Source organism: Mytilus edulis, chromosome 9 (genome assembly GCF_963676685.1).
Source record: "Mytilus edulis chromosome 9, xbMytEdul2.2, whole genome shotgun sequence".
NCBI classification, from domain to species: Eukaryota; Metazoa; Mollusca; class Bivalvia; order Mytilida; family Mytilidae; genus Mytilus; species Mytilus edulis.
The window spans coordinates 60,114,919-60,187,007 of record NC_092352.1 but is presented as its reverse complement, the minus strand read 5'-3'; the positions used below and the strand labels follow the sequence as shown (position 1 = coordinate 60,187,007).

At 32.3% G+C, this 72,089-nt stretch overlaps 3 protein-coding genes across 6 annotated transcripts; 2 read left to right on the top strand and 1 right to left on the bottom strand.

Moving 5' to 3' along the window:
- The first annotated feature begins 20,578 nt into the window (after positions 1 to 20,578).
- On the top strand, positions 20,579 to 30,406 carry LOC139488699 (uncharacterized). Of its 3 annotated transcripts, none has more exons than XM_071274514.1 (2): positions 20,579 to 20,682; positions 22,597 to 24,562. In XM_071274514.1, exon 2 carries the CDS (start codon positions 22,600 to 22,602, stop codon positions 24,286 to 24,288), a length of 1,689 nt encoding a protein of 562 aa, XP_071130615.1. In that variant the 5' UTR covers positions 20,579 to 20,682; positions 22,597 to 22,599; the 3' UTR covers positions 24,289 to 24,562. The 3 variants fall into 3 exon arrangements, with proteins under 3 accessions (XP_071130615.1, XP_071130617.1, XP_071130616.1); XM_071274516.1 differs by lacking the exon at positions 22,597 to 24,562 and adding an exon at positions 28,446 to 30,406 and having other exon boundaries at positions 20,596 to 20,682; XM_071274515.1 differs by lacking the exons at positions 20,579 to 20,682; positions 22,597 to 24,562 and adding exons at positions 27,102 to 27,189; positions 28,446 to 30,406.
- A 9,454-nt stretch (positions 30,407 to 39,860) lies between these two features.
- Positions 39,861 to 52,595, top strand: LOC139488698 (ribosomal RNA-processing protein 7 homolog A-like). The gene is made up of 8 exons (XM_071274512.1): positions 39,861 to 39,996; positions 46,038 to 46,177; positions 47,093 to 47,215; positions 47,498 to 47,621; positions 48,813 to 48,910; positions 50,032 to 50,184; positions 51,467 to 51,515; positions 52,474 to 52,595. The coding sequence occupies exons 1-8, from the start codon at positions 39,945 to 39,947 to the stop codon at positions 52,557 to 52,559; spliced, it is 825 nt and encodes a 274-aa protein (XP_071130613.1). The 5' UTR covers positions 39,861 to 39,944; the 3' UTR covers positions 52,560 to 52,595.
- A 5,486-nt stretch (positions 52,596 to 58,081) lies between these two features.
- LOC139488697 (integrator complex subunit 15-like) lies at positions 58,082 to 70,131 on the bottom strand. Of its 2 annotated transcripts, none has more exons than XM_071274510.1 (7): positions 70,005 to 70,131; positions 67,383 to 67,606; positions 66,435 to 66,644; positions 65,133 to 65,301; positions 62,110 to 62,559; positions 61,091 to 61,142; positions 58,082 to 58,420 (listed from the first exon to the last, which is right to left on the bottom strand). In XM_071274510.1, exons 2-7 carry the CDS (start codon positions 67,581 to 67,583, stop codon positions 58,348 to 58,350), a joined length of 1,155 nt encoding a protein of 384 aa, XP_071130611.1. In that variant the 5' UTR covers positions 67,584 to 67,606; positions 70,005 to 70,131; the 3' UTR covers positions 58,082 to 58,347. The 2 variants fall into 2 exon arrangements, with proteins under 2 accessions (XP_071130611.1, XP_071130612.1); XM_071274511.1 differs by having other exon boundaries at positions 70,063 to 70,130.
- Between the last annotated feature and the right edge of the window lie 1,958 nt (positions 70,132 to 72,089).

The following is a 72,089-nucleotide window of genomic DNA, read 5'->3' as shown; positions in this document are numbered from 1 at the left end:
TTTATTTCACAGATTTTAAAGAAATTAACTGAAATAAGAAGTTTTATAAATATTTAATGAAGATTGATATAATCCTGGGCCTTAAATATGATGACTCAACATAAATTCACAGTTTACAGTATGCATAGTTTACTTAAAGTCCTGGATACAAAATTAAATCATAGTATTTGCATATTTGTAAGTTAAATTGTTAAGAAGTGTTTATATTTACTCTTCGCAGTCATTGAAACTCATAGATCCTTCCTGAATATTATTTATGGGGTATTTGTGTCCTTTCGATAACCCAAAAGTAAGCCGCAACACCTAAGTCTGCTTTTTTGTCACCACGGCATAATAAATACAAGCTAGAAAAACAAAAATATCTCAAGAAAACTTACAATAGTGTGTTCTATCCTGAATATGTACTAAATATTCCAAATTGCTAGAAACAGCAGAATGATTTAGGAAATTTGAGGCCCCAGGGGCAAAAAACATAGAAAATTGTCTACCCCCTGGGTCATAAAACAAATAATTTAACTTGTAAATGCTATGATTTTATGATTTTAAAGTTCTTGATATAGAAAACAATAACTATGCTTGGAAGTTATGCAAAAATCAGATGTTAGCAGTCATCTCTACAACATTTTAAGTGAATTTATATCTCAGACTGGTATCTGCATACATACAACTATTGCAAATATGGCTTTGTTTGAACACTTCTAGTATATATAGTAGCTAAATTGTGTCAGATATATGGTTACAGATGATACTGTTGTGACAAGAATTCTAAATTGACCATTTGAGGCAGAAAATGTGTTCTTTAATTGACAAATAGGCATACAGTAAGATGTGGACTGGAGATAGAGGCTGGATTGGATACTTTATATAATCTTGAATGTTGTAATGATTGACTGCTAAACATTACATTTATGATATTCTGATATGCTTTCAATATGTTATCAAAACAGTTTTTAACAGGTTCTAGGCATTTTTTATCAGAAAATATGCAAATAGGGTAAGCTGGCAATAATTAAAGTCTTGTTTTCAAATTCTTTAAAAAATTGAAACAGGGGAGGGGGTATAAAATGTATAGTAAAGAAAAACTTAGAGTATACACAGTGATTTCTTTAAGACTTTAATTCTGATAAATGAGTATTAATGTGAGAAAAACTGATTTTAGAGAGTTTTCTATTTGAATAAATGTCTGTATAGGTTGCACTTTGTAAATACAGCTGTTTCTCAAAACACGCCTCTTTTGGGGAGTAATTGAATATTCATAGAAAATTGATTTTGTTTACATACTGGTTCCCAGTTATGCTCTCTGTGTTCCATATCGCAGAGACAGAACTTGGGAATGTTACCAGTAAATAAACACGTGCATATTGTTTACATTGAAATCTGTGGTAACCTTTCATTCGAGGTAGGGGTAGTTAAGAAAATTAGTGTAAGTTTAAACTCTGAGAAGTTCAGGGCATATAAACGTTGAAAATATGCCGCAGAGCCCTATATTTTGACCTTTGAAAAAAATTGTGGTGCATATGAACTTTCAATTCTAGGATAAGATTTTTTTCAAAACTTCATAGTAAAAGTGGTACAGTTTTAGCCGTAAAAGGAGTTCCTATGGGAAATTGCATTGTCAATATTTACAGAAATGCAACCTATATAGGGTGAAAAAGGGGAACATTCAGAATTTGACCAAATTTGCTTTATTTCACAGATTTTAAAGAAATTAACTGAAATAAGAAGTTTTATAAATATTTAATGAAGATTGATATAATCCTGGGCCTTAAATATGATGACTCAACATAAATTCACAGTTTACAGTATGCATAGTTTACTTAAAGTCCTGGATACAAAATTAAATCATAGTATTTGCATATTTGTAAGTTAAATTGTTAAGAAGTGTTTATATTTACTCTTCGCAGTCATTGAAACTCATAGATCCTTCCTGAATATTATTTATGGGGTATTTGTGTCCTTTCGATAACCCAAAAGTAAGCCGCAACACCTAAGTCTGCTTTTTTGTCACCACGGCATAATAAATACAAGCTAGAAAAACAAAAATATCTCAAGAAAACTTACAATAGTGTGTTCTATCCTGAATATGTACTAAATATTCCAAATTGCTAGAAACAGCAGAATGATTTAGGAAATTTGAGGCCCCAGGGGCAAAAAACATAGAAAATTGTCTACCCCCTGGGTCATAAAACAAATAATTTAACTTGTAAATGCTATGATTTTATGATTTTAAAGTTCTTGATATAGAAAACAATAACTATGCTTGGAAGTTATGCAAAAATCAGATGTTAGCAGTCATCTCTACAACATTTTAAGTGAATTTATATCTCAGACTGGTATCTGCATACATACAACTATTGCAAATATGGCTTTGTTTGAACACTTCTAGTATATATAGTAGCTAAATTGTGTCAGATATATGGTTACAGATGATACTGTTGTGACAAGAATTCTAAATTGACCATTTGAGGCAGAAAATGTGTTCTTTAATTGACAAATAGGCATACAGTAAGATGTGGACTGGAGATAGAGGCTGGATTGGATACTTTATATAATCTTGAATGTTGTAATGATTGACTGCTAAACATTACATTTATGATATTCTGATATGCTTTCAATATGTTATCAAAACAGTTTTTAACAGGTTCTAGGCATTTTTTATCAGAAAATATGCAAATAGGGTAAGCTGGCAATAATTAAAGTCTTGTTTTCAAATTCTTTAAAAAATTGAAACAGGGGAGGGGGTATAAAATGTATAGTAAAGAAAAACTTAGAGTATACACAGTGATTTCTTTAAGACTTTAATTCTGATAAATGAGTATTAATGTGAGAAAAACTGATTTTAGAGAGTTTTCTATTTGAATAAATGTCTGTATAGGTTGCACTTTGTAAATACAGCTGTTTCTCAAAACACGCCTCTTTTGGGGAGTAATTGAATATTCATAGAAAATTGATTTTGTTTACATACTGGTTCCCAGTTATGCTCTCTGTGTTCCATATCGCAGAGACAGAACTTGGGAATGTTACCAGTAAATAAACACGTGCATATTGTTTACATTGAAATCTGTGGTAACCTTTCATTCGAGGTAGGGGTAGTTAAGAAAATTAGTGTAAGTTTAAACTCTGAGAAGTTCAGGGCATATAAACGTTGAAAATATGCCGCAGAGCCCTATATTTTGACCTTTGAAAAAAATTGTGGTGCATATGAACTTTCAATTCTAGGATAAGATTTTTTTCAAAACTTCATAGTAAAAGTGGTACAGTTTTAGCCGTAAAAGGAGTTCCTATGGGAAATTGCATTGTCAATATTTACAGAAATGCAACCTATAATATTTTGTGCAATGAACATTTCATCATGGACCACTTTTTCCACAGTCAGTGGTTCATTAAGGGATGAAAATAAGTTTGAAATTTGTGTTACAATTTAAAGACTATGAATTTATTTATTTAAGTTGCAGTATAAAAACAGTACCAGGTCAATGTCAGAAAAATATCAACTTTTTTGTGCTCGGCGCAAAAATAGAGAAGAGCTCGATAGAACCTCGCCCTTCCCCAGTTTCTCAGCCTCATACAAAAAAGTTGATATTTTTCTGACATTGACCTAATATTGTATATATATCCATATATTACATGTACAATTTCTATTCTTTTTTTTTTTCGATTCGAAAATAAATGATCAATGCATGACAGTGTCGTGTCTCAAACTGGCTACCCGCCTTTTATAATGAGCACATCGGACATTGGACTTTTTTCTCTCTTTGAATGAAGTTGTAATACTATCATGCAGGCTAATACAATAACCCATGCGATTATATTACACCCTTTGCAGTCCTAACTTTATCGGAAAAAACGATGTTTGTTATAACAAATAAAGAGCATCCAACCTGGAAAGCTTTTTTGAAAGCATAAACTTATGTGTTGAAGATCAACCAATATTTAGCTTCGACTCTTAATGAACTATCTCTTGTCTTCTTCCTTATGGTTAGACCCATTTTACTATGGCAATTGCTCAACGGTCTTTAAATTATTTTTTTTTTTCTAGATTTTTCCCATCTGTTTTGTTGCGTTTTGATTTTATCTTTTTGGTACATACGTTTTTGTTTGCTACCTGTGTGCTTATTTTTGTTTTGTTTAACGTGTTAATTTGTGTATGTTGGTTATTTATTTATTTTTTATTTTTTTTATCAATGTCTTTTTTTTTTGCCCGTCGCCCTTTTGTATACATTCAAATCTACTGTCAAAATTGTCTAGCTCTTTCAAGTTACAATTAAATTATCAAAAATGTTCCATTTCTATTACAAGTAAATCCAGCAAGCAAAAAGTCTTCTCAATAATTACAAATTTGATACGTCCATGATACCTGTATTACAAATTTGATTACGTTTGATAATTGGCCATGGGGTTTCAGTTTAAATAGTTGATTAATTGGTTGATAACAAACCGTTCCAAATGAATGTCCAATAACATAAACGGTACTAATTTTATTGTATCAGATGCGCATTTCGACAATTAATATCACTCCAGTGATTATACTGGATACCAATACTTGTACATTTGAAAAATAAAAATATACGTACAAACTTGGAACAGCATATTAAGATTTTAGTTTTTTACCCCGATTTTGTTTTTTGTCCATGGATTTATGAGTTTTGAACAGCGGTATACTACTGTTGCCTTTATTTAATGGACTTTAATTTTTTACTACGTTGTTTGATTGAGTAAAGCCATTCCAATTGATACAGACAAACTGCCAAATACTTAAATTTATTTTTCTGTAAAAGAAAGGAACTTCTTTATCAGTAACAAACACATTGCGTATTAAAAATTTGAACATTAGGTCCAACGGACCGGGTGTAAACATTTTTAAACTATTGTTTTCTTATTACATGTATGTAATATTATCTATACTACACATGTCACTATAATAAATGATTTACTTACTTACTTACTTACTTACTTACTTACTTACTTACTTACTTACTTACTTACTTACTTACTTACTTACTTACTTACTTACTTACTTACTTACTTACTTACTTACTTACTTACTTTATAGTGTGTCTTTCTATATTGTGATGTTATACTAATGTTTCAGAAAAGGAAGAAGGTTTGGTACAAATAAAACGTTTAATCCCGCTGCAATTCACGATTTGCTCCTGTCCTTAGTCAGGAATCTGATGTTCAGTGATTGTCGTCCGTTTATGTGGTTCATAAATGTTTCTCGTTTCTCGTTTTTATATAGATTAGACCGTTGGTTTTCCCGTTTGAATGGTTTAACACTAGTATTTTTAGGGCCCTTTATAGCTTGCTGTTCGGTGTGAGCCAATGCTCCGTGTTGAAGGCCGTACCTTTCCAAGCCAAGGTTCCGTGTTGAAGGCCGTACATGTACCTTGACCTATAATGGTTTATTTTTATAAATTGTGACTTGGATTGAGAGTTGTCTCCTTGGCACTCATATCACGTCTTCCTTTATCTACTTACAAAATGTAAGTATAGTAATAATAATAATTATTTTATTTGCAAAATACACCCATATGGGTCAAGCAAACACAAATACAACATTTAATACAGACAGTGAAGAATAACAAATATAAACATAAAAAAAACCATAGTTATAAATGGTAATTAATGTAACCTTTGATGGACATGGACCTCATTTTCGCAATTCTAAAGATTGCTTTATAAAGTCACCAATTTCTGTCAAGAGCTCAGATTTAGGATTTAAAAGTTGTTTTAGCTTTAAAAGTGGTTGATAATTTGTAAAATCAGGATTTATATTATTAATCTTTAAAAATAAGCAATGATCTCTTAAAGTTGAGTTTAGTTTGCAATATAGAAAAAATGGTATTCATCATCAATTTTATTACAAAGTTTACATAACCTTTGATCTCTGGGTACATTTTTATATCTTCCCATTTCAACTTCTACAAATGTAGGTTATGGTCACTAACCCTTAATTTAGAAATTAATTGTCTGGTTTTAAAATTTGATTCTTTTAATAAATAATTTTCAATTTTTATCTCAGTTTTTATTTGACTATATAGAAATAATTTCGAACTGTCTGTTATCGCAGAAAGTTTATTCAAGACTTTTTTGGTATAAAATTCATGTGATTTCTGTTTAAACTTCATCTTTAAGGAATATTTAATTTTATTGTATGGTTTATCATAAGTTTCAAAATCTTCAGCATTTAATCCAGTCTCTTTAAAAATATTTAGAGCAAATGTATACCAACTATGAAAACCATCATTATGCAGGGACTTATTTAATTCATAGGCTTCTTTCAACAGAGGATTAATATCATGGGTATGAAATCTACAGAAATATAGCATAACTTGTGGTTTAATAAATGAAGCCATAGAAAATCTGCCCAGTTCTGTTTTGGCTGAAATATTACATGCAGTTTTCCTAAGTCCTAGGACAGATTTACAGTATTTATTATGAATCATTTCATAGCAAAATTTATCTTCTAACGACAAAGTATCACAAACAGAACCATGTTGTTCTGAACGTTTCAAAGATTTATCAAATGCCAAGGACATGATATGTAAGATTGATTGCCACGCGTGTCTCGTGTAGGTGCTTCAGAGTCTGCTATACATGTAACTAATTAAATGTATTCATTAAATTGTCGATGAAAACTGAGATACATGTTGATGTATTATCCCTCCAAAGTTAATTATGGCATACGTCTGAAGTCTCTAAGCCAAGTTTTTCTAACTATTTGAAATTCGTTTTGTGTTTCTCTAGTTCTTCAGCTAAATCTTCTGAAATATTGTTCTACGATATAAGACCAAATACAAAAACAACTATTGACTTTTCCTGTAAACGAAAAATTGCTTATTATACACCACAACTTTGATAACGACACCTTTGTTGAAAATTCCGTTGAATCTTTATGTAAGTAAGTAAGTAAGTAAGTATAAAGTAGATCATGTATTATAGAGACATGTGAAAACATAAATATGAATAATATTACATATTAATAATACAATGATTATTTCAAATTACACCCGGCCCGTTGGACCTATGATTCAGTTTGATATATAAAAAAAAAGAAGATGTGGTATGATTGCCAATGAGACAACTATCCACAAAAGACCAAAATGACACAGACATTAACAACTATAGGTCACCGTACGGCCTTCAACAATGAGCAAAGCCTATACCGCATAGTCAGCTATAAAAGGCCCCGATGAGACAATGTAAAACAATTCAAACGAGAAAACTAACGGCCTCATTTATGTAAAAAAAAAATGAACGAAAAAACAAATATGTAACACAAAAACAAACGACAACCACTGAATTACAGGCTCCTGACTTGGGACAGGCACATACATAAATAATTTGGCGGGGTTAAACATGTTAGCGGGATCCCAACCCTCCCCTAACCTGGGACAGTGGTATAACAGTACAACATAAGAACGAACTATAAAAATCAGTTGAAAAAGGCTTTTAAAACTCATCAGATGGACAAAAATACAAGTGAACACGGCCGGGTACTTATACATCCCGACACAACTTATTGTTCACATTTTCAATAAGCAGAATTAATGTGAAATTGTAACTTGTAAAGAAGTTCCTTCTTTTCACAGAAAAATATCTGGCTCTTTGTCTTTGATGAAATGTCATCAAATTAGCAAATATACTATAATTTACGGAATGTAACAACAAACAAAAGAACTATGTTAATTGGACCTGCTTTGATACTATAACTGCCCATGAATTTTCTCTAGATGACATTGTTGTTCGCTTTGGAAATTCGTATATCGTCAAGTTATCGCAATTCCAATGGGGACTAACTGTGCACCACTTATTGCGGACCTGTTTCTGTATTGTTATGAGTTACAATTTATGACTTAAATCATGAAAGACCCAACGAAATAAAATCTGATACAAAAAATAATACTACTTTTATATATTTGGATAAAATATTGGCTCTCAATAATGTCGACTTCAGTGTGTACATTAATTAAGTCTTACAGATTAATCAATGAATTCACTGCCCTTTCCTTGATCTTGGTATCTATATATATAGCTAACTGACTGACCTAAGGCCCCAGCACCCTCCCCCTGGATCCGCAGAAGTAGAAAGAAAAAAACGCGAAAATATTCAGGTACATTTTTGTACTTTGAATTTTCTGGTAACCTGTATAAAAACTGAAGGTGACTTTGTTCCTACATGCGTTCCATAGGTATTATTTCGTGGTTATCGACCTTTGATACCTGTGCAGTTAAAAGTTACGAAAATAACTTTTCTTGGGTTGATACTGTGAAGATATCGTGAGTAGATAATGCTGTATAATTTATTAACTAAAATTGATGTTAATTTTTACAAATAAACATGCAAAACAAGAATATTCAATAAGATTGCAGATGGTCACATTTATATCGTCTATGGAACGCAAGCTAATTACTATTTGTATAAAATACCTATATTGACCTAATATATTATAATGCATGTAACCTAAATTTTGTTTTCTTTGATTTTTAAGCCATTTTATATGTTTGCCCATATTCTCTATTCTTTATATGTTTGGCCATTCCTCTCTATTCTTCGATAAATTTAACAGCCCATTTTCCTAAACATTCTTTTTTGGGGACCTTTTTTTTATGTTCCTAGTTGTATGGCCCATCATTCTCTATTATGTAAACCCCATACAGACATGTCAACATAGTTTTGTTCCGCTTAACAGAAAAAACCAAACTTTGCCTTAAAACCATCCGTAGGGTATCTAGTTTAAAGATGTTTCCGATGACAAAACAACCAAAATGGCCGCCATGGCTAAAAAAGAACATAAAGGTAAAATGCTGTTTTTGGCTGATATCTCTGAAACTTAAGCATTTAGAGCAAATCTAACGTGGGGTTTACATGGTCATCAGGTTAAGATATATATCTGCCCTGAAATTTTCTGACCCATCAGACAAGCTGTTTTTGCTGAATTGGTAATTTAAAGAACATTTCGCAGTTTTGGTTATTATCTTGAATATTATAATAGATAGAGATAAACTGTATATAGCCCAGAGCTCCAGATAAGCTGCGTATTTGCGTGATCACGCAATACAAACAATAAAAAAAACCAATGCAATTGCCCATTGCAGGGTTCAATAACCCAATTAATTCAAAGGAAAACCCAATTATATTCCAAAACCATGAGTTCTCAACTCTTTTATTGGCTACCATTTGCGTTATTTACCCTTATTTGTTTACAGTCGTCGCGTAAACTATTTTTATAATATTTATAATTGGAAATTTCCTTTCGTTCTAAAAATAGATCCCTACATCAAGTAGCTGAAATGGGTGCCTGTTAGAGTTTTCCGTTGCTCAATAGGTACACGTGTTTTTGAAAACATTTCGATCTTCTAGGCGTTTATCCAATTAGCGTGTGTCATGAAGTCATATTTTTTTCGCATTGCTCGGGATTTATCATAACATACAAAAGTGAATGTCCGGTAAAAATATTGAATAGAAGCATGTTTTCTGCTTCTTTTGAAAGGCTTAGGGAAAGTTATGATGATAACAAGACTCAGCCAGTGTTTTTAGGAAGCGTCCATCGAACACACGGGCATGTGTGCGTACCTTAACGAGAACATTGCTAATAAAAGCAGGGTTTCCTCAAAAACGAAATCAGTTGGAAAAAGTGAAAGGCCAAATCAATTATGACATGATAAAGCATCAGAAACCAAAAGTTCTAATAAAACCCAGATTTATGAAAATTGGAATAAAACAAAACATTCAAGTATAATTAGAGTTTATATACTATTTTTTTCATTTTACGGTTAATTAATGTGTGTTTGATAACTTTGTAACCAAGTTTTGGCCAGTGTATTCTTGTTAGTATATTTGTTGTCATTGTCTCAAAGTAAAGTGAGACAACGTGTTTTTTTTTGTGTTGATTAAATCTTAATCATGTTTTGGATAGTGTATTGTAAAAATATTTTAACTTGGTTAGTGTATTGCTATAATTTTTTTATTTAATTGAGGTCAAAGGGCTCAGGCACCTGTTTCTATCCATAGGAAGGTAAACTATCCATGATTTTCCAATTATTCAACTGGAACTTGTGATTTTAAATTGGGTGCAAACGGACCTTGGGTGCGAACGTGCGAGGTGCGAACATGTAGGGTGCGAAAGTGTATTGGGCGCGAACGGACCTGATACCAATACACACACAGGCACTGGTCTCAGAATTTATCATATAAAGGTATAAGACGAGTGCCTGTGAATACACATATCCGTTTTTTTACAGTTCATATAAGAAAATACAAAACTGGCAGAAGGTTTGAAACGGAACACAAATTAAACCTACAATTGCTTCTCAGTCAATAAACTAAATAAAACAGCTAGCAAATAACCCTAACCCTAACCCTACAATTGCTTCTCAGTCAATAAACCAAATAAAACAGCTAGCAAATAACCCTAACCCTAACCCTAAACCAAATAAAACAGCTAAACAAAGAAAGAAACATATTTAAGATGGAACAAAAATCTGGGGTTGATATTGCCTAAATATTCAATATTGTGTTGATGAAAAAGCCCAATACATTAAGGAGCTTGGTGGTGAAAAAACCCAATTTGCTATTAACATGAGGGGTGAATTGGAATTGATAATGGTTATAATGCAATCAAAAAACTTTATCACCCAATTATATAAGAAAATGGTGGATAAAAAACCCAATTTGTGAATTCTTATCTGGAGCTCTGTATAGCACTAATTAATGTTCAGCAAATTAAGATCTACAAATAAATCAACATGACCAAAATTGTCAATTGACTCTTTACGCAGTAATTGCTCTTTATTGTTTATAGTAAATGTTTACAACTTTTTCTTAAATTTTGTAATCTTTTACAAACATAAGTAGATCGTGACTCTTTATGTCCTTTATGGGAGTAATTGCCTTTAGATGAGGATCCCCGTTTGTGTCCTTTGTTGAATATGCACATAGACCAAGTGTCGACCACAGACTGTTTTAGAGCATCTAGTTCCATTTGTAACTACAATTATGAAAGAGCTTCAATTTCGTGACCTACCCTCGTATATGGTACATGTAGGTGCTTCATCGTCAGTTTGAGTAAATAACTAAGGGGCAAATGGGACTGTTCAATTTTTGTTGAAGCCGGTATTGTAATAATGAAACCTTATGTAAGCAGCTTCTCTGCCAGAGTCCGTTTAAATACAGGAACTTCTAATACTTAATAAAATTGATTCATTTTATTATGTCTAGTTAACCATGTATATATTTACCGCCATTTTTATATGAACACTTTAAGTTTAAGACAGTTCAGTTGTGAGGTTAGTATGAACAATTGTTAAGTTTTATGATAAGAACACCTTGCTATAATCCTTGCTATAATAATATTGGTTTTACCAATCTTCTAGTTGTAAAATTTTAAATAATTATATAAATATCTAGAAACATATATTTATTCTGCCTAGGAACAGTATACTTAACAATATAAAGCATATGTTACTGATTCAAAGCCAGAGACATATTAAACATTGTATTATATGTCTCTGTCAGAGCTAACTATGATCTTCTATTACCATGATTACAGTGATTTTTCTTTCATGATTTTAGATAACTATATCTTTCATCAATAACTAAGAGATGTCAAATAATGAAAACCAAAGTGATACAGGCTACAAATCACGGAATACCAGCCGGCCTGACGGGAGAACGAATGAGAAACCTTATGAATGCCATGTATGTGGCAACAGGTTTTGTCAAAAGTGGACACTGAGGAGACACATGGGAAAGGCACATACTGATGATAAACCGTTTAAATGTGACGAATGCGGACAACAATTTATTCATAGCTTTATCTTAAAGAATCACAAGAAAACACATACTCTGAGTGTTAATCCTGTTAAATGCGAAGTATGTAATAAAATGTTTAGTTCAAGTCAGGCTTTAGACGCGCACTTTAGAATACATACTGGTGACGAACCTTACACATGTGCTGAATGTGGTAAAGGCTTTAATGATTGCAGTTCCTATAATAGACACACGAGAACTCATACAGGAGAAAAGCCTTACATATGTCATGTATGTGGTAAAGGGTTTAGTGACAACAGTCACTTCCATAGACACATGAGAATTCATACTGGTGAAAAACATTACAAATGTGATGTGTGTGGTAAAGAGTTTGGCCGCAACAGTTCTTGTCTAAGACACATGCGAACTCATACTGGTGACGAACCTTACAAATGTGATATATGTGGTAAAGGGTTTAGTGACAAAAGCAATTTTCATAAACACAGAAGTCATGTTTGTAATTAACATGTGTAAACGTCTTCTGTGTAAATGTACATACATTCACATGGAAACACATACTGCTGAAAAAAACATTGTAAATCATGTAAATGTTATGCATATTTATATTAAATCTGGGAAATATTATAGTATATAACTTAGTATTGTAGTCCCTATGGTAACTAACCCTAATTTTTTTAGGACACCCTATATCAAATATACACATAGTCACCACGTGTAGTCCTTTAACCAATCATATCTCTATAAATCAATTGGAGGTAAGATAAAACTTAGTATTATAGTCCAAGAGACCATTTACAGACTGAAACAAATGAGAACACACATTTATATATTGACGATATAACTTGACCATTGAGAACACACAATGTATTTTGACGATAAAACATGACCAATGAGAACACATATGTACATGTATATTGACGATAAATCGTGACCAAGTAGAACACACGTATATATTGACGATAAAACTTGACCAATGAGAACACACATGTATATTGACGATAAAACGTGACCAATGAGAACACACGTGTATATTGACGATAAAACTTGACCAATGAAAAAACACATTCACATTTATATTGACGATAAAACGTGACCAATGTTCAAAATCACACATGTATATTGACGATAAAACTTGACCAATGAGAACACACATGTATATTGACGATAAAATGTAACCAATGAGAACGCACATGTATATTGAGAACGTTTTGCGGCAATGGATATTTTCCTCCGGATAAAAAATAACAACAACTTATGTAACATTTTTTCCGACAGATAATATTTCTTCCGGATAGAATTTTGCTTTTCATGTCCACCATACACTTGCACGACACTAAATAGTTGAATGGAACGATATACAAATGGATGAAAATTATATATACATGTAACTGTTATATTAATATAATATATAACAAAAAACCAGAGAATACTGATTTGTATCACCAAAATATAATAGTCATGAGCTTGAATTTTCTGTCATTTATTCATCATCTACACACGAACTTGTCTCAGAAAAAATATATCACATTTACTTGAAATGATCCAAAAAATAATGGTCAAATTCAGAAAACCAAGCCAGAAATACATGTATACCTTAAGCCTCGGTCACACCTTACCGGATAGCTCAAACAGACGCCTAACGGATAACTTTTTCAATCCGTTCTTATCCGTTAGACGTTTGTCCATATCCGTTTCATGTCCGTTTAGCGTACGTGTTATCCGTCGACGTCCGTTCTGTCCGGTGGAAAATTTTGAGCATGTTCAAAACTTTGAACGGACGTCCAACGGATAAAATATCCGTTAGGCGTCCGTTTTGTACGGTACTCGTTCGTTTCGTGTCCGTTATACATCCGTTGGAGGTTTGGTAGACAAATTCATCAACGAACGTTTAACGAATAAAACTTCTACCGGACGTATTTATAACGGATAAAACGGATGATGAACGGATCTGAAACGGATAGATGCCAATTGAAAATTTAGCGTCAGAAATGGCAATTATTACTATCAGATTTTTTGAGTGTCATGAATTCTTATTTTTCATAATCGATCTTAATGTAAGGGCACGTCTTCACTTTCAAGCATCTCTTATTCAGGCCAGACACTACCCTTTGGTGGCATTTTGAAGAACAAACCAAAACCAGTTACAGAGAAACTTTTTGAATATTTATGCGATTTAAATGTTTTATTATTGTCGCCTTTAAATTTTCTGAATATCTTGTTCATCCGATTTATCTGGTAGGCTTCCGTTAGGTGTCCCTTTTATGCGGTACTCGTCCGTTGGATGTACGTTCGACATCCGTTCTGTCCGGTACGTTTCCGTTTCTCGTACGTTGCATATCCGGTGTGTGTCCGTTATGCATTCGTTACGCGTCCGTTTTATTCGGTCAGCACATCAACGGACTCCCAAGGGATAACAATTTTGTCAACGGACAACTTTTATGTTCATCCGTTAAGGCATCCGTTCGTGCTATCCGATAAGGTGAGACCGAGGCTTTACAATCATTCCATGCACTGAATGTAAATGACCTATTATTTGTAGTATACACAAAACAGACTAATCCCCCAAAAAGTTATATTGAACAATGAACCTTGAATATGAGGTCAGATGGACCCTGCCAGACAGACATCTATACTTTACAATCATTCTATAGATCGTACATCGTTGACGTATCAAATATAGTATTTAATAAACAAAATTAACCAGGGAAAAAATTACACTGACCAAGGAACCATGAAAATGATGTCAAGGTAAGATGATACCTGCCAGACAGACATATTAAACCTTACGTTCAGAACAAATATAGATGACCGATTGCTTAAACTTTAAGAAATACAGAACAAAGCAATCGAAGTTCGTATAAAATTGTATTGAAATGGAATTCTGAGGTAAGTTTAGTTTTGTTTTCTATTCTATTGCATTTGATTTCAGCGATTCAACATGGCAGCTCCTTCGTAACGAAATGTCAATTTTGGATTTGACGGTAGCTTACGAGAAAATATGTAAACTATATATCTAGATGGCGCTCAGACTAGAAATAACAGAACTCATAAAAGAAATATGCAGTCGAAACAACCTTTCAGGATTCAGTGAAAGAAACGACACAAAATCATTGATACTTCTTAAATTAAATTTCTGACAGGGTTGTCTTTATGTTTAGGTTATGACATCAAGTAAACCTGTACCATGTGGACCATGTAAGCAGGAAAACGAAATCACTAAAGCTGACATCTGGTGTTACAACTGTGATGAAAGATTGTGCTCATCATGCTCTGGTCATCATCAAAATTTAAATCAACTCGTGTCCACAAGACCATTGATATACACATCTACAAACTTCCTATTGGCCCTATCAAAACAGAATGCGACAAACATAATCAACAGTTCAAAATGTACTGTCCCGGTCATTTGACGCCTTGTGATTAATGTATTCCCAGGAGTCATTCAAAATGCATTGGAATAACAAGCTTAGCAGATGTAGTAGAGAAAATCAAGATTGAAAAATCAATAGAATCAGTAGGTAATGATATAAATTTTATCTTACTTTTCTTGAATAAAATGGCTATCGAAAATTCAAGTAATATAACAAAAGGAGATCAACAATGCTAAAGTATTTAGGAATCAATTGGACAAATTCGGAAGGAAATCAATTACATTTAGACAAGCTAGAAAAGAAGCTAGGGAATGAAGTAGATACTGTATGGAGCCAAGAGAAATCCAAATTAACAGGTTTCATTACTGAAATTGAGAAAAAACAAAAATATTAAAAGAAATGCAGGATAATTTACAAATAGTTACAGAACAGACTTCAAAATTTCAATCTTTTTTAGGATTACACCAGATTGGTGAAAAAGTACATCAATGTCAAAGTTATGTTGATGATATTGAAAACACTGACATGGCTTATAAAGTAGATCTACAAGTAGAGCAAAATGATGAGATGAACGAACTATAATCAATAAAATCATTGGGAGAAGTGGAGGTCTATAAAACTAGAATAGCCATTGACAGAGAAACAACTGTAAACAGGAAAGCACAAGTAGAAACACGAAAACAATCCAACATAGATAAAATGGCAATGCATATTGAGACAAAGACAAATGTTTAGAAGACTCCATAAAAAAGCGTATTGGTGACATAATGTGTCTGTCTGATGGTAGGATTATAGTACTTGAACATTTAGGTAATGTTTACCTACTCACTTCGGATGGTAAACTTCAAAAACAGTTACCTATACCCGTCAAGGCCTTCTGTATTACACAGATCAGCAAGGATGTGATTGACATAACTTATCCTATTGAGCTGGCCATAAAGATCTTTAATATAGAGGATGAAACAGAGAGCAAAGTTATCAAACTACAAAGTTTCTGCTTTGTAAGTGGATTGTCATTCTCCAATGAATCGATAGCTGTTGTTTTGAATACTAATGAAATCCGCATTATAGATTTGGAAGGAAATACTCTGAAGTCAATAAATGTTCAAAGTAAATCAAACCTGCATTTATTTCCTTGTTTACTCTGATATCAGATTCATCTATAGTGACTATCTTGGGGAAACAGTATCCTGTCTTGATCATGTTGATGAATCAGGTAAACAGATCTGGCAATATACACAAGATTTGTCAAATCCAGAAGGACTTTGTACAGATACATATGGTAACATTATTGTAGCAGACCTGAGTTCTAGTAGAATAATAACAATATCAAAAGATGGACAGGATAGTAAAGTACTGGTTAGAGGAGAGGATGAATTGAAATATCCGAAGTGTATTTGTTTGAGAAATGATGAATCTTACGGATTTGGTTTATGACAAAAAGGGCAAATACTTTGCAAAATTTAATCTTAGTTATGACTAGACATGTGAATAGTGATAATATAATACTAGAAAATAAAAAGTACAATGTACCGTACGTGTGCGTTTAATATGTTAAGACTAATTATTATGTATTAAAATATTATGTGAAAAGTTATGGATTAAACCTGCTTACAAATCAACAAACCTGTACGGATAAAATAACAATGATTATATTTTAGAAAAATAAAGATGTATGCAACAAAGTTTTTTTATGTGAACACATGTTACATTTATAAAAGATAAGTATTAACTGCAATAAATGTCCTTTTCGGATTCAAATAGTTTAGCTTCATACAGAAAACGATGTACAGTTATGACAAACGGTCGATTTTTTTTCTAATGCTAATTTTCTTTTTTTATATGGTTTTGTTCTTTTAACCTCATCTCACAATGTTTATATATCCCAACTCGTTGGCTATGACAGTGTCTCTATAGAAGTTATATCGAAAATAATGTTAACCCTCCACCCTCTGGGTGTGCATGTCCAAAGTCAGGATACTCTAATTCAGTGCCTGTTGTTTGTTGTTGTATTTGACATCGCTTTTACGTCAATTTTGTTTTGTTAAGATAAATTTTGATCAATCCGTCATTTTTCTCGTTTAAAATATTTCACATTTGCCATGTCTGGGTCTTTTAAAAAAAAACTTGCTATGAATGGCAAGCCATTCTCGTCAAATCTATGTTTTCAACTATTTTTAGGGGGTATTGTCTCATTGGCAGTTATACCACATCTTCCTCTTTTTTCATAGCAGATAGAAATTCAAATTAATTGCTTATATCCATGTCTTTTGAACTCTGGTTGATAGTTGTATCATTTACATAATACCAGGTGTTCTTGTCTTTATCTTGTAGATCTTAGCAAAGTTAAATTTTGACATCAGAGTTTTACCTAACTGTTGTGCAATATGTATTCATTGTTTTGTTGGTTTTGTAATTAAACAAGAGTGTACTTGTGCAGTTTTCTCTTTTGTTTTATTAGTTATAATTGACTTTTGATATAAAAGTTTCAAATATTTATGTAATACTATTGTTAAAACAGAAACTGAAAAATCAATGATCCATGTAAATAAGGTCAAAGTGACAGTGTTCCTGTAAGATGTACGTGTTTACCTTACAATCATATCACATACACCTTTGTTGTTAACTTTACCTTATATAACCAGGAAAAATGAACAACAGAAAAACTCAAAACCTTAAAATGTGGATTACTGAACTATAGGTAAAGGAGACGTGAACTTTGCCTGACAGACATAGTAACATGCGATAAACATATATACTTGTTTAATAAAATGGAGAATGGAAATTGGGAATAAGTCAAACAGACAACAACTCTACCAAAGAGTTGATAACAGCCGAAAGCCACACATGGGTCTCCAACACAGCGAGAAATCGAGAATCCGGGGCGGGTTTCAGCTGGTATCTGAACAAAAAATATGTATAGTTCATAAGAAATGGACGTCACATTTAACTCCGAGTCGTATAAATGAACGAAATTAAAAACATACGTTTTCTCGTGTGAAATGTTTTACATTGTTATTTCGGGGCCTTTTATAGCTGTCTATGCGGTATGGGTTTTTTGCATTGTTGAAAGCCGTATTGTGACCTATAGTTGTTAATTTCTGTTTCATTTTGGTTTCTTGTTGAGAGTTGTCTCATTGGCAATCAAACCACATCATCTTTTATATAAGACTATGCAAAATGGCCAGATATGGTCATACATGTTGAGCAAGTCCGTTGTAAATGGTGACCGTATACTGACAGGACCCGTAAGAATAGTTGGAAATATGAAGACAAAAGGAAAAAACAAAAACAAAAAATAAAGAATAAGTGCTTAAATATAAAGAACAGAGAAAAATACTCTAAATATTAAATTATTCAGAAAATGAAGGACCCTTATTTATATATTTTTTTTATTTTCAATAGTTGAAAGCGCTTTTTTTTTTAATTTCTATGTTACCTTTTAAGCTAACTGGCTAAATGTTTCCAATATTGTGGGTTACAATGGACAAGCACAGTCGATGCTTCCAAACGTTAGAAAGGAATAAAGTTCAGTATCTTGGAAAAACTTAAAGGGGTTATAATCTTAGATGTGGACATTATTATAACCGTTCATCTTTTGTGGGGGCATGTTTTCTCGGAACACTTTTAATTTGTTTCATTCTTCACTAACTACTTTAAAAAAAAAGTTAAAATTTGTGTAATCTTAATTTCTCCCTTATTATGAGTAATATGATAGCTATATTTGGTATGCGCGTAACTTGCAAGGTTCTCATAGCCGTCAGATAGTTTTCACTTGATCTCGACGTCATTTCATAGATCAGTTATAAGGTTAAGATGTTATGGTAAAATCCATATCTTCGTTACTATGAGCAATATGTCTACTTTATTTGTTGAATGGAACGATTTTTAGGTGTACATGTCCAACTGGCAGGTATCATCTGACCTTGACATCATTTTCATGGTTCGGTGGTTAAACTTGTGTTGTGTTTTTGGTCTGTTTTTCTCCGTCTCCTTATCTAAATCTTGTAGATCTTAAAAATATGAAATCAGAATTGTAATTAACTGTTGTACAATATGTATACACTGTTTTATTGGTTTTGTAATTAAACAAGAGTGAACTTGCTCATTTTCCTCTCTTGCTTTGTTGGATTGATTTTTAATCTTAAAGTTTATAAGATTAATGTAATACTACATTTTAAACAGATACGAAACATAATCAATGAGCCATGCAAATTAGGTCAAAGTCGCAGTATTCCTGTGAGACGTACATGTTTACCTTAGCATAATATTATATACACTTTTGTTTTGAGCTTTCCTTGAAGAACGATAAAAAAGGAAGAAATATCAAAAACGTATAATTATTGATAACTGAAATGATGGTATAGGAGAAATTATTCTGCCTGACAGGCATTGGTAACTTACGATGAACCCACACATAAACAAGAAAAAAGGATGTCTTATTATTACAGTTTTAATTAAGATATACAGAATAGAGAAAATTGTGCAAAAATATAATGAATGGAGAGAAATGGACAAAAAAGAAAAGTATAGACAAAAAGGAGGTGATTAATCATATAGAATATATAATATTGGGGAAAAGTATCTTCCTTGGATAAAAGAGGGTGTTGGCGGGTTTTACAGAGTACATAATAATGGCATAGAAAAATACAGAATACAGAAGGACCCCCCCCCCCTTTTCAATCTAGATCCATGTAAAATTAAAGGCCTATGTAATGGTCAAGGCTTGAGAAAGAAAAAAAGTTTAAGAAAAACTAAAACGAACTCTTAGGTAAATTCAAAACGATGGAAGTTCATTTCAAACCTGAAAAAAAATCTAATATTAGATTATATCAACCAACGGAATTAATTTAAATAAGTGTAATTGTCTGCACTAGAGACGGGTATTTTTGAGTTAAATCTGATGTCAAAGCTTGTTCAACCTACAACTTGTATGGCAATTGTTTATCATTCCGTTATTTTGGTTATATTGACAAAATTAGGTACCACAGCCGAACAGACATAATTTGTCATGTAACAATATTTGGAACTTAACAGCCCAAACTGTAATCAAATTAGCATGACTAGAGTTCAATAATAATCAATTATTAAACCAAGCTTTTTTCGAATAATGGTTAAAAATAAAAGAAACAGAGAAGAATTCATATTAAAAAATAAAGAAGAGAAAATAATGAGCGATGAAGTGCTAAAATATAAAGAATCGAAAATAATCGGAAAAAGTATACATTGTAACATGTATAAAGAATAGAGAAAAATAGCCTAAAATATTAAAGGATACAGAAATGACTGAACCCCCTTACAGACCCTCAAAGAATTAGACTTATTTCAATGATAAATTTAAATCCAAATGATTGAAACCAATACAAAGCAAATTGATATAGGACAGATAAACCTTAAAATGCTGAACTTTAAAAACTTGATCAGGTATAAACATGTTTATTTCACTTCCTGGTACGTTTACGCAGCCATTTTAGGATAGTGAGTGGAAAGTAATGTTTTACCATAAATATAACAGTTAAGGTGATAAATTCCACGAAGGTAATGTATATATATTCATAGCTTTTACACTACAGTTTTAGTTTGATCATGTTATACGGTAACGCATCGTGTATTACACATGTTACATTAGTGCACGATGGATTATTTATCTTTCAATAACAAAACATACTATTACGTTATTTTTTATATATATATAAGGCCGTTAGTTTTCTCGTTTGAATTGGTTAACATTGTCGTTTCGGGGCCTTTTATAGCTGACTATGCAGTATGGGCTTTGCTCATTGTTGAAGGCCGTACGGTGACCTATAGTTGTTAATTTCTGTGTCATTTTGGTCAATTGTGGAGAGTTTTCTCATTGGCAATCATACTACATCTTCTTTTTTTATATATAAGCATAACTTAACTCAAGAGTGCACACGCTGAAATGTCTCGCCTTCTTTACTAATCATTGATATTATGTTGATAGTCCTTAATATAAAGCTTTAATACAACTGTCACATAAACTCAACATTAACCAAGAAAACTAAACATGGATCAGTGAAACATGAAAATGAGGTCAAGGTCAGATGAACCATTACAGGCAGACATGTACAGGTAACAATGCTTCCATACAACAAATATAGTTGACCTATCGCTTATAAATTAAGAAAAAATGACCAAAACACAAATAACTAACACTTAGCAATGAACCGTGAAAATGAGGTCAAGGTCAAATAAAACCTGCGCGACTGACATATAGATCATAAAATATTTCCATACACCAACTATGGTTGGCCTATTGCATATAGTATTTGAAAAATAGACCAAAACTCAAAAATTTAACTTTGACCACTGAACCATGAAAATGAGGTCAAGGTCATATGACACCTGTCAGCAAGACATGAACACCTTACAATCATTCCATGCACCAAATTTGGAAGACCTATGGCATAAAGTATAAGAAAAACAGATCAAAACACAAAAACTTAAACTATAACCACTGAACCATGAAAATGAGGTCACGGTCAGATGACATATGCCAGTTGGACATGTACACCTTACAGTCCTTCACCTAATATACTAGACCTATGGCTTATAGTATCTAAGATGTGGACTTGACTACCAAAACTTAACCTTGTTCACCGATCCATGAAATGAGGTCGAGGTCAAGTGAAAACTGTCTGACGGCCATGAGGACCTTGCAAGGTACGCACATACCAAATATAGTTATTCCTTACTTATAATAAGAGAGAATTTAATATTACAAATAAATCTTAACTTTTTCTAAGTAGTTACTGAACCATGAAAATGAGGTTAATGACATTGGACATGTGACTGACGGAAAGTTCGTAACATGAGGCATCTATATACAAAGTATGAAGCATCCAGTTCCTTCACCCTCTAAAATATAATGCTTTTAAGAAGTGAGCTAACACTGCCGCCGCCGCCGCCGCCGCCGCCGCCGCCGCCGGATCACTATCCCTATGTCGAGCTTTCTGCAACAAAAGTTGCAGGCTCGACAAAAAATTTTGACAGCGAAGTTTGTAGAGAGACAGAAACACGTAATCAAACAATGCATATACATTGTTGGAAAATAAAAAAAATATTTGAACGAGCTTTACAAATAGAACGAAATGCAAGACTCGCTGAAAAATAGCTATATATATGTTCAAAGGGGACCTAAAATTAATAGCTAATTTCATCGGATTTAAGGTAAACATCATTGCAAACCTACTACACATAAAACTAATAATACAGGTAGAGATTGACAGATTTTCGTCAACAAAACATAAGTATCTTATTAAACCTTATATATTTTATTATTTTCAAGCTCTAAATAGCGCTCAAAATAGAGAAAACAGTGACTATAAATTAAAATTTGCCATTAAGCAATCTTTCTTGAGTTAGCGAAAGCAACAAAAAAAACATTAAGTAATTATTAAGTAATTTCTGACGGTTTGTGTTCGTATTTAGGTTATGGCATCAAGTAAATCTGTACCATGTGGAGCATGTAAGCAGGAAAGAGTAAGCACTAAAGCTGACATATGGTGTTACAACTGTGATGACGGATTGTGTTCATCATGTTCCGGTCATCATAAAAAGTTTAAATCAACTCGTGATCACAAGACCATTGATATACACATCCACAAACCTTCCATTGGCTCTATCATAACAGAATGCGACAAACATAATCAACAGTTCAAGTTGTACTGTCCCAGTCATTTAAAGCCTTGCTGTGATGAATGTTTAACCACTTATCATTCAAAATGCATCGGAATAGAAAGTTTAACAGCTGTTGTGGAGAAAACCAAGATTGAAAAATCAAAAGAATCAGTAGAAAACGATATAAACTCTATCTTACTTTTCTTGAATAAAATGGCTATCGAAAAGTCAAGTAATATAACGAAAGGAGATCAACAATGCGAAAGCATAAAGGAATCAATTGGACAAATTCGGAAGAAAATCAACAAACATTTAGACCAGCTAGAAAAGAAGCTAGGGAATGAAGCAGATACTGTATGGGGCCAAGAGAAATCCAAATTAGCAGGCTTCATTACTGAAATTGAAGAAAAAACGAAAGTACTAAAAGAAATGCAGGATGATTTACGAGCAGTTACAGTACAGACTTCAAAACTTCAATCCTTTCTATCGGTAAATCAGATTGGAGAAAAAGTACATCAATATCAACGATATGTTGAGCATATGGAAAACAATGACATGGCCATTGAAGTTGGCATCCAAATAAAGCAAAATAGTGAGATAGAAAATATACTGAGCGACTTACAATCACTAACATCCTTTGGAGAAGTTGAGGTCTCCAAAACTGAAATAGCCATTAATAGAGAAACAAGTGTTAACAGGGAAGCACAAGTAGAAACACGAAAACAATCATACATAGACAAAATGACAATGCATATTGAGACCAAGACAAATATAAACGACATCATAAAGAAAAAAATGAGTGACATGATTTGTCTGTCTGATGGTAGAATTATAGTAGCTGAAGAGTTTGGTAATGTTTTCCTACTTACATCGGATGTCAGACTTCAAAAACAGTTACCCATACCCGGTGAAGCCTTCTGTGTTACCCAGATCAGCAAGGATGTGATTGCCATAACTTATCCTAAGGAGGTGGTCATTAAGATCTTTAATATAGAGGATGAAACAGTGAGCAAAGTTATGAAACTACACAATAGCTGTTGGGGCTTATCATTTTCCAATGAATCTCTTGCTGTAGGTATAAAAAAGAATGAAATCCGTATCATAGATTTGAAAGGAAATACCCTGAAGTCAATTCAGGTTCAGAGTGAATCGTTCCTGAATTACCTTGTTTACTGTGAAAACAGAGTAATATATAGTGACTATTGCGATAAAGTAGTAACGTGTGTTGATGGATCAGGTAAACATATCTGGCAGTATAAACAGGATTTAGAAGGTCCAGACGGACTTTGTACAGATACGTATGGTAACATTATTGTAGCAGACCGGGCATCTAGCACAGTTATATCAATTTCAAAAGATGGACAGGACAGTAAGGTACTGGTCAGAAAAGAGGATGGATTGAATTTTCCGACGTGTATTTCTTATAGAAATGAGGAATCGTACGGATTTGTTTGTGACGTAATAGGCAAATACTTTGCAAAATTCAATCTTAGTTATGACTAGACATGCGAAGAGTGTTAATATAATAGTTGTAAATAAAGAGTACACTGTACAGTACGTATGCGTTTAATATATTAGGATTAATCATTATGTATTAATATATTATGTGAAAAGTTATGGATTAAACCTGCTTAAGAATCAACAAACATGTACGGATAGATTATAACAATAATTATGTTTTAGAAAAATATAGATGTCTGCAACACAGTTTTGTTATGTGAACACATGTTACATTTACAAAAGATAAGTATTAACTGCAATAAATGTCCTTTTCGGATTAAGATAGTTTAGCTTCAAACTGAAAACTCTATACAGTTATGAAAAAGGGTCGATCTTTTGTTTCCTGTTGTTAATTTTTCTTTTCTTGTATGGTTTTCACTTACGAGTCTTATGTAGACGAAACGCTCGTCTGGCGTACTAAATTATAATCTTGGTACCTTTGAAAACTATTTGTTCCTTTAACCCCATCTTACAGTTTTTTTATAAAACTCCAACTCGTTCGCTATGCCATGCTGTGTCTATATTGACGTTATATATTTCAATGAACTTGGTATATGTTTCACTGGTGAATTACAAAGTCAGTGATTTCGTTACTAGAAATTCCTTGAAACATATCTACTATTATATTCTTTCATAGATACAGTCTTTGGTTTGAAATTTTGGTTGTAGACAACTTATTACAAACAGGATATCACATCCTAATGTTTACGGTGATGTTGTTTAGAGATCTCGTACATTTAAATACGATTCGTGTAAACTTATCGAAAACAAGTTTTTATAAAGATTGGACCGTTGGTTTCCCCGTTTAAAAGATTTTACATTAGTAATTTGTTGGAACCCTTTATAGCTTGCTGTTCGGTTTGAGCCAAGGCTCCATGATGAAGGCCGTACCATGAACTACTAGTATAATGGTTTACTTTGTATAAATTGTTACTTGGATGGAGAGTTGTCTCATTGGCACTCATACCACATCTTCCTTTATATATTAACCCTCCACATTATGTGTGCGCATATCCTAAGTCAGGAGCCTGTATTTCAGTGGTTGTTGTTTGAAGCCGTATTTCTATTTGTTTTTAAATAGTCAATTTTTCTTTCTTTACATAATTCAGGCTGTTAGTTTTCTAGTTTGAATAGTTTAACATTTGTCATGGCTGAGTATTTAAAAGCTTGATATGAATGGCAAGCCTTTTTCATCGAAACGATGTTGATATAAAAAGATGTGATTGTTAATGAGACAACTATCCACCAAAGTTCAAATGAAATGGATGTAAGCAAATATAAGCAACAACACGGCCTCCAACAATGGAAAAAAACATTTTGAAACCTTTGTGCTTTTGGGGGGGAGGAGATGGGGTAGTTGTCGCATTCGCAGTCATAATTCTCCCTGTCTTTATCCTGTAGATCTTCGTGAAGTGTAACTTTTACATCAAAATTGTAACTTACCATTGTATAATATGTATTCACTGTTTTGCTTGTTTTGTAGTTAAACAAGAGTGAATTTGCTCATTTTCCTCTCTTTGTTGGATATGATTAAATTTAATCTTAAAGTTTCTTAGATTAATGTAATACTATATTTTAAACAGAAATTAAACAAAATCAATGATCCATGCCAATAAGGTCGAAGTGGCAGTTTTCCTGTCAGACGTACATGTTTACCTTACAATCATATTATAAACACCTTTTTTGTTGACTTTACCTACTATAACCAGGAAAATGGAAAAATTATAAAAAAAGGTATCATTATTGATAACTGAACTGAAGGTCAAGGAGATATGAATCCTGCCTGACAGACATTAGTTACTTACGATGAATCTGTATACAAAGATTCGAAAGAAAAATGTATTATTATTACAGTTTAAAGCTGTAATTTCAACCATTAATGAGGGTGTGAATTGAGATATATAACGAATAGAGAATAATGGGATACAAAAAAGTATCTTCCTTGAACGAAAAAGGTTGTTGGTGGGTTTTACAGAATATACAATAATGGCATAGAAAAATACAGAATACAGAAATGAAGGACCCCCTCCAAGATAGACCCATGTACAATAAAAGGCATATGCAATGGTCAGTTCTTGAGAAAGAAAAAAAGTTTTAGAAAAACTAATACGAACTCCTTGGTAAATTCAAAACGTTGGAAGTTCATTAAAAACCTGAAAATTTAAATAACAGATTATATCAACCAACGGAATTGATTTAAATAAGTGTAATTTTCCCCACTAGAGACGGGTACTTACGGGTTAAACCTGGTGTTAAGCTTGTTCAACCTCCCACTTGTAGGGCAATTGTTTATAATTCCGTTATCATGGTTATATTGACAAAATTAGGTTCCACACCCGAAGAGACATACTTTGTCATGTAACAATATTTGGAACTTAGCAGTCCAAACTGTTATCAAATTAGCATGACTGGAGTTCAATAATAATCAATTATTAAACCAAGCTTTTTTTCGAATTAAAAGGATGTGAATGGGGATTAAAATAATATGAAAATAATGGTTGAAAATAAAAGAAACAGAGAAGAATTCATATTGAAAAATAAAGAATAGAAAATAGTGAGCGATGAAGTGCTAAAATATAAAGAATCGAAAATAATTGGAAAAGTATAAAGAATAGAGAAAAATAGCCTAAAATATTAAAGGATACAAAAATGACTGAACCCCCTTTCACACCCTCAGTTAAGACTTCTTTCAATGATAAAATAAAATCCAAATGATCCAATACACAGAAAATTGATATAGGACAGATAAACCTGTAACAAATGTTGAACTTTAAACTTGATCAGGTATAAACATATCTTAATTCACTTCCTGGTACGTTTACACAGCCATTTTTTGATCGTGAGGTAAAATGATTGTTTTACCATAAATATCACAGCTATTTAAAGATGATTAGTTAAAGTAAGGTAATGTATATATATATTCATAGCTTTTACACTACAAGTTTAGTTTGTTCATGTTATACGGTAACGTCTTGAGCATTACTTTAGTGCACGATCGACTCTGAAGTGGTAAAGGGGAACACATTTAAGAGAAAGATATGCTTTCTGTTCTGTAGAAACAAAACGGTTATTTTTTTTCATTTTTTTGTGTGCTTTAAATACACATGATACATGAATTAGGCGAACACAATTTATAGTTTAAGGTCCATTGACAAAATTATTATTTCATATCAACAACAAAAAGATCCAAAAACGTTACAGACAAAACATGACGAGACAAAAACTCACAATTTCGATTATTTATCTTTCAATAACAAAACAAACTATAAGCATTCCTGTATAATTCTTGAAAACAAAATGGAAAAAAATACTGTATAGATTTTATATTTCTAAAGCGGTCTTCTACATTTACCTCCCTTCATTATGAACGCATAGTGCTATACATTTGAAAGCGAAGAATGTAGAGGTTCCGAAACACAAACATTTACAATTCAGGTACAATTTATTTGTACTTGCTTTAGAAATAGAATGAATAGCGAGACTCGATGAGAAATAGCTTTATGCTCAAAGAAGACCTCAATTTTAAAGCAAAATTCAGCTGAGGTAAACTTTTTCCCAACCTTGTAAGTGTCACGATAACCTTTAAGTCTTTATTTTACGCCACTGTCTTGGTGATGCTGACCATGTTATGAAGCCTTAATATTTTGTATTTTTTTAAAGTACTAGTAGATGTAAGGTGTATAAAGGCAACAGTAGTTTACAGCTAATCGAAATTCATAATTCGATTAAGAAAAAAAAACAAATCCGGGTTACAAACTAAAACTGAGGGAAACGCAGCAAATATAAAAGGAGAACTACGACACAACAAAAACACAATACTAAAATGTAACACACACAGAAACGAACTATAATATAACAATGGCCATTTTCCTGACTTTGTACAGGACATTTTAAGAAAAAAATGGTACAAGTCGTTTAGCCATCAAACCAACTACAAAAACACTAATAGTACAGGTAAAGATTGACAGACTTTCATCAACAATACACACGTATCTAAACCATATTTATAGTTCTAGATGGCGCTCAGACTAGAAATAACAGCAATCATAAAAGAAATATGCAATCGTAGCAACCTTTCAGGATTCCGTGAAATAAACGACACAAAATAATCATAGATACTTCTTAAATTAAATTTCTGACAGGGTTGTCTTTATGTTTAGGTTATGGCATCAAGTAAACCTGTACCATGTGGACCATGTAAGCAGGAAAATGTAAACACTAAAGCTGACATCTGGTGTTACAACTGTGATGAAGGATTGTGCTCATCATGTTCCGGTCATCATAAAAAGTTTAAATCAACTCGTGATCACAAGACCATTGATATACACATCTACAAACCTCCCATTGGTTCTATAAAAAAAGAATGCGACAAACATAATCAACAGTTCAATTTGTACTGCCCCAGTCATTTGACGCCTTGTTGTGATGAATGTATTTCCACTTATCATTCAAAATGCACCGGAATAGAAAGGTTAACAGCTGTAGTGGAGAAAACCCAGATTGAAAAATCAAAAGAATCAGTAGATAAAGATATAAACTCTATCTTACTTTTCTTGAACAAAATGGCTATCGAAAAGTCAAGTAATATAACGAAAGGAGATCAACAATGCGAACGCATAAAGGAAACAATTGGACAAATTCGGAAGGAAATCAACAAACATTTAGAAAAGCTAGAAAAAAAGCTAGGGAATGAAGCAGATAATGTATGGGGCCAAGAGAAGTCCAAATTGACAGGTTTCGTTTCTGAAATTGAAGATAAACAGAAAGAATTAGAGGAGATGCAAGTTTATTTACAAACAGTTACAGCACAGACTTCAAAACTTACATCCTTTTTAGGAATACATCAGATTGGTGAAAAAGTGCACCAATATCACAGATATATTGATGATATGGAATGTAATGAAGTAGGTATCCAAAGAGAACAAAGTGGTGGGATAGAAAAGATACTGAGTGACTTACAATCACTTAAATCGTTTGGAGAAGTGGCGGTATCTAAAACTAAAATAAACATTAATAGAGAAACAAGTGAAAACAGTGAAGCACAAGTAGAAACACGAACACAATCCTCCATAGGCAAACTGAACATGCATCTTGAGACAAACACAGAAGTAGGGGTCGACATAAAGAAGAATATTAGTGGCATGATATGTCTGTCAGATGGGAGAATTATAATAACCGAAATTCATGGAAACGTTCACCTACTTACGTCGGATGGAAAACTTCAAAAACAATTACCTATATCTGGTGAAGCCTGTGATGTTACACAGATCAGCAAGGATATTATTGCCCTAACTTATCCTTATGATCGAGTCATTAGGATTTTCAATATAAAGGATGAAACAGTCGCCAAAGTTATCCAACTACACAAATGCTGCTACGGCTTATCATTCTCCAATGACTCTCTTGCTGTCGGTGTGCATTGTAATGAAATCTGTATTATAGATTTGGAAGGAAATACTCTGAAGTCAATACAGGTTCAGAATAAATCTAAACTGAATTTCCTAATCTACTCTAATAGCAGAGTAATCTATAGTGATTATGATGGTAAAGCAGTAATCTGTATTGATGAATCAGGTAAAGTGATGTGGCAATATAAACAGGAATTATTACGTCCAGAAGGACTCTGTACAGATTCATATGGTAACATTATTGTTGCAGACCGGATTTCTAGTACAATAATAGCAATATCAAAAGATGGACAGGATAGCAAAGTACTGGTGGTCAGAAATAAGGATGAATTGAATGCTCCTAAGTGTATTTGTTTGAGAAATGATGAATCTAGCGGTTTGGTTTGTAACGGACCGGGCACATACCTGAAAAAATTCAATCTTACTTACGACTAGATGTATGAACTGAACATTAGACTAGTGATAATATATTACTTGCCAATAAAAGAACTACAGTACGCATGATTCAAATTACGAAGATCAATACATTTAATACATTTGAAAAGTGATAGATTAAACTTGCTTAAGAATCAACAAGCATGTATGGATAAATATTAAAGTAACAATGGTTATGTTTTTGAAAATAATCTATATGATAGCAACAAAGTTTTGTTATATAAAATCCAAGTTACAGATAGTTCCTACTATAATCTTCACAAAAACGAAATATAAACAGCAAGACATGTCCTTTCCTGTATGTTGATATTTGAGCTTCACACGAGAAACCCTATACAATTATTTATGACAAAAGGTCCTTTTCTGTATGTTGATATTTTAGCTTCACACGAGAGACCCTAAACAATTATTTATGACAAAAGGTTCTTTCCAATATGTTGATATTTTAGCTTCACACAAGAAACCTTATACAATTATTTATGACAAAAGGTCCTTTCCTGTATGTTGATATTTTAGCTTCACACGAGAAACCCTAAACAATTATTTATGACAAAATGTCCTTTCCTGTATGTTGATATTTTAGCTTCACACGAGAAACCCTATACATTTATTTATGACAAAAGGGTCAATTTCTAGTTTCCTTTTGTTGATTTTTCTTTATTGTATGGTGCTGTTTCTTTTACGGTACGATTCGTGTAAAATTGGTTATCCTGTAAATAACCTATTCTAAATGGTTATTAAGGCAAAACTGTAACAAGTTTTTGGGATATTGTTTTTATCGGAACGAACATCGCCTACTTATCAATAATTTAATGCATAATTTAATATTATTGCTATATAGCTTTGCGAATTCACGTTTCTATGTTCTATTGATGTTGATGTTAATGATAATGATTTTTTTCCAGACTATGCTTTATGTCACTCTGAAGAGGCAAGCCTTTTCAACTGACATTGTACATTTTGTTCTTTTCTTATGTTGGTATGACTATCCAAAGGAAGGGAAGGTTTGGGCAACTCAACAAGTATTTTAAGCCCCTCTACATTATAAGAAAGATAAGAAGGTTGCAATATCGTTTTAATTTACATTCCTCTATGTAGATGATGTTCTCTCAATAAATAATACAAAATTTTGTGACTATGTTGAACGCATATATCCCATCGAATTAGAGAAAAAGGATACTACAGATACAGTTAAGTCTGTCTCATATCTTGACTTACATTTAGAAATTGACAATGAGGGTCTGTTGAAAACAAAAACTTTACGACAAAAGAGATGATTTCAGCTTCTCAATTGTGAACTTTCCATTTCTATGTAGAAACATTATAGCAGCCCCTGCATACGGAGTATATATCTCCTAATTGATACGATATTCCCGGGCTTGTGTTTCCTATCATGATTTCTTTGATAGAGGATTGCTGCTCACAAGGAAGCTATTAAATCAAGAGTTCCAAATGGGGAAGTTGAATTCCCCCCTCCGTAAATTTTATGGACGTCATCACAAGTTGGTTGACCGTTATGGAATAACCGTTTCACAGATGATCTCAGATATTTTCCGTATGTCGTAACAACAATACCCTGCCCTTTTCACGAATGTGATATACCGAATAAGACTATTTACCGGATTTGTAATAACATAAGCAACACGACTGTTGCCACATGTGGAGCACCTGAGATCACCCACGTTTTTGGTGGGGTTCGTGTTGCTTAGTCTCAAGTTTTCTATGTTGTGTCTTCTGCACTATTATTTGTCTGTTTGTCTTTCTATTTTTAGGCATGGCGTTGTCAGTTTATTTTGAATCTATGAGTTTCATTGTCCCTCTGGTATCTTTTGTCCCTCTTTTTTGTGTGCATCTGTCCTACGTCAGGAGTTGTAATTCAGTGACTGATTTTGTTGCTCTAATTCATATTCGTTTTTCGTCAATTCTTTTGTAAATTGTTCAGGCTGTTTGAAATGTTTTTCATCTGTCATTTTGGAACTTTTTATAACTTGATATGTATGACAAGCCGTACTCGTAAAAACTAGATTTAAACCATATTTTTTTTTATTCAGAGGGGCGTTGTTTCATTGGCAATTAAATGTTCTTAATATAATAGAAACTAAATGTGTAGATATTCGATTCCCCAAATCTAAAATGATTTTGCTTGACGACGAGCGATATCTTATTAAAGGCCTTACGGTGACCTATACTTACTTTCATCCACGTCATTTGAACTCTGGTGGATATGAGCATCATTGTCAATAATACAATCTTTATCTTGTAGATCTTAGAAAAGTGTATACATTGTACATCAGAATTGTAGCTAACTAGTACAATATGTATTTACAGTTTTGCAGTTCTTGTAATTAAACAAGAGTGCATTTGCTAATTACCTCTCTTGCTTTATTGCATATGATTGAAATTTAATCTTAAAGTGTCTAAGATTAGTGTAATTCTACAGTTTAAACAGAAATTAAACATAATCAATGATCCATGCCAATAAGGTCGAAGTGACAGTTTTCCTGTCAGGCGTACATGTTTACCTTACAATCAAATTACAAACACATCTTTAACTACTATACTGCTTTCCATTTCAAGCATTCTTGTTTTGCGGGTCTTTCCAGGCCCACATTTTAGGGGTTCAAGCATATCTTGCTTACTAAACTGACAATCTCTAGGGAAGTAACATAACATAGAATCTGCATTTTGGTGCTTTTTACCGGGTCTATATTCAACAGAAAAATCAAATGGGGATAAAATTTCTATCCATCTTGCAATTCTACCTTTCGGTTCTTTCAAACTGAACAACCATATAAAAGCTTGATGGTCAGTTCTAATTTTAAATTTTCTTCCCAATAAATACTGTCTATAGTATTCCACAAAATATCTCAAGGCTAACAATTCCTTATCAGTAACACAATAACTGCGTTCTGCTTTATTAAAAGTTCTACTTCCGTAAGCTATAACTTTTTCTTGCTGATTCTGAATCTGACTTAAAACTGCCCCTATCCCATGGCCTGATGCATCAACATCTAAAGTAAATTCCCCTTCTTCCCTAGGGTAAGCCATAATAACATCAGAAGACAAGGTGTCATTAATTTTTGAAAGGCATTTTGGCAAGCTTCTGTCCAATTAAATGCAATATTTTTACGGGTTAAATCTATTAATGGTTTGGCAATTTTTGAAAAGTCTTTCACAAAACGCGTACGCCTATAGTAACTAGCTAACCCTAGTACTTGACGAACTTCTGTAACATTTTTAGTTACGGGCATTTTCTTTCATTTTTCAACATTATCAGGGTTTGACACCACTCCCTCTTTACTGACAATATGTCCCAAAATGGTTACTTCCCTTTGCAAAAATTGACACTTTTAGGAATTTTGGTCCTTAATGCTCTTCAACTTCGTACTTTATTTGGCCTTTTTAACTTTTTTGGATTCGAGCGTCACTGATGAGTCTTTTGTAGACGAAACGCGCGTCTGGCGTATATACAAAATTTAGTCCTGGTATCTATGAAGAGTTTATGTACAACCACTGGGTCGATGCCACTGCTGGTGGAGATTTATTTCCCCGAAGGTATCACCAGCCCAGTAGTCAGCACTTTTTGTGCTGACATGAATTATCATTCATAATAGATGGCGCTCAGACTAGAAATAACAGCAACCATAAAAGAAATATGCAATCGAAGCAACCTTTCAGGATTCAGTGAAAGAAACGACAGAAAATCATTGATACTTCTCAAATTAAATTTCTGACAGGGTTGTTTTTATGTTTAGGTTATGGAATCAAATAAACATGTGCCATTTGGACCATGTAAGCAGGAAAACGAAAACACCAAAGCTGACATCTGGTGTTACAACTGTGATGAAGGATTGTGCTCATCGTGTTCCGGTCATCATAAAAAGTTTAAATCAACTCGTGATCACAAGACCATTGATATACACATCTACAAACCTCCCATTGGTTCTATCATAAAAGAATACGACAATCATAATCAACAGTTCAAGTTTTATTGCCCCAGTCATTTAAAGGCTTGTTGTGTTGAATGTATTTCCACTTATCATTCAAAATGTATCGGAATAGAAAGTTTAAACAGCTGTAGTCGAGAAAACCAAAATTGAAAAATCAAAAGAATCAGTAGATAACGATATAAACTCTATCTTACTTTTCTTGAATAAAATCGCTATCGAAAGGTCAAGTAATATAGCGAAAGGAGATCAACAATGCGAAAGCATAAAGGAATTAATTGGACAAATTCGGAAGGAAATCAACAAACATTTATACCAGCTAAAAGAGAAGCTAGGGAATGAAGCAGATACTGTATGGAGCCAAGAGAAATCCAAATTAACAGGTTTCATTACTGAAATTGAAGAAAAAACGAAAATATTAAAAGAAATGCAGGATGATTTACATGCAGTTACAGTACAGACTTCAAAACTTTAATCCTTTCTAACGGTACATCAGATTGAAGAAAAAGTACATCAATATCAAAGATATGTTGAGCATATGGAAAACAATGACATGGCCATTGCAGTTGGCATACAAATAAAGCAAAATAGTGAGACAGAAAATATACGGAGCGACTTACAATCACTTAAATCCTTTGGAGAAGTGGAGGTCTCTAAAACTGAAATAGCCATTAATAGAGAAAGAAGTGTAAAGAGGGAAGCACAAGTAGAAACACGAATGCAATCCCACATAGACAAAATGACAATGAATATTAAGACCAAGACATATATAGACGCCATCATAAAGAAGGAAATCAGTAACATGATTTGTGTCTGATGGTACAATTATAATAGCAGAGGAGTCAGGTAACCTACTAACTTCGGATGGCAAACTTCAAAAACAGTTGCCCATAACAGGTGAAGCTAGTAGTGTTACACAGATCAGCCATAACTGTGATCAAAGCTATGAAACTAAACAGTTGCTGCTTCGGCTTATCATTCTCTAATGGATCTCTTGCTGTAGGTTTGGATAGTAATGAAATCCGTATTATAGATTAATTTAGAAGGAAATACACTGAAGTCATTACAGGTTCAGTATAATTGCTCCTGCAATTCCTTGTTTGATAATTTTGCACGCGAATTGGCAATGCAGTAAAATGTATTGATGAATCAGGTAAACAGATCTGGCAATATAAACAGGAATTATCAGGTCCAGACGGACTCTGTACTGATAGTTTTGGTAACATCATTGTAGTTTACTTTAATTCTAAAATAATAGCAATATCAAAAGATGGACAGGATAGTACGGTACTGGTTAGAAAAGAGGATGGATTGAAATATCCGAAGTGTATTTCTAAATAATGAATCTTACGGATTTGTTTGTAACAGATCTAGAACGGGCAAATACTTGGCAAAATACAATCTTAGTTATAACTAGATATATGCACTGAACCTAAGACTATCAATGATATATAATAGTTACTTAACAATAAAAATGCCATGCATGATTTAAATTATGAGATTAATCATATGTATTTATACATGTGAAAAGTGATGGATTAATCTGGCACAAAAATCTACAATCATCTATGGATAAATATTCAAATTAGAATGTTTAGTTTTTGACAAAAATTACAGCAAAGTTCTGTTGTGTAAACACAGGTTAAAAATAGTTCTTATTATGCAAAAGAGATATACAAACAACAATTAATTTCCTCTTTGATTTAGATGGTTCAGCATCATACAGGAAAACCCCATGGAACAATTTATGACAAAAGGGTCAATTCGTCGTTTCCTATAACTTTGTGTATGTTATTATAGCTTGATATGAATGGCAAGTCTTTCTTTTCAAAACATTTTTTAACAATTATTGTTAAGCCTGCGACTTCTGTCGAAGAAAGCTCGACATAGTAAAAGTTATCCCGCGAAGGCCGTTGCGTTATCTAACTTCTTGAAAGCTAAATATTTCAGGAGAGAACCTAGACCCTTCATTACTTGTATATAGATGCCCTATGGTGTCTGTCATACGTCCATTGTCCTTGACCTAGTTTTCATGGTTCAGTGACTACTATCTATATTTTATCTGGTATATGGAACGACTGTAAGGTGTACATGCCCAACTGGCAGGTATCATATGACCTATATCTCATTTTTATGGTTAAGTGGTTAAATATAAAAAAAGAAGTTGTGGTTTGATTGCCAATGAGACAACTCTCCACCAGAGACCAAATGACACAGAAATTATAAGCGATTGGTCACCGTACGGCCTTTAACAACTAGCAAAACGCATACCGCATATAGTCAGCTATAAAAGGCCCCGATATCACAAATGTAATCATTTCAACGAGAAAACGAACGGCATAATTTATAATAATGTACAAAAAATTGAACGGAAAACAAATATGTGACACATCAACAAACGACAACTTCTGAATTACAGATTCCCGACTTGGGACAGGCATGTACATACATACAGAATATGGTGGGATCTCAAACATTTCCCTAACCTGTGACAGTGGTGTAACAGTACAACATAAGAACGAACTATAAAAATCGGTTAAAAAAAGCTTAAGTTGTCAGATGGATATAAATAGAAAATAAATACATCTAAAAAAAAAGAGTGGACGTGACCTGGTACTTGTACATCCTAACGACAAAAGAGCTTTAATTGCTGTTCGGTGTGAGCCAACTTGAAGGCTCCTTGTTGAAGACCGTACTGTAACCTATAATGGTTTGCTTTTATAGATGATGACTTGGATGGAGATTGTTGTCTCGTTGGCACTCATACCACATCTTCTTAAATCTACTAAGTACAGATCTGAGAGTACTCGCAGTTTCTGACTGCTAATTCAAAGCCAATAACAAATATTACAAAAAAATCATACATCTAAGACTAAATTACCACTCGATCAGTACACATCCAACATGATATAGTGTAAAGACGTCTTAAACAGTTTAAGAAAGACATGACCTCAATAGCTTCTACAATGCAAAGATACAGGAATCGACAGATTTTAGATCCATGAAAGTACATATGTATATAGCAATATAATTAAATTATATAGATCTCTGATTTCGTTATTCTAATATGACACGAGTTACGATAGATCATCATCTGAATTTTAACCAGATTGACATGTTACGTGTTATATTCATGTATTGGCACAACCCCGTCAGGTTTACAGCGAATGTTAGATACATGTGCATGCTTACTATGCTAATAGATGGCGATTTTGCTTCAATGCGAAGAAATCTTGTGTAATGCAATTCTCCCTAAATCCACGAGAAGTTCGGTTACAATACGATTGGCATATTGCAAACAGTGTTCTCCCGTTAGCAGAGGATTCTACTCATTTGGGTATTGAACTAAACTATAAATTTAGATCGGCAGAAAGGACCTCTAACGCTTGTAGAAGAGGCAAAAACTCATTTTTCGCTCTTAATGGTGTATGTCTCAAGTCAGCAAATCCATGCGTTCTACTTAAACTGTATAAATCTATTGTGTTACCTACTGTATTGTATGGTTGTGAAATGTGGACTAATTTAAAGTCAAACGATATAGCAACGTTGAATTGTTTTCAGTACTTTATAGTCAAGCGTATTTTAGACTTAAGAACTTCAACTAGGTCGGATATGTGTCAAAGTATACTTGGATTGCATCCCATTACTTCAACTATAGAGACAAAGAAGTTATATTTCTTACAAAAACTTTGTAGCCTTAATGGTAAATTCCTGACGAAAAAACTATTTCTTGTGCGCCTGTATTCTTATTTTATTGACACCGAACGTAAACATTATGGGTTCATTCAAGAAATTATGGATATTTTATATAAATATTATCTTCATGAATATGTGATTATCTTTATGCGAGATGGAGTTTTCCCTACAAAACAATCTTGGAAAATCATAGTAAATAATACTGTAGACAAAGTACAAAGTGATGAATGGACTCGTCGAATACAGAGTGATAATAACTTTTCTCGTTTTAGAAATATTCACCTCTCGGTCAAAGTCCCTGATTTCTGGAAATGCGCTAGATCAGCAAGAGAAATCATAAACGCATACTTCATAACAAAATTACTAACTGACATCCCTAATAACACGGGAAGCACTTGCGAGCTATGCTACAGACCATTTCTAGATGTGTACGTACATGCGTGTTGTAGTTGTTGTGGTACTCAATCAATCAGAGACGCATGGTGGGATTTCATTATTGAAAGGTTTCCATTGCAATTATTTGTCGAACTGTATTCATACGATGATGAACATTTATACTGCCTTCTTTTGGGCAAGCACATAACAACAGTAAATATCGACACTGACAGTTTTCGTAGTTTGTGCCACGTACACGTTGCACTCTGTGTTGCTGAGTATAGCAGAGTAACGAGAAGGATGATACAGTAGCGTGCTAAGTACAGTCATATGAACTGTCGTTAGTGAGAGCAATTTTCTTAAAACGTTCTTTTGGTAATATGCTATAGTTATTGTAAATATTGTAATATTGTAATATTGTATTGTGTTGCCTGTTTTGTCAACTTTTGTAATTTAATGTGTTAACATATATGTTGTTCATTGAATCTCTTGATAGAGGAAATAAAGAAATGAATGAATGAATGGGAACAGTATACCTAACAATATATATGGTCCTGATATTACAGATCTGCATAACTGAAATCTGGATTAAATATAAAAAGTTCAATTTAATATTTTAACTATTTATAAAACGTTAATTTGGTATGTTAAGGTCTTGTTTTTAGCATGTCAGTTATACATGAAATTTAATTGTGCTCACTGAAATTGAAATTAATATCGGAAGTAAACATATAATGTTTGATGATTTGTTAAAGAATATATTTTAAAAACTGGCCGTCAAAGATACTGATAGAAATTACACAAAAAAATCTGTCGAAAATACAATAAGAAATTTTTTAATAAATATGTGTTGAAAATTAATTCAAAGTTTGAAAAGGGTAGCTTTATTTTAAGAATACTAGATGTTGATAGGCTCTTTCCCGATTATTATGTAGGGTTGATGATATAATTTATTTGGTAAAGATGAAAGTTTGTACAAACTATCATGACAATATTTCATATCAATCTCTTATAATATGAGGGGCCTGATGGGGGTCTCATCACGATTCACGAGTTCATATTTTTTGTCAATAACGATTCACAGAAAATAAATTTCCATGATCACGGATCACGAAAATATAAAAAGAGTAATAAATCTGTAGAAAAACGGATCACGATAGCCAAAAATTGCTCCGATCAAGAAGAACTAAAATAACCCATAAGGCCCCTTTAATTTGGGTGATATTATAGTACTTTTAACACGCAAAATTGAAATTGCACATATTGGCAAACAACATGAACAAGGAAGGCTGCAAAATAAGCATTTTTTTCTTTTGCTGGCAAAGGACTTGACATTTATATGTTCAAAACATGTAAAATTTTAAAAAATCTGACTTTCCTTGCAATCCTCTTTTTTTTTATAATATATTTTTAAAATACTCCCTCCGTTTTTCTTCGTTGTATTTCATTTTGTTTCGTTTCGTTTTATTTTGATCTCTGTTCTAGTTTTTGGTTCGTTACCCAATAATTTTCCGCTTTACAGAAATCATATAGATTTTGATTTTTCAACGGTAACTATAATTTTCTTCGACTGTCTCTTGTTTTCTTTTTAAATATCAACTGTCTATAAAAATCTTCTATTAAGTGTCGACATGTTTCGTTTCACTGATTTGTTTTGGTTCGTTTCGTTTCGCACTTTATATCAATTTTATGTTGGTATTGAGACAGTTCTCTTGGGCCGAGATTATTGTGGACCGAATTATACTTTGAAGCAATATTAAACACTGCAGCGACACAGAGCAGAAATTAACAAATAAACATGGAACACAAATCAGATTCTAAAAACCACATGGTCATAAATGGATTCACCGGTAATATTAATTGTGGCAGCATAACTTTTTTGATTAAATCCTTGTCACTGTATAAAGTTAGGCAGGTATAATCTGTGAAAGACATGAAATCGACTGAGAGCTCGAGTACGATAGTCGACACTTGTCCGTAATAATTTTCATCACATGCATTTGACTGACAAGTTCGTTTTCTCAATTTTTGTCATTGTCCATGGTAAGATCTACCCATAGACTATACATGTATTATAACAGCAGTGGTCTCATTAGCCCAAATAAGAAGTGTGTCGTGCCCTGGATGCCCTCATCCGAGCCCTTCTATCTTGACGCCTTTTCCCTAAAACCCTTGTGCTGTTTTTGCAAAGTACTGGTAAAATTGCCTTTTGTCTCACAGATTTACTATCACAAAGTTAAATTTCATATAATATATGACACCTGGACAGTGGTAATACACCTTATCGCTAATCCCGGCTGACCCGGCCGCTTGAACTTTTGACGATCACTTTTTCATTGTGGCGTCAGCTATTTTGTTTTATGACGTCATAATTTTAAGGGAACCTGTGTGATATCCAGTAATGGGGAACAAATAGCGATAAGGTGTATTGCCCCCAGGTTGACCGAGACTACTATAACACATTTATAGTAGTCTCAGCAGTGGATTAGACTTAAAAAGTGTTATTAACTAGGTAATTTAATTAAGACAATGTACCATCGTGACGGTACCTCGAATGACCGAATAACACTGTTATTATCCGAATAACACATGTAATGACCGAATAACTCTTCAAATATCAATATTAACACATTTAAGTGACTTTTAAAGATATATTATTGAATAAAATTATAAAAGAAGTGTATTTTTTAACCTAAAAATGATTTACAAGTTGCAGGTAAGTTAATATTGATCATTATAAATTTATGGATATCGGTGTGTACTTCCAAGATGGCGACCAAGGAAATCGTATTGAATGAATAAAAGAAAGATTGCATATGCCTTCAAAGGAAGACGCTATGTGAAAATATAGTATTAAATAATTTACTGTATATACAGAGAATTGTCTAAATTAATAATTGTTTTTCAGAAAGGATTTGAAAATTTAACCAGTACATCAAAGCAATGCAATTACTCCAATCACTAATTACTTTTCATAACAATTTACTCAACATTAAATAAAATGTAATTAAGAATTTTCACATATTCAATTCAAATTTAATCAAAAAAATATTATACTTGCTTGTTTTAATAAAAACAAAGCTTCTGAATGGATGATTCGTATGTTTGTTCTAATAAAATTTTCTCAAAACTAAATTAAAGATTTTCATGTATGACATCACTGTGCTTAAACGGCTGTGGGTAACTTAAGTTACCCACAGCCCAAGATGGAGCCGCCTTGCGTCGGTTAGATACTTTTCTTCTATAGAATAACAATACCACGAATGCATCAATTAAACAGCTGAATTTAAAAGTTGTATTAATCGTTTAGGGAAACCCTTAAACTGGAAAGGTGATTAAATTCTACAAAATAAACGATCACAGCACGATTTAAAAAAACACTTAGGCTGTCCGTAACTTCAAAACAACTTGTCCGTAACTTTTTTCATCATACCAATAGAGATGTCCGTAACTTTCAAAGAATCGACATACGCGGATGTAATGTTTAAACTGATGATAGAGATTGCATCGAAAACATATTCACAAAACGAAGTAGATGTCTAGTATGATATAATTCATTGTATCGATGGAAGACAAAATTGGGAAAAATATGAAAAAAATCACGATAAATCCGCAAAACTCGGGTCTCATTTTGTATAACGTCGGGGTACCCGAATCGCCTAGTTCGGAGGGTTGTTTCCGATCATAGCAGATAAACTGTTGAAAAATCATTGTTCGTTTTTATTTTTGAACAAGTAGACTACACAAGTATTTTTTACACATACATGTATCATGTATACACTTACTGATTTTCTGCCAGCAACGACAAGGGTAGCGTGAATCCGGGATTTTGGAGGGGAACCCAAATTGCCCAGGCATGCAGTGGATAGACTATACGAGACTTAAGTGCACAAACTTTTTCCGTCTTTTTGAAAAAGCCAAAAACACTTTTCTCTCATCCCCACAAAAACAAATCCCATCAGCATTGACAGTAAAAAAAAAGGGGTGTCAATCTGAACACACTGGGACGTTGCGCACGGTAATATTGCGGCACCCTGGCCAAGATTTACAGTAAATGGGAAAACTTAAAAAAAGGACATTTTGTATAAATGAATAAACCTAGTTTTACAGCTAGCTGCATTTTTCATTTGTATGCAAGTTGCATTAAATCTCATTAAACTGAATAAAACTAAAAGACACAATAGGTAAAAGTCAGTGACAATAAAAGGAAAAGAGCAGTCAACATAGTGTAACAATTCGACATAGTATATAAAAATATAAATAACTACGTAGGACAACAGGGTAATTTAATAGTCTAACAACCCCTGATAACATAGAAAGAGAGAAAAAATACATACTAGGAAACATATTCAAAAAATTAACACTATAACTAACTGGTGGGATGTATAAATACCGAGCCGCGTCAAAGAGTATTCATCAAAATACACATAGAAAGAAACAGTTGAGAAGGTAAACCGCACACATATAATTAAACTCAAATCATTAAAGAGTATGGAAAAGCCTTGGTCTGACAAGCGAAAAACGTCGATAAGACGCACATCAGTAAATAAAAGTTCAAACCATAACCAGGATGGAGTACCACAAACCCCACATAAAAGTCTGTGGTGTAAGTATGATGCGTTAATAAAATCACATTTGGTGGTGAATGAGTAGTATAAACGGCCGCGAAGGTTACAAATTATGATGTTAATTGTCTTCTAATTGTTGAAATTATAATTCTTAAAATTTTAAATCAAAAGTTACCCACATCTAAAAATAAAGTTACGGACAGTCTGCTTAGTTTCGATCAAAAAGTTACGGACATCTTATGCATTTTTTAAAGTTGACCTTGCGCTTTAGTGAACTCTATATTAACAAATTTATGGTAATTGTTAGTCATTTCTTTATTCAATAATTCTATAAATATTTACATTCTGCATGAAAAACGTCGCAAAAGGTACATTTTGTATGAATTAAATATCAACGAGTTTAGAGTCCGCCATCTTGGGCTGTGGGTAACTTAAGTTACCCACAGCCGTTTAAGCACAGTGGACATGGCCAAGGCCCTAGAAAGGTAAGTATTTTTTTAAGTATATTTCAGACATACCGTTTATTATAAGTATACAAATGTGAAATTGGGTTTTTATATTATTAATAGAGAACAAAACATGGTACTAGAAGAATAAAATAAAATATTTTAATTTCAAAGAAGACAATCTTTCACTTAGTTTATTATATTTCATTTATTTCTTATTTCATTTAAAATGTATTAAATTTACTTAATTTAAGTTACTAAAAAATCAGAAATAAAAGTAATAAAAGGAAACTCAAATAATATTCTTCTAAAATTAGTATTTACATTTTTTTTATTGCTACTTTTCTTTATTTTCATACATTGAATAAGTTCCAATAGTGAAATGTTCAGTACCAATGATATAATTTAAAAGTGATAATGAGTTAATTAGTTCCAATAAACAAAATAATCATTACCTCACACTTCTGTTATATTGTTAATTCGGTTGTTGTTTACTGACACGTGCTCATTACATAATTAATCATTAAGAGATAATGAAATTATATTGGTATGGACACTCTGCATTAAACAGGCTTGTGACTGTCTTGGTATACTAAGGCTGCATTACCAACACCAATAATTATAATAATGAAAAAAAGAAGAAAAAAAGAACACAAATAAATATTTACAACAATATGTACATCCTATGTTAGTTTTCTGTGAAAGGGTAATAATGTTCAATAATTTTTGATTACTTATTTAAAATAAAATTATTTTAAATTATTTAAAAAAAAAGGTATTCAAAGTTGATTTGAGTTTTCCTGTTAAAAAAAAGCTTTCTTCTGGCAAATTCTAATTTGTAAATTAAAAAATATGTAAGAACTTTTGGATTATTTTAGTCATTCGATGTTAAAAAATTTCTTCTTCTTAAACAAAATACATTGCACGTAGAGTCATTGAGAAAATATTTCAGTTCATTTGCTAACTTTGTTAATAAACCAACTGACCGACTTCCTCAAAGCTACTAAGAAGGCACGGTAACCCTCTTCAGTGAAATGTATCCCGTCACGAGCTTCGTATTCCACCCGATAAACATTAGTTGGCTTGAAATAATGTACAAAATGATTTTCAAGAGCTATGCTTTTCATCATTTTGTTCACTATCTCTCGGCGAACGGTATGCTCATCGGGAGTGCAATACCAAGGCCCAGACCGCTTCATAACTGACATGAATACCACTGATACTCCTCTCGAAAGACAAGCATAAATGAAAATATTTTGTCTGTTCTGAAGGAAGTCTCACGGCTAGGTGTTACCTCTTCGTGATATTGTTAATGCTTGGGTATTTTTACTGTTCTTGTATTGAAAAGTTGTTTAGTATGTGATTAAAAATATGAAATAAGCCATTCCTTATATTGCGTTACCTTCTATAAATCAGAAATATATCAAGTTAAGAAAGCACAAATTATAAAAAATAAAATATGTTACAAGCAGATGGCCGTTGTGATGGAAAAGACCCAAGAACCGCCGATATTTATGGGTCCGATTTATATTCACGACAACAGCGACTTCGACATCTTCAGCAATTTCTTCAATCATCTGTTGTTTGCTCTATGGTCGGGTGGTTGTCGCTTTGACATATTCACCATTTCCTTTCTCAATTTTATTAGAGTGAAATTAATCGACGCCGATTTTATGCAATTTATTTGTATTGTGTTTAATGCATTTTTCTTTTATTGTTTCCCATTGCTGTTTTATACACTTGATACATAATTCATGTATAGTATTTTTGCGCATGTTTTCAGGTTGAACTGGATGAATATATTTTTTAACAATTCTAAATAAAGTATTTTCGCGGACTATGACAGATAAGCCCGTGCCTTGTGCAGGATAATTTAATAGTTATAAATTTTTTACAATAAATTCTAAATAAAGTATTTTCGCGGACTATGACAGATAACCCCATGCCTTGTGCAGGATATCTTAGTAGTTGTAATTTTATAGTTTTAAAGGGGCTTGGTTAACATCCATTTCTAAATTAAAAATATAATAATGTGATAAAGATAATGTTTTTTTTAATAACTAAAATTAGAACAAAAACTAATTTAAACAGTTTACTATTCCATATTTTATTTTAAAAAGGCCCATCCTCACATTGTTCATTGCCTTGACGTGGCGTGAGGGCTCCACTTTGGTGGTCTAAGATGAACACGTTGAGGGATTGTATGCAATCTTTCTTTTATTCATTATTCATTCCATACGATTTCCTTGGTCGCCATCTTGGAAGTACACACCGATAACCATAAATTTATAATGATCAATATTAACTTACCTGCAACTTTTAAATCATTTTTAGGTTATAAAATACACTTCTATTATAATTTTATTCAATAATATATCTTTAAAAGTCACTCAAATGTGTTAATATTGATATTTGAAGAGTTATTCGGTCTTTACATGTGTTATTCGGATAATAACAGTGTTATTCGGTCATTCGTGTTACCCCCAGCGTGACCATGTTATCAAATTAAATATAAATTTGATGAATGTGTCAGCGAGTGTTTTAGCTTTGGTCAGCATTTTCGATCTCCAAGTTACAATGGAAGAGTGTAAAAATGAAGACTTTCATGACTTTAGAATAGAATTTAAGTCATCAAAATACAACTATTATATATACATGTAAATGTATGCCTTCACAGAAAAGCTTTCCATCTGAACGTAAATGTAAACATGATGGAAATTAATTTTGGAGTTACTTCCCCTGTTTAATCTTATTACAAATTTGTGCTCCTAAAATAGTATCTATCATTGAAAATAGAAATAAAGTACCAATTGAACACAAAACTATATAAGAATGTTACCTTAAGCATGCTAACAATGCAGATTGTTTATATTTTAGTGTTACAGACAAGATTCACAGATCAATCTAAGACTGGACATTATTTATATGTAAAGGAACATGCAGCTAAAGACCAGGATGCAAGAAGACCACCAGAGAGAACATTATTTGTTGTTAATATACCACCATACTGCACAAAGGTAATAATTAAGGAGTGCTAGAACTGGGCATGTCTTTACTGATGTATCCTAAAAAAGCCTCAAAACTATGACATTTTAGATGCAGAGACATTTTACCAAAGAGTTATCGCAAATTGTCAGTTTTCAAAATAAATCCATTTTTTTTTAGTTTCACTTTGTAATCAGATCACATGCATTAAAACTTACATTGTCTGCAATCATACATTATCAATGATTATCATGATCAAAAGTCTAAAAAAAAAAAAAAAAGATCATGTGTTTGTCTTCATCATCTTTGCTAGCCAAGGGTAAAGCCGGAAACAAAAATATACGTCAACATTCATGCATTTGTGAATGAAACATACACAGGAACTTCTATTAGTTGATTAAAAACAATCAAGTTGTCACTAAATATAGTCGTATGTTTAGGGATGTAAAGACTTGTTGCACAATAAACACGTGGCAATTGTTTACAAACACTTTCTACATTTACACGTGATCATGTTATAGGCGCATTCTGATTGGATGCAGCAAGTTTCGACTGCATCCAATAAAAATCCTTACCTTGTGTCTCCGAAATTTTATCTCAATCCGCCAAGGGTGAAGAGAACGGGAGTGGATCGTAACCCTTGGCTAGCGAAGATGGTCTTCATGAAAGACAACGAAATAATGAAATGCATGGATTTGTACATGTAAAACTTACAGTCTGCAATCAAATGTTACCCATGTTAAAACTAGCAAAATCAGCAATAAAATGTACATATATATAAACTAGCAAAATTCTCTGGAATAAAACTGCTGAGACAATTTTCATGTTTACAGTATACATTTGTATATATATATGTATGTTTTAAAATCTGAAGGGCCCCAGAAGGATAAATTCATTTAATTAATAAAATTATTGTAAATACTGATTTGTATGTTGTTTTTTTCCAGGAGAGTCTAAGACATATATTTTCACGATTTGGCAAAATTTTACATATCCATCTTCAAGACAAACCAACAAAAGATCTCCTCGTCAATAAGTCACAGTTTTTCCCTGATGTGCAGCTTCAAAAGGTAAATGTATAAATAAAGGATTCATGCTTTCAACAATAATTTATATAGATAGCTAAATACATTGTACTACTCTTTGTTAAAATAACACATTGAAAGGAAAGATGAAACAAAGCAAAAAAAAAAACCAAATGATTGATTGTATGACATAATTAATAAATATTGTACAAAGTGGGATAAATTCAGTTCACATTAACATGTAACCATCCTGATTCCACTGTACTGGTAGGTTAAGAAGATACATGTATTTACATCTACCATTAATGTTTAATGGTTTTTTTTCAGGGATTTAAAGTTGGATATATTGTTTTTAGAAAACCAGCCTCTGTAGAAACAGTTAAACAACTTCCATTCGATACACCTCTGGTTATTTCTACAACTAAAAACCCTGTGTCAACAGGTGTAAAAAGTAAGTCAAGCCAGAAGCAAGATGTCAAACATAAGTCTACCCAGTGTTAACAGTAGGTCAAGCCAGAAGCAAAAGGGGTTAAACATACGTTTACCCAGTGTGAACAGGTGTTTAAAGTAAGTCAAGTCAGTAGCAAGGTGTTAAACATATTTTAAGGGAAGTCATCAAATGTTCAATGTAGGATAAAAACTTAATTCATATAGTTTTTTCACTGACCCTCCTACCCCCCCCCCCCCCCCCCCCTCTTAACTTAATTTGGAAAAAAATGATTGACCAATAAGGATATATGTGAAATTGATGTCAATTAAACAAAACTTGCAGCTATTTGGACCCCCACCCCCAAACTATTTGAATTAAGTTTTTGTTCTTCATTGATCTTTTGATGTCGTTCCTAAGTTTACCTGAGCTGAATTGGTGTTAAGTTAATAAGTCTACCCAGTGTTAATATGTCTTAAAGTTAAGTCTGCCCAGTGTGAAAGGTTGTACTCACATCCAGCAAAATTTGGTCTAGGGTTAGTGTCCTCAACACTTAAACCAAACTCTACAAAAATGTGTACATTCCCATTAATAATTCGAGGTATTACATACATGTATATACATTTTAAATCCAGTTTTGATTAAATGCAGTCAATAATAAATGTAAGCCTTGTGTAGGTTAATTAGTGAACATAGAATTAAATTTTATAGGAAGAAATATTCATTGAAGGAAAATGACTATAATGATATTTCTAATTAATTTATTTAATACCAATTTAAATATCCCAAACTCAAATATTGCTGTTATTGAGAGAGAAAAAAAACCCCATTAAAATAGGTGACGACTGAATGAATTGTTTGGGGTTGTTGGATGGGGTTGTAGGAGGATTTTTTGCTGATTGAATGTTAGTTTTACTCCTGTGGATTCATTTATTTTCGTCTGTACCAATTTTCGTGGATGGGAAGAAATTGGCATTTTCGTGGATATTTGAATTCGTGGTGGCCCAAAAGTCTGCACATAATCATACAACAAATTTCCAATTCATTGAACATTTAAATTCGTGATTTCCTTAAGTTTGTCTCAATGAAATCCACGAAAATTGGTATCCAACCAATAATGATGGATCCACAGTAGTTGTTCAGTTCGCAAAACAAAAACAAATTATTGTTAATTCTGAAACTTTGTTAACATGTATTTTGTCGTTTTATTTATAGAATGGTGTGACGAATATGAGAAGAGCAGAGTTGATGTGAAACAGTTACAGGTTGAAATAGACACCTACATGCAGTCTTATGATAAAATTGTGGAGGCGGTATGTGTTCATTTTGTCCCCCTTCCCCATTATACAACAGAGTATTAAAACATACATGTACATCCTGAATTACAGCACAGAGAGTGTGTTTAACTTTCGTAAAGATATATTTTATGTTGAAGGAGTAGCATTTAATTTATATAAAGGTAGTATACATTTTAATGAATGTGAAACCTTGAACTGAAGCCTCAAACAATATGCAGGCCTCAATATTACAGAAATATTTGTTGTGATTATATATTATACAAAAATTCTACAAGTACAAAAAAATGAAGTAAGAAATGCTTAACATCACAGACTGCTGACACAGAAAATTTAGAAATACATAAGTTATTGTATATCATATAGGCAAAATGAGGAAGGAAGTGTGTATTGATTTAATTTTGTACTGATTTTTGATGATTGATTATGAAAATGTTTTTTTAACTTTTATTTAATTTTCGATATAAATTGGAACTTTTGGATTTGTTAAATAATTCCACGTTTGTTAAAATGCTGTATTTGATTGATTGAGAGAAATTGTATTTTTCATAAATTTTCGACTTGTTGAGATTTTTGTTCTCTGTCTGTGTATTTGTCATTAGGGAATTCCATAATCCACAGCATTTGTTAGCAAATACTGCAGTAGATGGGAAATACATGTACCTGGTTTAAAAATAAAGTGACATTTAAAGACCTGAAGACTTTTTGTTGAGATGGATACAAAAAACATTCAGTGAAAATAAACTATTATATCATGCTTCTTACAAGGGGTATTTGCCAAAAAAAACCTGTTTCAATGTAAACAAATTTTACTTGTCTAACTGCTCTGGAAATTTGTTTACCACCAACCAGTATTTTTGACAAATACCCCTTGTAAGGATGATATATTCAGTGGCGGATCCAGGTGAAGGGGGGTGTTTTTTTTTGGACGATCAATGCATTTGAATGAGGGCGTGTAGTTAGAACCCCCTTTTTAAAATGGCTGGATCCTCCCCTGTATATTTGTAAAAAAATAAAATAATTTGTACTTCACATAATTTTATGTGTGAAATCAATGAAAACTAATATCCGAGGATTGATAACAAATCTACAGATACCATTCCCTCAGAAAATACAGAGATGAGATATTTCTATTATAGGACAAGAAAAAGGCCATGGAGCAGGAGGGTGTACCTGATGAAGATGGATGGGTTACTGTCACCCGACACAGCAAGAAAAACAAAGCTGTTCCTAGAACTGAAGCAATGGAGTCCAAACTTACAGAAATAGAAAGGAAGAAGAAGCAAAATATGGTAAGAATTGACCACTTTAGAGTTAGTCCTTCACCAGAAATGTTCATCAATTTTATGGACCTTTTTGAATCATTTACCAGATAGAGGGAATCCCCTGTATCCCTGCTCCATTAAAGTTCAACAAGCCTCTTGATGATCTTCATTATGCAGGATATACTAGAAATAAGAAATGTTCCATAAGTACTTAATCAGAATTCCCTAATGATATCAGTGCTGAATATCAGTTATAAGAATATAATTTGCCAATTAATACCCAATATATCATTATCATTTTTGCTCAACATAGGAGTAAAAGTGACTAATTATATATATAAGCCCCTAAATGCACTTGTAAATGATGTTTACCAAAACCAGAGTTTTTGACGGAAATGCAACGAACTTGAAAGTTGTCTTTTCAAGCTTCACTTGAACAAACTTTCTACATTGACATGTATTTAAAGCCACTGTGCAATCATGTGTTTTGTTTTAATTGATAATCAGTTAAGGGCAATAACTTTGTTGCTATACTGTCAGTGTGCTTGTCTAATTGTACATAATAATGAATTAAAGAAAATGTCTGGTGAATGGCGAATGATTGTCAACAAAAGTAGAAAAGTTTATCAAATTTTTTTTTTTAATTTTCTTATGGTCAAAAGAAAGCCCACTGGAGCAAAATGCATGTGCTTGTCTATGTCAGTTCATTTATCTGTGTTTGGCAGATATTTTATACTCTAAATTCAGAAATTATTGCAATGTTTTTATTATTGCAAAAAATGTGACAGGGTTATAGATAATCCCAATAAATTTAACTTGCATTTTGAAATTTTTTATTAAATTAAACAGGATCTTTCTCAATATTGCAGAAATTAAAATCACATTTTAGTCTAAAACAACAAAATCAAAATGATAAATGCATGCAATAATTTCTTAATTTACAGAACATGCAGTAGTTCTCTGTACTCACATATTTATTTACAATTTTTTTTAGATTGGTTGATTTTGAGTTTTTTAATTTAATTCGTTCAAGATTTAAGGTGGACTTCTGTTTTTCTTAAAAATTTTTATCTGTAACTCATTTAATATTTGATAAAACTAAAAATCAGCAAGAATATTTGCAGGTCCAACAAAAATTATGAATAGCTGTTGTTTGTCAGATATTAAAGGGAATACTTTTAAAATATGGATAAACCTATATGCACAAGCCAAGTAGTGGTAAAGGTTTCTGACACAGATTTCATTATAGTTATTTGACATTGTATGTGATGAGTTTAAATTAATACTAATGCATTTGTCTATTTTGCAGGAACTGAAGAATTTTTACACCTTTCAATCAAGAGAAACCAAAAGAAATGGTAAGTTTTTTGTGAATATTTAATCTGATTTATGTAAGGTATGCTGAGATATTCAATTCACAAAAAAATGTTATACTTGTCAAGAAAATTACATAACTTTTGCAAGATGTGCAGCAGGAATCTAAAACATGTATCAATGTCATTGTTATGGTCATCTTTAAAAATTGGGAGTTATCTTCCTTTGTCCAGAATTCTGATTTGAATATCTACATTGTACAACCAAGGCTTTATATTAGATTTTACTTCCCACTGATAAATTAAAGCAATCTTTACCCTTCAGTGCTTACAAGCACTTTAATTTGAAGAAATATTGTGTATAAGGGATTAAACAGATATCAAAATTATCAAATTTTCTCGAGTATGGGCTTTGCTCATTGTTGTTGAAGGCCATACAGTGGCCTATAGTTGTTAACTTCTGTGTCATTTGGTCTCTTGTGGAGAGTTGGCTCATTTGCAACCATACCACATATTTTTTTTTTCATATTGAAAATACAATTTTTTCTTAAACCTATGAAAATTTGTACAGCTTCTACATAATATAGGGATCCACAGTTACTATGTGCACTCAAACAAAAGAAGTCATATTGAAAGTTACTTTCAAAAGTTTTTTTTTTATACAAACAAAGAGATTTGGTGGTTCATAGAAAAAAATAGATACTATTGAGTTTCCATAAGATAATATATATAATTATAATATTGATATAATCAAATATTTAATGTGGAATTTTTTGTAAAATAAAAATGTGAAAATTGCTCATATGTTCCCTTCATTTATTTAAACCTGAAACGTAGAACATTACACTGTTACAAGGAGTTAAAAATATTGCCATGGTTCTTTGTGCAGCCATTTTTCAAATAAAAGGAAATAATTTTATTAATTAGACTGGATTTTGTTTTGGTTTTTTTGGATTTTTTTTTCATCACTTTTCAATTATCTTGTACTCCTTTATATTTTCAGAAATAGCAACGTTACGGAAAAAGTTTGAAGAAGATAAACAGAGGATATCCCTGATGAAGGCAGCTCGGAAATTTAAACCTTACTGAAGTTTTATTTTAATAAAATAAAATAATTATTAGTAATTCTTAGTATCTTTCCTTTTCCAATAGTGTAGATGCAATCTGATTTACTGTAAATTCAGAAATTACTGTCATGTTTTTATTATTGCTAAAAATGTGGACAGGGTTATAATCAAAATATTTTAATCTTGCATTTTGAAAATTTTATACGAATTAAACAGGATATTTCTCAATATTGCTAAAATTAAAATAGCATTTTAGTTTAAAATGACAAAATCGTAATGATAAATGCACGCAATAATTTAATTTACAGTACATGTATAAATATAGATCCTGAGTCAAAGCTTAGCCTACAAGGATTCAAAATAGTCTGTTAACAAAGCTTAGGTCACAACATTGATCTTTTGGAATAAATTATATTGGTGACGCCTACATATATAATGTAGGAGGGGCCTCAGCTCATGCAGCATCTGTTGAATACTGGAGATTCTAATATGACATGCTTCTTTCGCTTTGTAAACAACACCGTGATAAAATTCTCCATATATCTACACTTAGCGCAGACTCAGATACATTATAATGGCTGTTACAATATACTTCCCACATAAATCTACATGTATTAGAACCTATTTGCTAATCCTTTGCCGATTTTATTGTTTTAAAAATTGCAATTAAAATAAGACAAAATAACTATTATTCTTATTTGAATGCATAATAAACAGAAGTAATTTACAAGAGTATGGAGAAATCAGCAAAATAAAAAAAAAATTCTGCGAAAGTCTATCAATTTTGGCACGTGTAGGTCATTTCAAAACATGACATCATACAAATGAAAACGCTAGACATGAAAGTTATCTGTTACATGAACCATCGAAATTCGTATAATAATGTATTAAAATGGATTTCTGAGGTAGGCTTTGTTTTATTTTCTATTCGTTTGCATTATTCACATAGCAAGTCAGCATGGCTCCTTAGTTACGAAATGTCAACTTTGAATTTGACGGTAGCTTAAGAGAAAAACATGTCAATTAAAATTGGCATATGTTCGGTTTGAGAATTAAAAAAAATTTAAACAGATTTTTTTCTAGCGATAATTCATGAAATAATCCATACAGGCTACAGATTTATAAGAATGTTTGATCTTTATCTAGCATGGAGTAAAAAAGAACAGCCACACACACACAGCATACCCATCCTCGCTTCAGTTTTTTAATGACCGTATTTGTCCTATTAGAATTGAAATAATTCATGGAAGCCATAGATTGTTGGAAATTTACACGGCCTGTAACATATCATTAATTTTTGTTGAGTCTTAGCCTTTTGTCGAAAAAGCGAGACATAGCGATCCTATATTCCGTCATTGGCGTTCAATCTGTCGGTCAAGTTTTTGAAATTTTAATAACTTTCTTAAACTATCCTCGATTTCTACCAAACTCGGACAGAAGCATGGTTATGATCATCAGATAGTATTCAAAAATAAATTTTGTAAAAAAAATCCTGTTTATCTGTATTTTACTTACAATGTATAAATGGACTTATTTTTACAACCAGTTAACATTACATTCACTCTGGTTAAAAGTTTTTGAAATTTTAATAACTTTCTTAAACTAACCTGGATTTCTACCAAACTTAAACAGAAGCTTGTTAATGATCAATAGCTAGTATCTACAAGGACATTTTGTAAAATTATATTTCCTGTTTTTCCTGTATGTTACTTAATTATGTACGTTGTTTTCTTCCAGTTAACATTACATGTATACAATCTGCAGTTAAAGTTCCTAAAATATTTATTAGCTTCATATAGTAGGTTAGACACTGGGTTCTGCGGAACCCATACAAATTTTTATGATAGAATAGCGTTAGATACCAGATCATTTAACTATACACAATGTTGTTAAGAGATCTAGACCTGTAAAGGATTTAGGTTTACCAGTACATAAAACGACATTTATCTTCAAATTTAAACAATGTAAACAAATCTGTACAGTGTGAAGCAAGAATCAATCCATATTTTAGTTGTTTGTGGTGATCAATATGAATATTTTCATCACATTTTTCTCTGGAACTACTCTACAAGGATTTCTGAAATTTGATTTCAGGGTTTATATAAATCAGTTATACTGTGTGATGCGTTTTCAGATTCATCACTCAACAACTTCCTGTTTACCAAACAGTTATATCATTTTACAAATGATAACCAAGTTGAAAACTTTTGTCACATTTTTCTCAGGAACTACTAGACAAGGATTTCTGAAATTTGGTTTCAGGGTTTGTATGAGTTAGCTATACCGTGTGATGCATTTTCAGATTCATCACTCAACAACTTCCTGTTTACCAAAATATTTTGGCAGGGGTATCATCTGTGAGCAGTAGCTCATAGTTTTTACTTGTTTCACATGTCCCACCTGACTGTTTCCCATTTTCACTCTTAATATTTTGACTTTTCACATTAAATGCTTATAAAAAATCTGCCAATCCTGCATCATGCTTACATCTTGATGAGACCCACCTCAGAGGCAAAAGTCACAGAAGGCAGATACATATATACATGATACACGGGTGCGGGAATTTCTCGCTACATTGAAGACCTGTTGGTGACCTTCTGCTGTTGTTTTTTTCTATGGTCGGGTTGTTGTCTCTTTGGCACATTCCCCATTTCCATTTTCAATTTTATAGATAAGGGTGAAGTGTTGGTACTTATTTAAATGTTTAAACCCTGCTGCAAATGTTTGCACCTGTCCTAAGTTAGGAATCTGATGTTCAGTAGTTGTCATTTGTTTATGTGGTTCACAAGAGTTGTCTCATTGGCACTCATACTGCATCTTCTTATATCTATATAGAGACTAGTATTACCAAAAGATGGTCAATGACTTGCCCACAAATGAATAAAAAGTTGATGCAATTTGACTGGAAATAGCACAGTTGCAGTATAAATAATGTAATCACAACAAAGGACAATATTAACCACTATGCGGGTTCCTGTCTCTAGAACCATACACAAACATTGGGCAAGACTTTACTATTTTGTTATTTAGATCTTGCCTACTTTCAATCTTAGTCAAAGGACTAAAAAAAAGTAATATATAAGTTTGTACATTGAATTAGTACATGTACAGGAAAAGTACCACTCTATAAACACCAGTATGATAAATGACAAAAAAGACAACTAAGTACAAGCTAATTAATACAAAATACAAGAGCGCACATGCTGAAAGGTCTCTCCTTCTTTTAATATTTTAATACTGACCATTTTATGTGGATAGTTTAAATATAAAGCTTTACTACAACTATCATATAAACATAACATGATCCAAGAAAATTAGATCACAATCAGATAAATCAAACTGGAAATACAGTGTACATATTCACCTACAGTCATTCCATACACCAAATATGCTTAAAATATAGTTGAGCTATTGCACATAGTATGTCATAGTATCTAAGAAACAAGCTTAACATTGATCAATGATCCATGAAAGTGAGGTCAAGATCAGAGGAACCCTGTCAGACAGACATGTACATCTTACAAACATTACATGTTTTAATATAGTTGACCTAAATGTAATGCATTTAGTATCTAACAAAGAAACTTTACTAGGAATACTTAAGATTGACCTATGAACCATGAAAATGAGGTCAAGGGCAAATGATAATTGCCAGAGCAACATATTCTTCTTACAATCATTCCATACACCAAATAAAGTTGATCTATTGCTTATAGTATTAGACAAACAGACAAAACAACCAAAACTTAACATTGAGCAATGAACCATGAAAATGTGTTCAAGGTAAAATAAACATAGACTATTTTCATAGTATCGACTTTTGACTTCAGATTATATAATTAGCTCACCTGGCCCAAAAGGCCAAGTGAGCTTTTCTCATCACTTGTCCGTCATCGTCGTCGTTAACTTTTACAAAAATCTTCTCCTCTGAAACTATTGGGCCAAATTTAACCAAACTTGGCCACAATCATCATTTGGGTATCCAGTTTAAAAAATGTGACCTAGTCAACCAACCAAGATGGCCACCATGGCTAAAAATAGAACATAGGGGTAAAATGTAGATTTTGGCTTATAACTCTGAAACCAATGCATTTAGAGCAAATTTTACAGGGATAAAATTGTTTATCAGGTCAAGATCTATCTGCCCTGAAATTTTCAGATGAATCGGACAACTGGTTGTTGGGTTGCTGCCCCTGAATTGGTAATTTTAAGGAAATTTTGCCAATTTTAGTTATTTTCTTGAATATTATTATAGATAGAGGTAAGCTGTGAACAGCAATAATGTTCAGCAAAGTAAGATCAACAAATAAGTCTACATGACCAATATGGCCAGTTGACCCCTTAAGGAGTTATTGCCCTTTATAGTCATTTTTTACCAATTTTTCGTAAATTTTTGGAATCTTTTACAAAAATCTTGATTTGAAACTACTGGGTCAAATTTATCCACAATCATTATTAGGGTATCTAGTTTAAAAAATGTGTGTGGTGACCCAGCCAACCAATCAAGATGGCCACCATGGCTAAAAATAGAACATAGGGGTAAAATTTAGATTTTGGCTTATAACTGAAACCAAAGCATTTACAGCAAATCAAATCTGATGGGTCAAGTCAATATCTATCTGCTATGAAATTTTCAGATGAATTGGACAACTGTAAACAGCAATAATGTTCAGCAAAGTAAGATCTAATAATAAGTCAACATGACCACAATGGTCAGTTGACCCCTAAAGAAGTCATTGCCCTTTATAGTAAATTTTTAACAATTTTCATTAATTTGGTAAATTTGGTAAATTTTTACAAAATATTTTCCTCTGTATCTAAAGGACCAAGTCTATATAGATAGAGAAAATTATTAGTAGCAAAATGTTTAGTAAAAGTAAGATCTACAAACACACCACCATCACCAAAACAAAATTTTGTCATGAATCCATCTGTGTCCTTTGTTAATATGCACATAGACCAAGCTGAGCGACATCGGTTCTTAAGAGCCTCTAGTCTTTCAACAGGTTAATTTTTTGTAGTTGTACATCCTGGTACTTGGTAAGAGCAAAAAAAATAATAAAAACAAACACGTTATCTGTGAAATTTAAGGTGAAAGTTTATTTTTAAGATGATATTGTCCTGTAAAGAAAATGTTCAGCATTTAATTTTTTCCAGGTATTGTACTGATTGAAAGCTTGGATTTACTTCTTTAGCTTGCTCTTAACTGACTTGTAACCAGGATGTCCAACCACAGAAAAGGTGGTAATCCGTATACATTTTTGTTTATGGGCCATCTGAAGCACAACAAAATGTTGGAGCTTCTGGCTGCATTGAAGACCTATTTGTGGCCTTCAACTGCTCTTTGGTCAGGTTGTTGTCTCTTTGACACATTCCCCATTTCCAATCTCAATTTTACATTGTATTTTCTTTGTGTTGTATTTGACCGTTAAAACTTTTTTTTATAAAAGTGTCACACTGATAAGTTTTTTGTGGACCAAATGCTGGTCCGACAAACAAAATCTTAATCCTGATTTATTTGAATGAACTTACAGGGAACTCATATTCAATGTTATAGCATCTTTTATTTATTTACAAAATGTATTATGCACTTTTGAATATTGCCTGATATTTTCAGCTTACAAAGAAATTGTCTTTGCATATTTTGTCAATTGACTCACGAGACCTATAACCCAATCATGACAAGTCATCAATACTTGATTTTGAGGGACAAAATCAGTCTGATCATACACAAGCATTGTTATACTCTCAATTCCATTTGTTCGTCAAAAGATAAAAGCACCAAAAGTTTGAATATTTGTTTGTATTGTTCATGATGTGTCCATAGGTTGAAAATGTTGATTTCCTCTCTGTGAATGGTGGTTGTATATTATCTTGAGTAGTCTGTGAAAACAAAATTTCAAATCATTCATTTATAACATATTTAAACATGACTTATACAGTCAGAGCTCAGACATGAATACGTCTAAATCATGAGGTCTAAATTTGTAGGTTTCTAGATTTTTAAGACAAATTATGACTTCAACTAATGTAAAGCAAGAAATATTTGACCTGAATTAAAAAGTTGAAAATATTGACTCCTAACTAAAAGTCAATAAGTTACCAAAATTGGTCATCTTCAAGACCCAAGCACTTTTTAAAAGGTCAAGCATCAGCATGATTTTATGACAACATTGAATTAAAGAGAAATAATCATGAGAGCCTAAAAAAACAGAGATAATGTTTTACTTTACAATGCAAAAATTGTTAACCACACAAAATGAGAAAAATAATCTTGGTAGGAAGACATTTTCAATTAGATAATAAAATATAGATGAGGAGGAGCAATAGGGTTTCCGTTAACATGTTAACAACACTTCAATTTTGGCAAAAACAGTTAACAAAAAGTGCAAAAATGCTGATAACAGTTAACAAACAGGGTTGAAAACAGATAACAGTTAAAATTGATCTCAGTTAACAACACCTTGAAATAGGCCAAAACAGGTTAACATAAAAAGATATTGCCCCCCCCCCCCCCCCCCTCATAGATAGCTCAGTTACATGTGAAATCTTGAACAAGGTTTATGATGTCATAAGTGGTGGTGCACTTTGGCCACCAAAAAATTAAAGACTTTTCCTAAACATAAATAGACCTAAACAAGTCTGTAATTTTCTGACTTAATTAGGTCTGAAAATAAAAATAAATTTTTATATATAATAAATACATGTTTTGACTTCTGTAAGTCAAAACCAAAAACCAACTTGTTTATGTCTGAGCTCTGACTGTTTTATTTGTATAGATTGTATTATGATCATATTTGTTGCTTACTGTTCAAGTCATTTGCTCTTGTACTTTTAGTTGATAATGTATAGCAAAAATCGTCTGCAATACTAGATCATATGACAAGTACACTAGACAATGATAAACTATCATCAAGCAAGATACAAAATTAGTTGTATTCTATCTTTTTTCTTTGTGATAATCGGCAAAATTAAGTTCATGATCATGATCAATGTTTAAGGTGGTACATAACACTAAAGGGAGATAACTCTTTAAAATCAGCTGAACGTTTGAATCATGTTCTATTGTTGAAGAAATATTAAGCGTTTCAATGATCAAAATTTGTGTGTGTCAAACTATTCAATGAATTTTTCCAGTACAGTTTGGTTTAAGCTTTTTTAAATTTTCATGTCTTTGTCAAAGAGTAAATATTTTGTCAAAATTTTATGAAAATTGATTGAGCCAGATTAATTTTAGTCAAGGTGTTTGGTACCAACTTTAAAATATTACACATCAAATACAACAATGTTTTAATATATAGGTGAAATATACCCTCCCTTGTACCAGATGAACAAACAAAATCAGATTTTCAATGTGCTAGCTTACAAATTTATATATAACACTTCCTGGACACATTATTATTTAATTCCTAGCCAGGTGTTTGCTCTATCCTTCTTAGGGACGACATCAAAAGTTCAATGAAGGATAAAAGACTTAATCCACATAGTTTTTTCACTGACCCCCACACCCCCCGTCTTAACTTAATTTGTGAAAAATTGATTGACCAATAGGGATATATGTAAAATCGATTTTAGATTAACAAAACTTGCAGCAATGTTGACCTCCCCACCCCCAAACTATTTGATTTCAGTTTTTTATCCTACATCTATCGTTTGATGTCGTCCCTTATATGTCAAAGAAATGCAAAAATTGATTTTTAAATCTTTGGTTTGATTGGCAGGGATAGAAATGGGCAAAATAAATGAGTTCTAACATTTTTTCTTTATACTTTGTCTGAAGGATTAGACCAATTATTTTGACCATGATATTGCAAAAATATTTTAATGTCTCAATCCTTTCTGACAGAATTACCTTGGGACTTTCATGAAATTCACTTCTGATAAAAATTTAGTATTAAAATTTAAACTGAATAAAAATTATTTCCCTTGTTGAGATGTTTTATTTCCACTGGTATAAAAAGTCAGAAGTAAATAAAATACCACATTTTTTTTTCAAACCATCATTGAATATTATGAAACTTGGAAATAAACTTTTTTTAATGAAGGATCAAAACAGTATCTACAACAAAATTGTGACTCTCCCCATCAAACCGTCTCCTTATAACATGTATAAACAATTCACCTTGGCCAATATATATTTCTCCTGTTTAGTGATATTTTCTTTTATCACCTTTATTTTTCTTAAATTAAATGAGATTAAGAGTGACAGTTATTAAGACACTAATATGGTGCAGACATGCACAAAAAACAAGATTTCTACTGAGGCCAAATAAAAAAATATGTGTGTTTCCTATCTACCTACCCTATATTTTAAGCTTAGAAATAGTCTACCTTAAAGTTTTTTGGTCATTTTTCAATAAGCACTGTTAAAGTCAGAATTTCTCTCCCATTGACTCATTGTGAAAAAATTGTAAAATTAAAAAAAATAACCCTACCTACCTAACCTATTTTTTCAAAGATGTTATAGGAAACACACATATTATTTTATTTGGCCTGACTGCCGTTTATTTATTTTTGTCTGTTTTAAACAATAAAACTATAATTTATAAATACCTATTTGGTGGAAGTATGCTGCATAATTCTTTCAAACCTTCTGTTCCTGTCACTGAAAAAAGACCAAAAAATATTAACTGAAATTCTGAGAGTATTTAAGAATTGAATGCTTCTTTTTGTAACTTCATTGGGGTGTAAAAGCGTTAACCGAGGTACATTTTGTATGAAATTCTAAAAATGTGCGCACAGTCAACACTTTTACAACCCTATGAAGTTACAAAAAGAAGCATTCAATACTTATAATTACATTTTTAGCTAGGATCATTAAAACACGATTTTTTTCAGTTTTTTATAGAATTTACTCTGTGTACTTTATTGTGAAACCTCGTGTCATCATGAATAATAAGTTTTATTGTGTAATGAAGTTGATTAAGGAATAAAGCAAGATTGCAGTGTAGCCAATCAGATTTATTACAATGAAACATACATCTAATGCAATTATATATAAATATAATGAACATAAGAAAACCGTGAGTAGTCCTCACCTTTTAGAGCAATTGAGTTATTTCCCCTTGTTAACTGGATTTTCAAAGGAAAAATTGCTATCCTTTTTGTGGATGTACAGCAGGTGGGTTTTGAGGGACTCCCAAACAGTGTCTGTTCATTTAAATGAAAACACTTTGCCAAAATGTGATATGTTATTTCCTGTGACTGAATGAAGATCATGGTTAGTTTTCACTATTTTAGCTTTTCTCGTTGTTGAGTTGTAAACCTTTTTGTAGGGAAGAGTTATACTTATTTTTTGATTGAGTTATTTTAAACGCTGTTACAACTAAACATGTAAACTTGATGGTATTGTGAAAATATGACACCTATCCACTGAATAAGTTCTAAAATATCTTATAAATTTGAGTTCATAACAATTTTTTAAGAATCCAGAAGAAGACTTGATACCATTATTATGATTCTTGACATGCAAAAGACATTATGCTATGACATGTGTGAAGGATATGTACAAATTTAAAAACAATACAAAAAGGTTAAATTAAACAAAATTACTTATCTTTTAATAAAATTACCTTGATCTATTTTTAAACTCTCTGTTACTATGGCAACCTGTAAAACTTGACCAATTCTTTCTATCAACATGTAAAAATTATCTTCACTTATTTTCCAGTTCTGACAACATTGTCTCACTGCAGTGGCAATGCTAATAAAGTCTTGTAAGTGAAACAAAATCTGATTGAGTTCCATGCTTTTGTAAGCTTGTAAATTTTGGAGAATACACAAATGAAGTTTTGAAAGTAAGGCAAATGTCTTTGTTGACGTTTCCATGTCAATTTTTTTGTCATGGTTACAAGCAGTCACTAAATGACCCAGAATGCACCAGCGGAATAGACCAAAAACTGGACAAGAGAAACTTGACTGGATTCTGACAAGTCTGACTGATTCAAAACACAAACAAGAATCTGATGAAATCCAATCTGTTATGGCATCTAATAGTCCTAATGGTGGAATGTTGTGATTATCTAAAAAATAGAAATATAATTTAACTGTACTCTGGCCTTTGTTCCTCTTGCATGTTTTTTTATTTTAGTTCATTTATATGTTTTGAAGTTTAGTATGCTGTCCAGGGGCGGATCCAGCCATTTTAAAAAGGGGGGTTCCTAAGCCAGGACAAAGGGGGGTTCCAACTACATGTTCCCATTCAAATGCATTGATCGTCCAAAAAAAAGGGGGGGTTCCAACCCCCGGAACCCCCCTCTGGATCCGCGCCTGCTGTCCATTTTAACTCAAGGCCAATTTTAGTCTGCCTCCAGGTACGGGGTTTTCTTGCTATGTTGAAGACACATTGGTGGCCTTCTGCTTCTTTGCTGGGTTTTTGTCTCTTTGAAACATTCCCCATTTCCATTCTAAATTTTAAACTGTATTTATTGTCCATTTGACTTCTATATATTTGCAGAAAAAAATTCTTAAAAATTCATTTTTATAAATCAATATTTTTTTCCTTGATGTATGTTAATATATGATATGTACGAACTCTGACTATTAATTTCATAATTTTGGATCAATAATTAAAAAAGTTTCCCATTAGGTTTCTATGTTAATTTTATTTTATGAAGTGTTGATTACTTGATGGAGTAAGTATAAGTAGTGTAACGGCCTTCCAAACAAAACAAAAACAACATACATGTGCTTTTAATGTTTGTTTATTTGTACCATGTGACTTTGCATATTTAAATGTTAAGATGACATCTACTGACCATCAATCAAACTTAGATTTCATGTCATGTGATTGTAATAATTGTTCTATCTATGATAAGAAACTGCAATTTCCATTTTCTGTTTTAAAAAATATTAGATATAGTATAAACTATATGTAGTAAAATAGTACTGTATAGGGAAAGGATATGAAAATGAATATTGTTTTATATTTTTACCTTCATATGTTATGTTAGTGGACATGAGTTATGACAGAATTTACCAACTATAAAAACATTTTTTTTTATTTTCCTAAATTGTTTGCTTCCAAGATGTGCATTTTGCACATTAATAAATAACTGAATGTATATTACTTAAATCTGTTTTTTAAGTATCCAGAGCGTCTTTGTATTGTTTTACAACTAACAATGCGAAAAGCATGAAAAGCTTGTGTATAGTAAGCTAACTTATATAATGATATAAAATCAATAATCAAAACTATAAAGTGATGATCATTTTCAGTGGTGTCCTTTAATATTCAAATTGGTATAGTCACATGATACAAATAAACAAACATTAAAAGCACATGTATGTTGTTTTTGTTGTGGTCTTGAAGGCCGTTACACTACTTGTACTTACTCCATCAGGTAATCAACACTTCAAAAAATAAAATTAACATAGGGACCTAATGGGAAACTTTTTTAATTATTGACCAAAAATTATGAAATTCATAGTCAGAGTTCGTATATACCATATATTAACATACATCAAGGAAAAAATTATTAATTTATAAAAATGAATTTTTAAGAATTTTTTTCTGCAAATATATAGAAGTCGAATGGACAATAATTAGTAAGCAAAATACTTCATATGTCAATCAATAAAAATTAGACTTAGTGGCATGTACATTGTACATTAGTCAAAATCTTACCACATTTAGTTTATCAATTATCCTTTTAAAAGTATAACATGAATAACCATATCCATATTTTTTCCTATCTGCTACAATTGTTTGATGTTTGATAATGTTAAACTAAATCATACTGCTAGATTCCTGCGAATCTCTACTGAATCCTGAAAATCTCTACTAAATTGTTTCAATCTTTTTTTATTCCAGGGTGTTTAATGGCTTAAAGTACAGTATGTTTTCTGCTCATTGTTGAAGGAGGTTACATACTTTGTAGAAGTCTACAGCCTTGTTCCTTTGGTCTTTAGTTGATAGTCGTCTAATGGCAATCAAACCACATCTCATACTTTTTTTAAATTTTTTATGTCAGGTTAGGTTTTTTATCAATTTGATCATAGTTAAAGATTGATTTTAATACATTTATAATAGTCATTAAAGGGCATTAATTACTTAATAAAACAGTCCATTGACAGTATTTGTAATGAGACTTACAAGTACTGTAAACCAACTAATTTTTTGCAAGTGATTCACTTTTGCTAGTTCAAAAATAACAAGAATATAAATTGTACAAAAAGTTTTAAACTAAGAACTTTGCTTATCTAAAAAAATCAAGTGAATTTGAAAATAGCTAAATGAAATGGCCACACATTGGTAGAAAGGGCAAATTACAAAATAAAGTATCCGTGAAAATTAAGTTGGTTTACAGTAATTGTTAATCTTGTATTGCTATTAATCATATTTCTGTTTTTTAAAGATTTTTTCTGAGTAAGTTTTCTAGTTCAAAGAAAGTGACTATTACTGACATAAAATTATATGCATTCCATGCATGCTGTATGCGTTCTGCTCATTGATGATGGCCATATGGTGACATATAGTTGCTAATTTTTATGTAATGTGGTCTCTGGTATAGAGTTGTCACATTGGCAATCATATCACACCTTCTTAATTTCATGTGGAGACACTTATCTAAAGGTTCACTGGAATATAACTTACCATTAAAGTAAAATATGGTGACGGCTGCTGATATAAAATTACATGTAAATAATGGAGATACTTTTGGTAGACTATGGAAAGCTTCACTGACACTGGGGTACAACATACAATATTCTTCTACCAAACTATGAGCAAGTTTGCATACTCCATCACTATGGCAACCTTGCTCCTTATGAAAAAAAAAGTATATTATGTAGCAACGTGTATCATATTATACCCTACAATTAATTATTTTATAGTGGATTCATTTAACTAATTAAGGAAAACATGCATGTTCGTGGATATCTAATTTCATTGTTTTGCCAAAGTCTGCATACAAGCCTTTTTCACACAGCGGGTAAATTATCATGTTGTGATTTGTTTAATGCCGTCACGTGGTGACCCCCTATGAGACCGTAGGGGGTTAGTTAATTTCATAGAGGGTTCATGACGCGTTAATGGTGACGTCATCTATTAATGTTGTTGTGTTACATTGTTTTTTTCAACAAAACGCAGCAGAAAAAGTCCAGCATGCAATAAATTCGTAATACGGTTAAATACTGACCCCTACAGATCCATAGATTTTACTAACCCTCTATGGATCCGTAGGGGGTCAGTAGCAAACCATATAACTTATAATAGAAAACGTGTTGTTTGTTGAACATTTTAATAATTTCGTGGTTCGTCTGTACCCACGAAATCCACTAAAATTGGTATCCCACAAATAATACTGAATTCACAGTACTATGAACATTATAAACAATGATAGAAATAAGGCTAAAAGCTGTTGATTACAGAACTATTGCAATATTTGTCAAACACATACATGTTATCAGCTTCTGGTAAGGATTTATCTTGCAATCCTTAGGGTTTGGTAAAGGGACCAAATCCCAACAAGAATTCTTTCAAAATTGTGCAGAATTTCCCAAATATCAATTTCTCCCTTTCACATTTCATGCATTTTGAGTCACCAATTATTCACCAATGAAAATGGTTTGTACTTACATGACCAATACAGGATCTTCTGACCCCTCTGCGCACCTGAGATCAATTTCAGATTTAAAAAGAGTTTGTGTTGCTCAGTCTTATTTTCTATGTTGTGTTTTGTAGACTGTTGTTTGCCTTTTTATTATTTTTAGCCAAAGTATTGTCAGTTCGTTTCAAAACAGGAGGTTTTTTTAATCTTTGCTAATAATAGGTTGATTGATTGGTATTTACATAACATTTAATAGCAAATGTTTCATGGATTTTGAGGATGATTGGTGATAAAGATGTTATATACTTTTAGTAATGTCACTCTTCTATTAATACATTGTAAATTACCTGCATCCAGAGGGCAGCACAGTCAAGGACAGCTCCACATCTGACAGACAGAGCTAATGATACTAATTTTGTCAGTAAACTTGTCTTGACTGGTTCATGTTTACCACCAAATATAACATTAAATAATTTATATCTGGATCCTTGGGAGATTTCATCAATCGCTGTAGATAACATCTCTAACATATGTAATTCTTGTATGGCATTTAATCTCTGAAATATACGTACATAATATATACACGATAAAACTTTTGAAGTAAACTAAATGTGATTATCATGATTATCAGAAACTCATGAATATCTCTTCATAATATTTCTATTAAAAAGCTTTTCAAGTTTTCCTGAATGGAATTTCATTTTTGTTTTGTTTTACATGTACATGTTCATTTGTTCTATAAATTGTATACCTTTGAATGTGTTAATGTTATATATTGAAGCATGTTTGAGGTCAGGCCTCAGGAATATATACAAAACCATCAAAGAGGATTACAGACAAGTAGAAAAATTTCTTTCCTGGAAGTGTTTATCTTTATCATTTATGGATAGTTTTCTCAATAACATTCAGACATTAATACCACATTCCCCATATGATTTGCAATTTTAAAACATAACACAATTCTTAAGACATTCAAAATCCGTACAATGACCTACAGTTGTTAATTTCTGTGTCATTTGGTCTCTTATGGAGAGTTGTCTCATTGGCAATCATACCACATCTTCTTTTTTTTATAACAGTTAATTATGTTTCAAAGCTTCAAAGCCTCCACCCCCTCCCCTCCTTTTAGTCGCCTCTGGGTTAAGATGACTCTTCTAATAAATCTAAAAAACATTTTTTTTGCAATAGAATAAAATTTACATGAATCAATATCATAACATGCATAATAAACAATTGCATCTTTGCCAATGTCAGATGAACAGCGAGAAGGAGCTAAAGATATGTGTACAGCTTACTCTATGGCCTCTTTGGTTCTGAGATGTAAATAAAATATAATCTCTAGCAACGTCCTGTGCCAAATTTTCTGGTGTCCCTGATAACCCAGGTAAAGATCCATGGTCATCTGATGAGAAACAGGAAACTAGATAGTTGATAGCCTGCTTAGAGCATTCTGGGAAGTCAAGAGGTCTTAACTTCTGTAAAATTTTGGTTGTCATCTTCTGCTGTTACATTCCTTTATCTGAAAAAGAATACATAAAATTGAGAATGGAAATGGGAAATATGTCAAAGAGACAACAACCCGACCAAAGAGCAAACAACAGCCGAAGGCCACCAATGGGTCTTCGATATTCATAGTTCTGCTAAACATGAATCTATAAAAGAACTTCTCCGACTTCCATTTACCCCTAATACATGTAATATCAGTAACTTTAATTTGTATCTTCAACTCATTAATTGCCATTACAAGTCGAAGACCAAAACTTGAATTTGATCAATCATCATGATCATAGCTTATCTTAAATATTGATTGTATGTTTTGATGGAACTGAAATGGAACACATTGTCATCATGGTCATCATGGTAAAGCTATCAACTTTCATTCCAAACGTCAAACTTGTCAAAGTGGGGGATCAATCTGATTTAAATACAAAGATCTAACAATATTCCATTCTGTTTTTATGACTATTGTTGATCAACTCAAGGAGATTGATTTTCTCCCTTAAGAGCCGGTACGGCGAAAGAGAGAAAAGCAAACAAGTTGAGATGACAAATTATAATCTGCTTATTGCTATTTTAATTTTTATCTAAGACGACATTGTTAATTTCATGACAAGTCACAAGTGGTACATGTGTCCTTAGTTTCTAGCAATAATTTTTCATATCAATAGACTTTGCTGAGAAAGAAAACTAAAAATGTATGATCTATCAGTCAGCAAGATCAGAGGAAAATTTCGTTAAATAGCAATAATTGTAATTATGAGCTAATGACATTCCTGCATATGATTTTTTAAGGTGTGTTTTATTCATTACAACAAAACCAGATCAACTTGATCTAGAGGGTCCTGCAAAGTCTGTATTACAGAAGGTAAAACATAGCATTGTCAGATCCTTTTAAACAAAGCATGAACACATGTACAGGTCACATGGTCTGCATTGGTGTGAAAACAAGTGCACAGTAAATTTAGTGGATACATTGAACATGGCGGCCACTGTGATTTCCGTGGTCACCATATTAGATGTACACACTAAATTTTAAATTTTTTTTATAAACTTATGTGCCTTCTATAAATCATTTATGAGTTATAAAATACATCGATAATATACTATTATTTAATAATCAATGTTTAAAAGTCACCAATTTTTGCTAATAATAAAATTTAAAGTGTTATTCAGTCATTACAAGTGTTATCTTCGGATAATAACAGTGTTATTCGGTCATTCGAGGTACCGAAATTGTTCCCATTCAGCTAATTTATCAATGTCTTCTTGTAATATTTTTCGCTGTCTTTTGATGTTATTGTCAGGTAGGCGATGGTATCATCTGCAAACAGGTGAACTGTAGCATTTAAATCTTCTTGAAGGTCGTTGATGTAATATAGAAAGAGGCTTGGCCCAAGGACTGAGCCCTGTGGTACTCCTGAGTCAACAGGGACTGATGTTGAATACACCTTATTGCTATTTGTCCGCCATTACTGGATATCAAACAGGTTCCCGTAAAATTATGACGTCATAAAACAAAATAGCTGACGCCACAATGAAAAAGTGATTGTTGTATGCGTCAAAAGTTCAAGCGGCTGGGTCAGCCGGGGATTAGCGATAAGGTGTATTGCATCCTTCTAATACGTCAGTTGTGTTCTTCCACCTATATACCTTATCGCTAATCCCGGCTGACCCGGCCGCTTGAACTTTTGACGTCAACAACAATCACTTTTCCATTGTGGCGTCAGATATTTTGTTTTATGACGTCAACATTTTACGAGAACCTGTGTGATATCCAGCAATGGCGGACAAATAGCGATAAGGTGTATTTTTTGGATAGAAACAAGTGCCTGTGTATGGGTTAGGGTAATGTTTGGGGTTTCCCATAAATGTATGCCTACATTTAGGTTGGTTTTATTTTACAAGTGATATAGTTGGTATAATAATAATTTTAATCATAAAACTTTAAATAAAAATAATTACATTAGATGTATGTTTCATTATAATACGTTATTCTGATTGGCCAACTGCACATCTCGTGCTATTCCTGAAACAATTGTATTAGACAATAACATGTATCATTCATGATGACACGAGGTCCCACAATAAAGTGCACAGGTAAATTAAATGAAAACTTGATAAAAATCGTGTTTTCGTGATTCTAGCTAAAAAAATGTAATTATAAGTATTGAATGCTTCTTTTTGTAACTTTATAGGGTTGTAAAAGCGTTGACCGTGCGCACATTTTTAGTATGAAGCGCTTCCGCGCTTCATACAAAATGTACTTCGGTCAACGCTTTTACACCCCAATAAATTTACAAAAAGCAGCATTCAATTCTTAAATAAAAAAGAGCTAGATTGGGTAAGATTGCCGATGCTAACAGCGTTGCACTTAAATATGAAAATTAAATTCAAAGGGACACTTCCCCCAAACATACTCATCGATGTCAGTCTTGTAATACTGTGTCCTTTTTGTTAAAAACTATAATTTTCTACCGGCTAAATTTTTTCCAACACAATTAAACCGGTCCCGTGAATGAATGCTCACATGGACCGTGAACCAGTTTTCTCGATCCGACTAATCACCAAAATTCAAATATCACAAATAGAATACCATAACGATCTTGTCGTATATATATATTCATGCAGTATATTGTATGTAAACTCTTTCAATCCTGTGGGATAAGACTAAAAAACGTGTGTGTTTGGAGAGGAGGCATACTTCTAAAAGTAACCAGATGCTCTGCAGGGCGTAGCTTTATACGACCGCAGAGGTTGAACCCTGAACGGTTGGGGCAAGTATGGACACAACATTCAAGCTGGATTCAGCTCTAAATTTGGATTGTGATTAAATAGTTGACACAGCATAGGTTTCTGACACAGAATGAATGTGTTCTAATGAACTTAAAATTTTTGTTTTCTCTTAGAGCAATTCACTATGCTGTTGAATATTAATCCTCTCAAAAAAATGTTTGAAGAAATTTTCTTTTTTATTTATGAAATTTCAAATGAGAAAAATTGAACCCAATTTTTTTAATCACATCCCCCTTTCCCTTATTCCAAAACTAATCTCAATTAAAATTTCTAATGGAGTTTGCAACAATATTATAACTACTCATTTAAATACATCATAAAATATTAAGATGTAAAAAAAACTGCTTGTTATCACTGAATGGTAAAGATTATTTTAATTTATCAGTTGGTAGTAAAAAGTGAATATACATTGTCTATTGTATATAACAAAGATTTAAGTTGATTCTGGACAAAGAAAGATAACTCCAATTAAAAAAAAATCTTGCTATTGCACAATATTTTGCAATTAGATATTTCTTGCTTACTATTCTGGACAAAGAAAGATAACTCTAATTAAAAAAAAAATTGCTGTTTCACAATATTGTGCAATTAGATATTTCTTGCCATTGCGCAATACTGTGCAATTGAAAAGACTTGCTATTGCACAATACTTAATATAATAATTTTAGATCCTGATTTGGACCAACTTGAAAACTGGGTCCATAATAAAGAATCTAAGTACATTTTTGGATTCAGCATATCAAAGAACCCCAAGATTTCAATTTTTGTTAAAATCAGACTAAGTTTAATTTTGGACCCTTTGGACTTTAGTGTAGACCAATTTGAAAACAGGACCAAAAATGAAGAATCTACATACACAGTTAGATTTGGTATATCAAAGAACCCCATTTATTCAATTTTTGATGAAATCAAACAAAGTTTAATTTTGGACCCCGATTTGGACCAACTTGAAAACTGGGCCAATAATCAAGAATCTAAGTAGATTTTTAGATTCAGCATATCAAAGAACCTAACTGATTCATTTTTTGTCAAAATCAAACTAAGTTTACTTTTGGACCCTTTGGACCTTAATGTAGACCAATTTGAAAATGGGACCAAAAGTTAAGAATCTACATACACAGTCATGACAGTTAGATTCGGCATATGAAAGAACCCCAATTATTCAATTTTGATGAAATCAAACAAAGTTTAATTTTGGACCCTTTGGGCCCCTTATTCTGTTGGGACCAAAACTCCCAAAAACAATACCAACCTTCCTTTTATGGTCATAAACCTTGTGTTTAAATTTCATAGATTTCTATTTACTTATACTAACGTTATGGTGCGAAAACCAAGAAAAATGCTTATTTGGGTCCCTTTTTGGCCCCTAATTCCTAAACTGTTGGGACCTAATCTCCCAAAATCAATACCAACCTTCCTTTTGTAGTCATTAACATTGTGTTTAAATTTCATTGATTTCTATTTACTTAAACTAAAGTTATTGTGCGAAAACCAAGAATAATGCTTATTTGGGCCCTTTTTTGGCCCCTAATTCCTAAACTGTTGAAACCAAAACTCCCAAAAATCAATCCCAACCGTTCTTTTGTGGTCATAAACCTTGTGTCAAAATTTCATAGATTTCTATTAACTTAAACTAAAGTTATAGTGCGAAAACCAAGAAAATGCTTATTTGGGCCCTTTTTGGCCCCTAATTCCTAAAATGTTGGGAC

Bases quoted from the DNA above. Each gene is read 5' to 3' on its own strand.
- LOC139488699 (XM_071274514.1), top strand. From the start codon at position 22,600: ATGGCATCAAGTAAATCTGTACCATGTGGAGCATGTAAGCAGGAAAGA.
- LOC139488698 (XM_071274512.1), top strand. From the start codon at position 39,945: ATGGAACACAAATCAGATTCTAAAAACCACATGGTCATAAATGGATTC. The intron at 39,997-46,037 runs GTAATATTAATT...TTTATATTTTAG, and splicing joins GGTCATAAATGGATTCACCG to TGTTACAGACAAGATTCACA. The intron at 46,178-47,092 runs GTAATAATTAAG...GTTTTTTTCCAG, and splicing joins TACCACCATACTGCACAAAG to GAGAGTCTAAGACATATATT.
- LOC139488697 (XM_071274510.1), bottom strand. From the start codon at position 67,583: ATGACAACCAAAATTTTACAGAAGTTAAGACCTCTTGACTTCCCAGAA. The intron at 65,302-66,434 runs GTAATTTACAAT...TTTTTTCATAAG, and splicing joins GTGCTGCCCTCTGGATGCAG to GAGCAAGGTTGCCATAGTGA. The intron at 61,143-62,109 runs GTAATTTTATTA...GTCTTTTTTCAG, and splicing joins GAGTTTAAAAATAGATCAAG to TGACAGGAACAGAAGGTTTG.